General features: G+C 41.6%; 1 protein-coding gene and 2 long non-coding RNA genes across 3 annotated transcripts in view; 2 read left to right on the top strand and 1 right to left on the bottom strand.

The window, feature by feature from the left end:
* The window catches only part of LOC138117484 (maestro heat-like repeat-containing protein family member 6), a 6,418-nt gene extending 2,612 nt beyond the window's left edge, over window positions 1-3,806 (bottom strand). The window contains exons 1-10 of the mRNA XM_069027846.1: window positions 3,079-3,806; window positions 2,690-2,898; window positions 2,370-2,434; window positions 2,110-2,259; window positions 1,778-1,926; window positions 1,307-1,454; window positions 873-1,060; window positions 645-782; window positions 244-358; window positions 1-71 (exon numbers count right to left, since the gene is read on the bottom strand). The exon at window positions 1-71 is cut by the window's left edge and continues 85 nt beyond it. Of these exons, the coding sequence (XP_068883947.1) occupies window positions 1-71; window positions 244-358; window positions 645-782; window positions 873-1,060; window positions 1,307-1,454; window positions 1,778-1,926; window positions 2,110-2,259; window positions 2,370-2,434; window positions 2,690-2,898; window positions 3,079-3,806 (1,961 nt within the window). The remainder of the gene's footprint in view (window positions 72-243; window positions 359-644; window positions 783-872; window positions 1,061-1,306; window positions 1,455-1,777; window positions 1,927-2,109; window positions 2,260-2,369; window positions 2,435-2,689; window positions 2,899-3,078) is intronic.
* Window positions 3,807-40,444: 36,638 nt separating this feature from the next.
* On the top strand, window positions 40,445-56,543 carry LOC138119797 (uncharacterized). Its single transcript, XR_011155626.1, has 6 exons — window positions 40,445-40,566; window positions 41,906-41,981; window positions 51,393-51,499; window positions 53,562-53,622; window positions 55,416-55,491; window positions 56,221-56,543. It is a non-coding gene; the product is annotated as an uncharacterized lncRNA (long non-coding RNA).
* A 4,232-nt stretch (window positions 56,544-60,775) lies between these two features.
* Window positions 60,776-64,748, top strand: LOC138119794 (uncharacterized). The gene is made up of 4 exons (XR_011155624.1): window positions 60,776-60,839; window positions 61,799-61,869; window positions 64,384-64,443; window positions 64,585-64,748. It is a non-coding gene; the product is annotated as an uncharacterized lncRNA (long non-coding RNA).
* Window positions 64,749-72,089: the final 7,341 nt, after the last annotated feature.

Genomic DNA, 72,089 nt, shown 5'->3' with positions numbered 1-72,089 from the left:
ATGATCTCCAGAACGCTGTCACTGCATCTACCCCAGTCCAGCCAATGCTGGAAAGGGGGATCTGAGAGGACCTGAAAGGCACAGGGGAGTGACGGGGGAGCTGGCCGGCACGAGCCCGCAAGCGTGCAGCGCTGGGCCCAGGCAGCAGCACAGGGCGCGGGCACCGTCCCGGGCAGCTGCGGCTACGAGAGGGCAGAGAGCTGGGAGGCAGCGGGGCGAGGCTGCGCTGGCCATCGGGCTCACCTCCACAATGAAGGCCAGGGCAGGCAGATCGTGGCATGGCTCCTCCCCGCTGAGCAGGCTGAACAGGTGGCAAACGATCCGGAAAGGCATGAATTTGGAGGCCCGGGACATCTCCCTGGCAGGAGGAGAAAGGAAGCAAGACCGTGAGCCGGGGGGGCAAACCTCTCCCAGGACAGACTCACACAGGTCTGGTCTTTCCCCGCCACCCTGCAAGGGGACCTGGGTCTTTTGGGAAGTGGCTGCTCTTGGGGACCCTCCTCTCCCAGCCTTTTCCAGTGTCCTTGGCCGGCCGGCCGGCCCTCGGTGACAAGGCCCTCTGGCCCATGAGCACGGGGACTGTGTGGGGCACCCGGGACACAGGGCACAGATGCCGAGGGCAGCTGGGGAGGAGGGGGCCTCACCTGGCCAGCAGACCCACTGCGTGGTGGTGGGTGTCAGCACAGAGCAGCGTGTCCCAGCCATGCTTGTGTTCCACGGCCACCACCACGTCCTCATAGTAGAGTCGGCAGAGCAGGTCCTTCAGGGTCTGCACTGCAAACCTGTGTGCAGAGCAAAGCCCAGGTCACGCTGGTGGGCACTGGCTCCTGCGCTGGGGACATGGGAGGGACAGGAGGACTGGCATGGAGCACCTGTTGGGGTCGGTGGCAAGGCCATGTTGCTCCTGGCATGCTCTCCACAAGTTCTCGACCTTCTCTGGCATCTGCACTGTGCTGAAGAACACTTGGAAGAGCAGATGCACAAAGAGGTGGGGCAAATAGACTGTCACTACGCGTGGCACACAGGGCACCTGGAGGATCTTCCACATCACCAGAGTTGCCTGCAGAGGACAGACCACCCCGAGACAGCGCTCACTGCCGAGGTGTCCATGTGGCAGGGCCCGAGCGTGGGAGGGAGAGGCCAGGGGAGACGCAGGGGGGAGCACCGGGCCTGGTGCCCCTGAACCTGCCCCTAGCCCCAGTTTCAGCCCAGCGCCTGAGGCAGGCAGATGCAGTGGGGGAAGGAGGATGGAGAACTGCTGGAGCGGCGAGCCGGGGGCGAGCAAGGGCCGGTTCCAGAAACTCACAGCCAGGGCAAAGACGACTGTGTCGTCCCCGTCGGAGGTGCGCGTGCTGTGCTCTGGCCAGCTCCCCAGCACATCGAGGAGTAGCGGCATGACTGTCTTTGAAGTCCTGACTGAGCACATGAGCGTCTTCCACATGGTCGTGGCAGCTCTGTGGGGTCAGAGCTCTGTCTCAGGGGGGATCTCGGCCACAGCACCGTGGCCTGGGCAGCAGCGGGGACCTGAGCTGGCTGCCAGCCCTGCCTCTGCCCAGTGCCCCTCACAGGCAGCAGCCAGGCAGCCCACCCCTGTGGGGACGGGCCCCTGAGGGGCAGGGAGGGAGCATGGCAGCAGGCTTGGGGGCTGACATGCCAGGGCTGGGAAGTGGAGGAGCCAGAGGGCCCTGGAACTCTGCGTTTGTCAGACACCTGGGACGGGCTCCACAGGCCGATGGGCTGGTGAGCCCTGGGCCCTCTGGACAGGTGGGCCCCATACCTGTCACATGATGGGGCCACACGCAGGATGGTCATCACCACATCAGTGGGGTAGGCCTCAGTCAGAGCCAGAAGGGTCCTGGACAGTCTGGAGTCAGGATACTCATTGGACAGGAGCCACTGGTGGATGTACCTCACCATGGCGGGCACCTGGAGAAGGCACGGGGAGAGTTGGAAAGCTGCCAGAGGGACTAATGTCCCCTGCTTCTCCAGAGAAGCGCTTCCCTTCCCAGCACACTGTGATGGCCTCAAAGGCTTAAAGTGACCAGCGGGCGTGGCTTGGGTGGCCAAGCGATTCCTGGGGGGCTCCAGCCCTGGCCACAGGCTGCTTACTCTCTTTGGGCTGGAAACGCCCTCCTCCACAAGCATATCCAGCAGGGCGGCACTGGTCTTGGTTTTGAAGGTGTGAGGGTGTGCTCTGACCCCAGTGCCCGTGACGCTGCTCTCTTCCTCCCGAATTCTCCTGATGAATTCGCAAATCATCTGCAGGAGAAGGGCAAAGAAGGGAGGGATGTTCCATGGGGTGCTGCCAGCGCGGTGCTCGGCTGAGCAGCGACAGCAGGCCCAGCCCGGGTGGGGATGGCTGCAGGTACCTGCGCTGTTCTGCGGAAGCGGCCACGGGCGGGGCCCTGCTCTTGTGTCCGGTCCATGGCTGCATCTGGCAAAGAGCGAGCGCGGCCAGAGCTGAGGGGCTGCGGGAGAGGCCGGAGAACACAGCCCGGGCCTGGGCCGGGGGATGGGGCACGGCCGCTGCGGAGGGGTCTGCCCTGGCCCCTCTTCCCTCCTGTCCATGGGCATGTTCCCAGGGGATGGGATGGGATGGGATGGGATGGGATGGGATGGGATGGGATGGGATGGGATGGGGCCTAGCTGGCTGCAGGCACCAGCCCTGGGGCCCAGCTCTGCCACTCACCCTCCTGCGGCTGCTGGAACTGCTGCACCTCTGCAGGCTGCTGTGCTGGGGCAGCTGCAGGGCCTTCTTCCTCACCCTTCACCAAGGGCTGCTTGGGCACGGTCAGGGGCCTCTGCTCCATGACACTGAGTAGATGTATGGCTTCTTGCAGGAGAGATGCCTGGGAAGGTTCCGGGTCAGCAGGTCGTGCACTTGTGCCTTGAAGGCACCTGCGACAGAGGAGCCTCAGGAAGGCTACAGGAGAGCAAGTCCTGCACTCCGGTCTCAGAGGGCTCCGCCACAATGACAGGAGACTCCTCGTAAATGATTCAGGTCACCAAATCCCACGGTCTGTCCTCGAGGGCAGCAGCCGCAGGAAAGAGAGACGCCTTGGAAAAGCTCCGAGTCACCAAGTCCTGCAGTCTGGTCTCGAGGGCACTGCAGGAATAACGCCTCGGAAAAGCTCCGGGTCGGCAAGGAACGAGTGGGCTGTGCGGCACCGCTCTGTCCCGTCCTGTCCCGTCGCGTGCTCCGAGCACTGTGGCGTGGCCGCGTCGCCGCCAGCACCTATGTCAGCAGCACGTGTCACAAAGGGCCCTGGCACACCCACGGTGACCGTGCTGCACCATGTCACAAAGGGCCCTTGCACACAATGCCACCTGCCCTGGGCCGCCCCCAGCCCACCCCAAGTGGCCCAGCTTGGAAGGAATCCCTTGCCCCAAGTGTCTAAGACAGCCCGACAGGAACTTAAGCAACGGCTCCAACCATAAGCAAACGCTCCCCTGCTCTGCGGGCTCGGGGCAGCACAAGGAGCCCCCACGGCTGCCGACCCAGCCGTGGCGGGAAGGGCACGGGGCATTCCACAGAAGCTGGCACGGCCTCCTTGGGACACGTCCCGGCCGGTGGCCATCCTAAGCCCGGGGCTGTGACACAGACGAGGAACGTGTGGGCCAGGGAACGAGTGCTGCTCTGAGCCCTGGGGCCCGGGGAGCGCTGAAATGGGCAGGTGTGGCAGAGTCCCTGCCGAAGCAGACCTGCCACCCCCCGAGCCCTGGCAGCACTGCTGCCCGTCTCCTGCCCCAGAGACCTTTGCCCCGGGGGGCTTCTCTGCCCATGGGCAGCCAAAGCCAAGATGCATTGGGGTCTGTGCTCCTTCCTACAGGGGGCTGTTGGCAGGAGCAGCTGGAGCGGCTGGGGGCAACAGATTGGTATCTGACAGGAGATGTTGCTCTGTTACAGCGGGGATGCTGTAACAAGACATATCAAACCAGGAGTCCCGTGGAAAAGAAACATATATGGACAGATTCTTGGTAGATGTTTCAGAGATGGTTATTTCTCCAGCCGCATGGCCGGAGCTCTGCCGAGGAACTCTTACAGTCACGGGAGCCGAGGGTCCTTGCCCGTGCAGGGAAACACAAAACAACCAATGGGGAACGAGGCTGACCAGGGGCTAGGAAAGCCCGTCCCTGTCCCCTCAGGGCCCCTCTCCCAGGGCTACATGGCGGGGGGAGGAGACCCCGACATTGCTCCTTCCTGGAATGAATGTTTTCATGGAGGAGATTAGCAGTAGCACCAGAACAGCTTCAGCTGCTGAGTTTCACAGGACAAATTGAATCTAGAGAGACACTGTGATGTTTCCTTGTGCCTTTCTGTCTTTCTTGCACTCTGGAAAAAAAAGAATCGGCCCAGCCTCTGATAGTCTACGCTCCACTTGCTGCGTGTCTGGCTGCGGCAGCTCACGTCCAAACACAGCTGCGTCCCTGCTGAGCACGGCAATGGACGGCCACAAGCAGGGAGGTTCCCCAGGGAACGTCAAGGGAGACACCTGGGGAAGCGCAGAGGATAGGGATAGCTCGGGGAGAAGACGCTGTTGGGTGTCTCTGATGACGGTGCCAGCACCCTGAAGGAGCAGCCAAGACAGGCACTGGAAGCAGACATGTCCTGCCCTTTTCTGCTGTCACAGGGACACAGGACACACTTGTTGCCACAGGTCCAGCAGACTTGATCCAGGAACAGTGGATCAAGTGGCCATGCATTGGTAGGGAATGGCCTCCAGCTCCAGCAAGAGCAAAGCAGGATCCTCTAGCAGCAAAGCCTGAGCTTGCGAACTGGGCCGTCTCCTCAGCAGACACCAAAGCGCTTCCCGCCACCCCTGGACGTCTGCCACCGCTCCCTGCTTTTCTTCAGTGCCGGCTGCTTCTTCCATTGCTCCAAGCAAGTCCAAGCTTACTTTGGAAGCTCATGCATGTGTCTTTAAGGGGCCTGCATGGAGGAGAGGGGCAGCAGCTGCAGCGCAGGGCTTGTGTCCCATCAGAGCCTCTCCCTCACCATGGCACCAATGCGGCTGCCTTGGGACGCCTGTCTGTGGAAGGCGAGTCTGCCCTTGGAATAAATGAATCGGTTTTGGGGTGTTGATTGTTACTGTTTGGATGAGATATAAAAGAGGGGAGTTGATAGTTGAACAAACGGGCCTGTTAACTGAGGAGATTGCAAGACTGTCCAGGTGTAATATCAGAGTGTGAGCACAATAATATCAGGGGGAGACACAACTGGGGACGTGATGATGTGATGGACTAGAAAATGACCTCATGCAGGTGATGTCAGCATCTTGGACCGCTACTGGATAAAGGATTATGCAATCATTCAACGCCCTCGGGAAATAATTGGACAAAAATGCATCTTGATAAAGACCAATAGAAGCCCTGGAAGTGAGCCAATCAGAAGAAGGATCCCAAATCCACCAGTTGTGAAGGGACAGAGGGTAAAAGAACGGACCTGGGACTTTATCCGGGGTCCTCCTGCGGAACTTGGGGTCCAAGGGAGCACCCAGTGGGTCGCACTGTCCTTTTTTTGTGTGTTGGTTTACTCTGGCTCGTCGCACGGAGCCTGGGCTTATCCTGGGTTCCCGCTCTCAGTTGTTAATAAAGAAAGGAGTTGGCTTTTCTTTTCAAAAAGTCTCAGCCTTGTTTACAACACCCTCAAGCACGGCCACTGAAGTCAGTCAAGGGCACGGGCTGCAGCCGAAGCTGCCGAGCGTCGCTGTGAGGCTGGCAAGGCAAGAGAAAGCCATTGTGGCCAATTCTGCTGGAGCCTTTTGCCAAGCCACGTGCAGTTGTGCCCACATTATGCCCCCGTTTGGCATCCCGGCTGGTGCGGATGCCTTGGTGAGCAGGCGTTCGGGCTGCTGCTGCTCCTGTGCACGCTCTGCTGCTGTTTCTGCGGCGTCCAGAGCCGCTTCGGCAGCAGCGACTCGGCAGCCCTGCTCGAGGAGACATCGCCGGCCTCCCCATGGAGGCAGCAGCTGTGCGGGCCCAGAGCTCTGTGTCAGGGGGGCCTCGGTCACAGCACCGTGGCCTGGGCAGCCGCGGGGGCCCGGGCTGGCCGCCGGCCCTGCCTCCGCCCACTGCCCCTTATTGGCAGCGGCCAGTGGCCGTGCCCGGCATGGCCCCCCGCCCTCCTTGTCCCCAGCCGGCCCAGCCTGTGCACCTTGGGGTGTTCCCCACCTCCTGCTGGCCTCGAGGGCTTCTGCCGCAGGCCTGGGAGACAGACGCATCGGGGAAGTGCCGGAACAGCCGGGTGGCAGGAACGAGGCGGCTGCCCGGGGGCTGCTTATGGTCTTTGACACCCGGTTCCTCAGGCCTTCCCACCACCCCGGCCCCTCAGGCTCTCCCCCAGCCCGGCCAAGCAGCCCGGCAGCGCCGCAGCCCCGACGGAGCTGCAGAGGGGCCGGATCAAGAGGCACCTCGGAGCCCTCAGCAGTCCAGCCAGCAACGCACGGGCAGGAGGACACAGGCGGCGGTTCCTGCCTGGGACAGGAGTTGCGGCCATCTCCAGGCACCGGTCTCACAGCCGTCCCCGCAGCTCCGGCCCCTGCCCAGCCGCTCTGTCGGCAGCATTAAGGCTTCAGCAGAACCACCAAAGGCCAGGGGGCTTCTGGCCATTTCCCCTTCCACACTGCACACCCGGGCAACTTGCTGAGCACAAGCACCCTTTTTCCCCTCTTCCCCTCTGCCCTGCGGACACTGGGCACCAGAAGAAAGCTCCTGGGAGTCTGTGTATTAGAACACTGTTCCAATTCCTTTTGAAGGTTCTTAGAAATGCCTCTGCCCGAATTAAGGTGCAAACGAGACCATATGCCAGTGACAATAGTATGGGTTTTATTTGATGGTAAATATTAGAGAGAGAAAGAAAGAAGTAGAAAATAGTTGGCAGGGGACAGAAAGAGTGACAGGGACAGGATAAGGAAAATATCACCACTCCGTGGATCCCCACCATGTTCCGCTGATCCAGCTGATCCAGCTGGTGTTCTTGGTGGTGAAAGTCCCCCCAGAAAGCACAGAATCGGATGGGTTTATATACCCTCGAGCCAGGTAGCAATGTCCAGGCATGTCCCCCTGGGGGAGGGGGGCAGTCTCTCACCGCCGACTCTGGATCTGTTGCATCACGTGCAGTCCTGTGGTGCAAAGCCTCTCAGGTGAAAGTGCCGTGCGTGTGGCCTGTGGGGTTTGGGAGTTCCACAGCCGGGCCGGTTTATGTAACGGAGGATGGGTGCTCAGTGCCTCTGACCAGAGGTTACTCCGTGAACCTGAAACCTCCTCCCTCCCCCTCCCCCCGCCTCGATTGGTTGGGTGGCCTGTGTAAACCTGGCTTCTGTGAGCTGCGCTCTCCCCCCACCCCAAACTCAACCGGGGATGATTGAACCATGGGTTTCCCTTTATCTAATCAGCAGTTTGACTTCCAGTTCAAAGTCCCACCATTCAGGGAGGCATCTTTGGTTGTAGCTTCTTGATAATGAGAAAAAACTTTATATCGATGGTTGAGGCATGAACCAATTTTAGTCTCTGACACCTCTGATACTGAGGCTTCAGTTCTTCAAAAACTGTTTTGACATGGGTTCTTTCCAGAGATTACGGTCCTTCAGGTATGGTCTCCTCAAGCATGGATCCTATAGGGATCATACAAGAAATCCTGCTAGCCTCTGTGGAATATATTTAGATCCATGGGCTGCAGCTGTCTACAGAATGGACTCTCCTGCTCCAATATGGAATCCTCCCTGGACTGCTGGGGACAACCTTGTCTTCTCCAGGATCTGCAAGAGAATCTCTGCTCCAGTGCCTGGAGTACTTCTTCCCCCCTCTCCTTCACTGACTTGAATGTCTGCAGAGTTGATTCTCTCATATATTTTCACTGCCCTCTTTCAGTTTCTGTTTTTCATTGTTTGGGTTTTTTCCAATTCTCCAGTGTGTTATCACAGAGTAACTACAAAATCACTGGTTGTCTCAGCTTTGGCCAGCAGTGAGTCCCTCTTGTAGCCACTAAAACTGGCTTTGATGGATATAGGGGCAGCTTCTGGTGTCTTCTCACAGAATCCACCCCTGCAGCCCCTGCTCTGCTATCAAGATCTTGCCATGTAAACACAAGACAATACACTCTAGAATGGGGAGAAAAAAAAGTTCATGCTTAAAAATATCCAGAGCTATAGGAGCACAAGCTCTCTCTGATGAAATCAAGCTGTTCTAATAAGGGGAGGTAAAAATGCCACACAAAATGTAATAAACACTCTGACACTTAATTTAATTTGTAATCTGCTCTAACTATGATTAAAGCTGTGTTGAATGACTGCTAAGATACTTGCATCCAGTTCTTCTGCACTAAGTAAATTTTCTACTAAAGAAAAAAGAATACAGACAAGCTACATGTTCAGAATTCTCCCTGCTTGTCCCTCATGTTTGTGGGAGATAAAAAGTTTAATAAGAACCATTAAGACAGTTCTGTAATCATTAAGACAGAGTGAAGATTTGCCCCTATATTATTTCATCACCTTTTGATTTTCTCTGGTAGGTCAGCAAGACTTATACCAGGACTTTTCTGGTACTAGAGATAAATATGAGTCTCCAGGAACCTGCAAGCTTGAACTGCTTCTCAACAAATAATACATAAATAAGTGAAATTTCCTTGGACCAAACATATAAATTAATAAAATTTCCTAAGAACAAACATATAGTAACAGCATCTACCATTTTTTTAATATGACAGTTTTGGTCTATGAAAGCAAAATGAAGCTTTAAACATGGAGGGAATAAAGTAAGAATATTATATCAGATATTAAAATTTGATTGACAGCCCCCTTGTCAAATCTGTGTAGAAGTCCCTGACTGAGACATTATACACCTCTCTGGACACATGATGTGAAGGTGCCAGGGAAACTTTCAAAGTCTGTTTTGAGTTAGGCTTTGTTGAGGTTACACATGCTAAAGATTAAACTTCATGGTTGCAATGGATAGTAAATTTTCTTCTCCAATTCACAATCTGTCACTTGCTCAGGGAACTACAAATTATATTGAAAAGGTGTGATTGACATGTGGTCACTGAGCCAGACTGACCATGATGATACATGTCCCTGAGATGCAAAAAGGCCCATAAGAAAGGAACAAGACAGAATTCCAATGTTTTTAGTTTCATCATTAGAGTGGGAGATGTGACAGGTTTACATGTGCTTCAGCTACTATGGCATCAGCTGTAGGGATGTAACATGGGCTGGGAAAGGCCTCAGGACCCAGCTGTGCAAGTTTTTTGGCATTAGGGTGATGCCCCTTCACCGTAAGTTCTTGTATTTGCTCATTACAGCTTGTATCAGGTTTACGGGACAAGAAAAAAGACGGATCGGGAAAGGTGTTTTAGCTTTTGTCTTTGTTTCTCACCATTTAAATCTGTTTTAATAGACAATAAACCAAAATAACTTTCCCCAAGTTTAGTCTGGTTTGCCCATTGTGGCAATCAGTAAGAGATGTTCCTGTCTTTATCTCAACTCATGTGCTTTTCCATCTTATTTTTTCCCCTCATCCACTTGATGAGAGGAGTGACAGTGGCTGCCTGGGCATCTGGCAGGTAGACAAGGTAAACCACCTTTAAACATGTGATAAGCATAATTAACTAATGCTGTGGTATAAAATAGAGCTAAGATGTATTCACTCAGATGAATTCATTATATTCAACTTTTGTCACTGCCACCAGTAGCAGTAGCAAAACTTGAATCCACCATGCTTCATATTCTGGTTTTTATTCTCCTGTGCTTCCTTTCCATGTACCTGTTTCATTGTAATGTCAGTGTTCTCTCCCCCTTGTCCTCAGATCACGGGGTGCATCTAAAAGTGCTGTTCAGTTTACTCGACAAAAGCAAGATGAGTGCAATCAATTTTTCTCCTGAATATCCGTTTCACTTATTAACCAAAGCTCCAACTTCTATAATTCAGTAAGATCATAAATTTTCCACCATCAACATTGACTGCTGGGATCTCCACTCGGCAATAAATTATGCACAATTTGTTAAGAGATCACATATTTTTGTTATATTTGCTCTGCTATTTGTCCTTTTGGTGTGAGGACCAGAAACCTTATGGAATACACTACTTCCCTGCTCTTTGTTCTGCTTTACATAACATTTATAAGTGAACTAATAACCTAAAAAAACCAAACCAAAACAAAAAAAACCCCTCTGTAAATAAAAATATTGAGTCAGTTAAACCGAAGGTTCATTTTTTAAAATTGATTGTTAAATTATTCATAAGCTTTGCAGATGTCCTGGGTCCAAATTAGGCCTTAAACAAATTTCCTAATGATAAAAATACTAAAAAAAAGTTGCAACATGTTCACTACACAAAGAGTTTACATATTTTAATTGTTACACTAAACTACAATGAAGGTCCAAAGAAGTAGAAATAATGCTAAATTTTGTTAACTTTTCAGGTTTAGCTTGAGCTCTTGGCCTCAAATATTGCATTGATATTATATTTATACTGAACATAGTTTTTCAGAGACATTTTATAAAGTGCAACGTTTATTTTATCCACTGTCATTCACAATTGTCTTATTTTTCTTCAGGTGACTTGACCAGGTAGACCTTCTTCAAGGAAAAGGGAGATCATTATTGCCCTGGGATAGAACAGAGCCTGACTAGACAAAAGTTTCAAATAGTGTAGAGAGCTGGGGGGCTGAAGTAAAGAGCAGATTAAAGACTGTCAGACCTGATGGGTGAAGAAGGAGCTTCCTGTGACCAGAGGAGACAACTACTCAGGGACTGCTGCAATTCAAACTCTGTAATTTGGATAAAATTAAGTTTGGAAAGTAAAATGCTTGCTCTTAGGGTGTGAAATAAGAGGTTTGCACATCTCTTCAACAAGCAGTTTCCTGTACTTAAGGGGTTTGGTGAGGTTTTTTATTCCCATATTAGTTATGTAACTTTTTTTTTCCATAAATCATTACTTTCCTGAGCTGAAAATCCTTCTAGTTTTCAGCAAGGAATGTTGATCACACAATATCCACCCTGGGGCTGTCTCTCAAGGAAATGGAAAAAAAACCTTATGTATTTTGAAATAATTTATACTCCTAAAATTTATACAAATTAATTGGAAATTTTGGCATAGTAACATAAACTGTGCTGATAGTGACTTGTGATTTTGGGGTCTCCCTGGGACATTGAATGAGCTCATTCTTTTCACAAAACAGACAGCAGATTGCTTACACACACTCCTCTGCTCACATTTTCCTTATGTTTGTGGTTCCAGGAAATTGGCTGATGTGACATTAGCAACAAAGGGGATTGTGTTTGGGGAGGAAAAACCCAAGAAGTTTGTTGAGTCATTGAAGCCACTGAAGGACATGGTGAGTCAGTCACTTTGCACGAGTGAAAGCCATCCAACTGCCCAAGAGATTGCTGGCACACAGGTGGAAGTGCTGGAAGCGAGTGCACTTTGCCTGGGCTCACAGCTGGGCTGTGGGGGCCTCTGTGTTCTGCACACTGTGTGAGAGTGTGTCACAGACTAGGAACCTTGCATTGGGAGCTGCAGCCTCCCTGCTCTGCCCACCTTCTTGGCCATTAATTTTGAAATTCTGTGTCACTGAAAGGTTCTGTTCTTGAGAATCTCTGAATTCCCCTGTGACAGGTAAAAGCTCCAGGTAGGGAAGCATTTTTCCAATACTTTGCTGGTAATGGTATTTTGCGAACCCTTTTTCTAAAAATGTCTAGTGTTTCATATAAGCCTCTGCAGCCTTCAATAACCTCAGTGACACATTGCAGCACCCCAGCATCACATTCTCTACAAGTAGTCTCAGAAGCCAAGTATTTGCTTACACACTCCATGTGCTCTGCATGATTTTTCTATGGTGCTTCTTTACACTTCAGCTGATTTCATTAGTATTCTCTGATACAATAATCAATTTTGGCACAAAGTGTTTTAATTCTTTCATTATATTTACTTGTTTGGTTTTCTTTTTTTTTCCCTATCTGTTCACTGTTATCAATCCCTTTGACTCTGCTTCACAGTTTAATTCCTGAAGTATATTATGAATTCTGATGGAGGGACAAGCAGAAGGTTGTTTTGTTTTGTTTGTTTTGTCTCTTTTTAATAAAAATATATCTACAGTCTTTTATTTGAAGCTGGAGATAAGTTGAGAACTAATCTCGAATTTGAAAATGAAGTAAGTTTGTATATGTAGAGGCAAATATACAGTTTATAGCAGGCTAATTTCTGTTATGCACTCTTGCTATAGACATTATAGTCCCACATCACTGGGCATTTTATACCTAGAATTTGTTTAAAAAGTCCAACTTTACATCACTTCATATAGTTTTACATTGGATACATACTAGAATGTTGGAAAAAATTAAATGTTGTATTACAGGATATAGCTGACAGCAGACTGTTTGTTAGGAGTGAAAATCCACTTTTTAATGATACATAAAGCTAAGGTTGTTTTCACATTTAGTTTGTGAGTAAACTTTGAATTGATACACGGGTCACCTCAGCTGCTTGTTTGTAGACTTATAAGAATCATTCATTGTCTGCTTGAGCTAAAGCCCATATAGATTCTATTAACGTATTATCTTGACCTTTAATCATATAATTTTCAAAGAATTTTTGCATAATTGTCCCACCTGAGTTATAAATTGGATGATTGGTGTTTTGCTGTGTTATCAGGTATCTGCTAACTGACCAATTCACAGCTTAACTTGTAATAGTGCAGCCTCTCAAGAGGTCACAATTTCTTTTTTTTTTTCTTTTTTTACTAATATTGATGGTGTTTTGCTTTTGAAATATGAGACGCTGAACTGTGAACAGTGCAACCTGTTTATTCCCATTTTTTCCTTCAGCACTGCTGTTTTTGTAAGTAATACACTTTATTTTCTGGATGTGCAATGATTTGCTTTTTTAGTTTTGCCTGGAAGTGGTTTTTGTTTTTTGGTTTTTTGGTTTTTTTGTGACAGAATTCACAAAATCAATGCATTTGAAATAAATAGGTGCTATTTGTATACACTTCTTAAAAAGTCATAGCTCTATATATTTCAGGTTAAGCTGTGACAGGACCCTAAGTTGAGCCTGCCTGTCAAAAGTGTATCAATTGACATTTTTCTCTTAAAGGCAATGCCCCCCAAATATTTTTAATCAGAAAATCTATCTTTATCTAAGCAGAAGCTAAAGAAATGGACTTTTTGAAATAAAATTGCTAATCAAAATGGGTAAAAATAAAAGAGTATAAACAAATCTTCACAACACTCTTGTCCTGCTTTCAGCTGGGATAGCATTGTTTTCTTCCTAGTACCTGTAGCAGTGCAGGCTTTGATTTAAGATGAGGATAATGTTAATAATACCTCAATGCTTTTGTTGTTGAGCAACAGTGTTTACCCCAAGTTAAGGATGTTCTGTTTTATCCCACCCTGCCAGAGAGTGGGCTGGGGGTGCAGAAGGAGTTGTGAGGGGACACATCTGGGACAGCTGATCCAAAGTGACCGAAGGGCTATTCCAGACCACGTGGCATCAATGCTGACTGATAGCGCTGGGGAGAGCTGGCTGGGGGTGGTGACTCCCTGCTCGGAGACAGGCTCGGCATCTGTCAGCGGGCGGTGATTGGTTTCATTGTTCATCAATTGTTTTGTATATTCTTTTATCATTAATATTATTTTCCCTTTCTTAACTGTCTTTATCTCAGCCCATGAGATTGTTTTTTTCTTATTCTCTGCTCCATTGCCCTGGGGAGAGTGAAAAAATGACTATGTAGTGTTTAGACACAACCAGTCCTTTTTGGCACCCAATATGCAGCACGAAGGGTAGAGATAATGACAGATCTAACCAGATTATGTTAGAACAAATTTGCTATAAGCATTCATTATTTTAGTTTAATAATCTGTAGTCATGATGTTTATTTATTTGATCTCAGAGTTGTGCTTGTTCTCAGAATCACATTACATAAGACTTGCTCTTTATCACCTCCAGGGCCTGGATTAGGGTTATTGTTTTGCTGTACTGGGTGTGTAACACCAGTTTACAGTGTGATAAAATTACTAGTCATGAGACTAATCTGGTATTTGTACTCAGCACTGATGCCATCCCTCTGCTTCAGGAACCAATTTATAGCAAAAACAAGGAGGGACATTTTTTGCCACTCCTTCCTCTTCACCTTCTCCTCCAAGCTAGTTAAAATAACTCCTGAAAATTTTGAATATCCTTGGGATGTTCCTAGTGCTATGTCTCCTGAATGTGTATCAGGCCTTGTTTAAGGTTAAGCAATAACATCCAGAGATCTGCCCCAAGGCTGGATAATTATGTGTCAGGGTGTGTGGTACAATTTGGACAAGTACTTACAACAGTGGGCACCTCCAGTGTTTTGTCATGTCATCCCTAAAAAAAATGCAGAATCTGGAAAAAAACAGCAATTTTTTAAAAGTATGCTGTCACCCTGTCAATTCCAGAGACACAGAAATTTCTGCAAAATGCCCAGGCCTACTGAGCCTGTGGTTTTACCTGTGTGACCACAAAGAGAACATAAGGAGGTGGGATGGAAAGCCTAACTCTATCTTAGAGTCACTGGTACGTGAGTTGCAAAGAAAAATAATCACAAAAGGGGCCTCTTCCACAAAATCTGCTGCTTCAGATCCCTGTGGACTGTTCCCCACAGACAGTTCCCCAGAGTAGAAGAGCTGATTTTACTTGTGATCTTAATAAAGGGACTTATTTGTATTTATAAGAAGTGAGTAACAAATGTTATGATCAGGACTAGAGAGGTCCTGCTTCAGTCACCTGGAAAAGGTCAACCATGTTTCTGGACTGTGTGGATCCAATGGCCTGGCACATCAGACCCACAGGAACATAAGGCTCTAGTCAATACTAATGAGATCAAGCTGTGCAGGGGCAGAACCCAACTGTATTTCTGGAATGACAGGAACAGCAGACTCTGTTGGAGATTAAAATCAGCCTGCCCATAAATGAATGGCTGAAACATCCTATAGTGACTGGCCCAGAGACTGTGTATCCTTGGCATAGAACACCTCAGGAGAGGGTCCTTCAAGGACCAAGAAGGGCATTATACCTGTAATCAATGGCCCCCAAAGGTGGAAACACAGCCCTGCTGTCTCCTATGGGCTGATCCAGAGTGCAGTGGAACAGGATAAACATCCAGAACACCTGATTTACATCACTCTGTGGTGCAACACAGCAGAAATTTTTGAAAAAGGGAAAGAAATAATCCAAATCCTTCTGGAAGCTGGTTTTGATGTGAAACAGAAAAAGCTGGGAGGAAGGAGAGCCATACAGTCCAAAGGGATATGCCCATACCACATAGCATCATGCCAAGAAATAAACCTGGAGAAGTCAGCAGGGGGGTGGCAGCTCACTGTCTGGGGAAGGGCTGGGCATCGATCCCCCAATGGGGAGCAATTGCATTGTGCTCCACTTGGTTTGTGTACTCCTGTACCAATATTATTATTTTCCCTTCCTGTGCTGTCCTACTGACCTTATTTCCTGATTCTCTCCCTCTCACACTGTGGGGAGTGAGCGCAGCGTTCAGCTGCCTGCAGGGTTAAACCACAAGAGCACAGCTTCTTTTCCCTCAGCATTCTGCTGTTAGTAATACAGGATTTTCTGGGTTGAAGAAACTTGCAAAGATAGTGAATGTCTTTTTCTGCCTAGAGCCTAGTTGTGTGCCTGCTCTCTGCTATCCTATCCCTTGTCAGGTCAGTGTTCTGTCCCTTCTCTTTAACTGTGTATAGAGACTGGAGCTTGACACTTTTTAAAAAATAATTATTTTTTTCCCCACAGTTTTTCATTGTACCTGCTAGCTACCTGCAGGAGCTTTTTTTCTGTGAATTTTATAAACATAACAGTTTATTCTCTTTTTTTTTTTTTAATTAAAATCACCATTTAATAGTACAAGCTAATTATGCTCTGAAAAAAATGGATGAATTTCCCATAACTAGCTCAATGACCAGAAGAAAAGGATCCCATGATTTGGAATCATTCTAGATTTATGTTAAAGAAAAAAATCAGTTATGTAGGGATACTTCTACTTTGTGTGCAGACAACTGGTATTTGAATTCCAGCGTAACAGCTTTGAAAATATTTTTTCATAAAAAAAATTAACAGTAAATTTCAATTTATTTTATCAAGTACATTTAATTTATTTTTATATTAATTGTATTTTACACATCTTTGGTTTCTCCATGCACAATCCACAGTAAAAGACTAATAACTGTTTCTATGATTGTTTACAAATAGGACTGCCTGGGGTTTAGGAAAAATGCATTCATATGACAGACTGTGCTGTTTAAGACTTTAACGGATTGTGTATCATTTCATGGCTGTTCAGTGGTTGAAGAACTTCATTTTATTTGGGGGGGGGGGGTGGGTATTTAACATAAATCACATTTGGAAATTTATTTTGATACATTTTGTTGTTTATTTATGAGCAACAATTTTATTTAGCCCCATGCTGTGCTTTGAGGATATTTCTGGTTTAGGAACACTTACCATAGAGTACAAGCAAGTAGTGCACATAGTTCTACCATCTCTTTAACTGGGCAATAATTTGATGGTGCTGTATGTATTTATGCATTCCCACCTTTCTTTCCAGTTAAGGCATCAGAACACTGGGCTTTGTGAATCTCTCACTCAAAAAACACTGGTTTTTTCTGAACTCAAATTGGTAGTGTCATATCAGCAATGGATTTAGCTTAGGTTGCTTTCTGTCTAGCCATGCTTGGAACTTTTTCCTAGTTATTCACAAAGGGGTACACCATGCAGTTCAGAGATTGCAGTGCTGAAACAGATATAATATGATTTATTAACTGGCCTATTATCTATCTTAATACATTTAAGAAAGAAAGCAAATAGAACTATTGGATTTTTTAACACTTAAAAGTCGTTTGCTCAAATATGTTTACTGCACAAGATGGTTGTGTCACAGTTCTGTACAGATCCCCCTCAATATTAACATTTTAAAGATTCTCAGGGTATGGATAACTGCAACAGGGCCCAGAGCACACCCCGCCTCCTGTTAGCGCATCCCCTTCCTCAAATTGTCCATCAAATAGCACAGGATGTATTGCTAGGAGTGCCTTTGTTTATATAAAACATTCAATGGCTTTTATTCCAGACATTGTTACTATCCCAAGTGTCCTACTTCACTTCTATCCCCTCTTTAGAGATGGTGTTGTTGCTGCTGCCTTACATCTTCCTGCAGTGCTGCATCCAGCTCTGGGAGCCCAGCACAGCAAGGACAGGGACCTGTTGGAGCCAGTCCAGAGGAGGCCACCAAGGTGATCAGAGTGTTGCCCACCGACCACAAACACAAACCAACAGAGAGTCAGTTTATGCGGTGCTTTATTCAGGGCCCGGGGACCTGGGGACTAGTGTCCCAAATCAGGCTTCCCAAAGGCCTATCGTTTCACTCAGCTCTTTATACAGTTTCAAACATTGGCACACATACAAGATTTAATCTTCAAAGTAAAACATACATCACAAGGATTAACAATTGATAATCATACCCTACGCCATATCTCTCTATGGTTGTCTAGTCTTAGATAATGCTCAACGAGCTCCTACCACTGAAATCCCCCTTGCATGCAACATATATCAACCCAGAACAATTTACTTTTAGACAGGTTCACCGTGCCTAGCTAATTCACTAACGGGTTCACCATGCCCAGCTAATTCACTAACGGGTTCACCATGCCCAGCTAATTCACTATTCCTAACCTCCCCACCCAGTACATTCTATTCCTGTTTCCCCAGAGAACTATTTCTACACCTGAGGCCTTACAGCCTAGCAGAGCCTTAGCCTTACTACTTCTAAAATCCAATATCCTATCCTTTTTGTAACAAGTCCCCCCTTTTGAGCATCCTTCGAGCTTCTTCTGGGTTCGCAAGGATGCTCAACAATTCATGTCGCTGTTTCGCGATAAGCAGGAGGTGGAACGGCTGGTTCTGCCAGGACTTCTCTTCGCATTATCGCCTTCATTATTCGCCGAGTATGTTGACCTTCCTTGACAATCATTCCTAAAAGACACTTATATACTATTAAGGCAACTAAAATGATTATAACAATCATGATTCCATATTGTACAATTGAGGATATCCATCCGGACATCCGAATTCCCAGGGAGCTGAACAGTTCTCCAACCCAATTGTGTTCTGCCTCTTTCTGAATATCATTCACCTTTCCTTCAATCCGTTCTAATTGACTTATATCCTTTTCTACTTCTTGTGTAACATTCGGGATGTGAATGCAGCAATGGTCGTCTCTACCATGCAGATATCCACATACGCCATGCTCCTTCAACAATATCATATCTAGAGCCATCCGATTTTGAATTGTCATTCTAGACGTAGCTTGTAACTGCAGATTTAAGTCCTTGAATCCCTTCTTGGTTACAGATGCTAACCTTTCTGTTTGTCCTAACAATTTGTACAACATTTCCCTGTTTCGATATGATGATATTTGTGCAAAGAGAGATTCTAATACCCACCCAAATTTAATTCCTGAAGAAGGTTCATGCCAATCTTCCCCTTCTTCTAACCCTATGTCCCCAATTTCCTGACTTATATCTCGCTTATGTCTTATTTGTATTTCTGAGGCCGTCAATTTTGTCGATTTCCAGAAAGGACAAAGAGTTGGAACTCCTAAAGTAATTTGTGTAGTTGGACCATCTACCGGCATATGAGTGGTCCAATGTCCATGACCCATTACCCAAACTAAATTTCCTGGAGCTCGGATTGATGTAGTTTTACAGTTTAACTCTCCTTCTGTATTTTTGTCTGTTATCGTGTGGTTATATCCCCTACATTCACAGCCAAATCTCAAAAGTACCTTTACCGGCAGTAGACTCACAGACTCACTTGGGCTGTCACAAGTGAAGACCTCAGTGCAATTCCAATCGGTCATCCTAGGTGCATCTTTCCTCCAACTATCCTGTTCTTGATAGGTCTTTGAGTAAGTTTGATTTTTCCGTCCCTTCCAATGAATACACCATTGAACTGTTCCTATATAACTATAAGTTTCCAACAAACTAGGTCCCCAGATTGTCTGCCATTGTTCCATGGTAGTTGTGTTTGTAACATTCTGGCATGTTATTTCAAAATATTGTTCAGTTGCCGGGACTTCTCGTGTTTGCCTCTCATCGTATTCACACCATCCTACTCCCTGGAATCTTCCGATTCTGGTAAATACAGCATTTGGAAGCTTATAACAATCTGCTCGAGTCCTCGGGGTTTTCCTCCTTATCACATTTGTCCGATTAACCAATTTAGTTCGGCTCCTAATCTCCTGGGTACAACTTAAGGTAACTGTTCGATTAGATGCAGGCATGTCTGGAGCTGGTATAATTCCCCATGGTATAGGGTCTCCTGCCGCATGGGGCAAAGGCAGACATGCAGTGATTGCTGATACATTTTGTGTTTGCCCAAAATCCCTAATTAAACCCACAATCAGATTCTCTGGTTTGGTTTGGATTTCATCCTCTAGTACCTGCCGAGTCACCCTTGTTCTTTCAACATAAACACTAATCATCCCGGCTGCCCACCAATCATCTCGAGCAACCCAACACCAGTATTGTCCATTATCTTGCTGTTCCAGGACCTCTTTAATTACTAACACTATTTCTTGGGGTTTTCTTTTAATTTGATATTTCCCTTGAGCCACCAAGCTTTGTCCTCCAAACCACCATTCATACTCAGTATAGCTTTCGGTTGGTATCCTACATCTTAAAACCAAATCCTGCCCTTCCTTTGCGTTATATATTTCCTGTTCAGGCTTGATTCCTTGCTCCTGTTGTAATACCACTTCTACCTTCCTGACCCCATAACCTCCACTATCACCACAAACGATAACACAAAGATATTTACCCTCCGATCTACCAATCTCTGAGTTCGTTATATTCAACCATCCCCTGCTCTCATTTCCCAGCGTCCACCAACTTGTCCCTTGTACCTGTGGATTCCACATTTCCTGTGTCGTGTTCCATTTCCACCATTTCATTCTAATCTGTTTCTGACACCCTGTCTTAAACCTATGAGTACATTTTATTCTGAGGGGAGGTCCGTCCCACATATCTACTTTCCCATTTGGGAGATTCACCTGGACCTTATTTTCTGATTCTGTTTGGGAGATATTTAAAATGTCAAGATTTACGAATCCATAATCATAAGTCCCTTTTATCCAAACCACACAAGCGTATTTTCCTGTTCTGGCTTTTGTTATATTGGATATCTGCAGGGTAATCCTACCTTTTTGCTGCTTCTCATCCCAGACCGTTTCTACTCCTTTATCGGGAATTTGATCCTTGGTGATCCATTTCCATTGTGCCCTGACTCTGTCCCGTCCAGCTCCCTGATCATCGACAAACAAACATGTAAGATTTACATTTGAATTCTCCGGTACCCACACCCTTGATTCAGGTATTGTGATTTTAACAAAGGTTTCAACAATTATTATTTTACTCAAGAGTAACAACAACAGCATTAATTTTTGGCTTTGAACACCATTCTGGTGGGAGATAGGGGTTCCACCGACCATCGGGAGGGGACCTTTTTGACCCGCGTGTAATGGATCCAGCTGTTGATCCCGTCGACCTTGACGGCGGTGTAAGTTGTCATTATCACTTGATGGGGGCCGTCCCATGTTTCCTTCAGAGGTTCCACCGACCAGTTCTTCACGTAAACTTGATCTCCTGGGTGAATATCGTGAGCAGGAGTGTCCAGAGGTAACGGTCGATTCCACTCCAGCGTGGATCTCAGTGCTGCAAGGGTCTTATTTAAAGACAGAACATAATTTACAATCATCTGATCCCCAATTACATGTGGGTCCCCTTGATAGGTTACAGCATGATATGGTTTGCCGTACAAAATTTCATACGGACTTACCCCTATCCTTTCTCGTGGTTTAATCCTAATCCTCAGAAGGGCTAGAGGCAATGCTTGGGGCCACTGTATTTTAGCTTCTTGACAAATCTTTTTAATTTGATTTTTCAGAGTTTGATTCATTCGTTCCACCTGACCACTAGATTGAGGTCTCCAGGGGGTGTGTAAGTGCCACTGAATTCCCAGAATAGTAGAAACTTCCTGCACGATCCCTGCAGTAAAATGTGGTCCTCTATCTGATGATATTCCTAAAGGAACCCCAAACCTTGGAATGATTTCCTTGAGAAGGGTTTTCACTACCTCCTTGGCCTGATTCGTCCTGCAAGGGAAAGCTTCGGGCCATCCCGAAAAGGTGCACACATAAACTAGTAAGTACTTGTATGCCTGAGATTTTGGTAACTCGGAAAAATCTATTTGCCAATAATCCCCTGGTTGTGGCCCTACACGTATTTTCCCCATTTGGACCTGTCTTCTAACCAACGGGTTATTTTTAATGCAGATCGGGCAGGTGGCATTTATTCTTTTGGCCATTGTTATCATCGAATTAGAGAGTACTATTTTCTTTAGATATTCTACCAATGCTTCTGCACCACAGTGGAGTTTGTTATGTTCAGTTTCCATGACTACTTTCATCAATCCTACTGGCAGTATAACTTGTCCGACCGGTGTTACATACCATCCTACAACATTCCTTCTTGCTCCAGTGATTTGTGCCAACCGTTCATCCTCCGGAGAGTAGCACGGTTTCTCTTCTAAATAAGGTGCAGCGGGATTTTCTCTTGTCGGTATCAGAGCCATTTGAGTCCAGACCAATCTGGCTGCCCTTTTCGCAGCTTCATCTGCCATCCGATTCCCCTGAAATTCTTTCCCGGAGTCTGCTTGATGACCTCGGACATGCATGATCGCTACTGCTTTAGGTAAGTGTACAGCTTCCAGCAACTGAATTATTACTTCCTTATGTTTGATCTGTGAGCCTTGAGAGGTCAAAAGTCCTCTTTCTTTCCACAAAGCCCCATGGATGTGAACCACACCAAATGCATACTTTGAATCAGTCCAAATGTTTACTTTCCTGTCTTTACTAAGGACCAATGCCCTTACCAACGCCCATACTTCTGCTTTTTGCGCTGAAGTTTCTGGAGGCAGTGCTTTAGCTTCCACTATTTCTTGGAGTGTCACCACAGCATACCCTGCATACCTGGTTCCATGCTCCATAAAACTGGATCCGTCCGTGAACAGCTCCACATCGGGATCTGCCATCGGGACATCTTTCAGATCCTCACGGCTGGCATACACTTGTTCGATCACCTCCACGCAGTCATGCTCCAGTTCTCCTTCCTCTTGGGTGGACCTGAGGAATTCTGCTGGATTGAGATGGTTGGTTATTTTTAATTCAACATCATCTTGTTCCCGCAACTGAGCCTGGTACTGCATCATTCTGCTGGAGGAGAGCCAATGCCCCCCTTTTTGTTCCAAGACGGCTATGACCATGTGAGGTACATATACCGTGATGTGTTTTCCCAGCGTCAGTTTCCGTGCTTCCTGAATTAGGATTACCGTAGCAGCCACTGCTCGCAAGCACCCCGGCCACCCTCCGCTCACCATGTCCAGCTGTTTCGAGAAGTACCCCACGGGCCTCTTCCATGACCCCAATCGCTGTGTGAGTACTCCTAAAGCTAATCTCTGCCTTTCATGCACATACAATTGAAAGTCTTTTGTCAGGTCTGGCAGACCCAGGGCGGGGGCCTCTTTGAGTGCTTGCTTTAATTCCTGGAAAGCCTTGTGCTGTGTCTTACCCCACTTGAATTCGGGTTCCTTGATTGTTTCGTACAGTGGTTTGGCCATGAGTCCGAAATTCGGAATCCACAGGCGACACCAGCCGACCATCCCTAGGAAAGATCTTAATTCCTGATTATTTCGTGGTACAGGGATTGCACAGATGGCTTGTATGCGATTCACCCCTATTCTCCTGACTCCTTGTGATATTTCACATCCCAGATAAATTACCTTCTGTCGCACCAGCTGCGCTTTTTCCTTGGATACTCGGTATCCTGCCTGACCCAACATGTTTAATAGTTCAATTGTTAACTTTAAGCACAGTCCCCGCTCCTCTGTTCCCAGGAGTATGTCATCCACATATTGTAAAACAACATAAGAAAAAGGAGACTCTTTTACCTTGGTAGTTTTCCATTCCTCTAACTCCTTTGCTAGCTGGTTTCCAAAAATGGTGGGTGAACACTTAAATCCTTGTGGCAACCTGGTCCATGTTAACTGTCGCTTGCGGCGAGTGTCTGGGCTTTCCCATTCAAAGGCAAAAATGTATTGACTCTCGGGGGCCAGTGGGATGCAGAAGAAGGCGTCTTTTAGATCAATCACTGTGAACCACTGAAAATTCTCAGAAATCGATGTTAACAATGTATATGGATTGGCCACCACCGGGTGTATATCTTTGGCAATTGCATTTACTGCTCTCAGGTCCTGCACCAACCTGTATTTCCCATTTGGTTTCCTTACCGGAAAGATTGGAGTATTAAATTCTGATTCGCATTCTTGTAAAATCCCTAATGCTATAAATTGTGTGATCATTGGGGCAATTCCTTTCCTGGCTTCCAAACTAATAGGGTACTGTCGAACTCTTACCGGGTGTGCCCCTTCCTTTAGTTCAATTTTTACAGGAACGGCTACCCTGGATCTGCCCGGGGTCCCTGTTTCCCATACCCACGGGACTACTGCCTGCTCTATTTCCTGGGGTATCTCCTCTGTCTTTGTCTCTTTAATCACAAAAAGTTTTGCCAGATTCCCCTCCGGGATTTCTAGTTTAGCACGCCCTTTCTCGAATATGATTTTTGCATCCAGTGCCGATAATAAATCTCGCCCCAACAAGCATTCCGGGCTGCTTGGCATATATAAAAACTGGTGATCCAATTCTTTGTTTCCAAATTTGATTTCCAGTGGCCGCAAGAATGACCTCTCCACCACCTCCCCCGACACCCCTACTACTTTCACAACTGAATCACTTAACGGTCCTATTTGTTCATTGATTGCAGAGAAAGTGGCTCCTGTATCTACCCTAAATTCCCTGGGCCCCCCGTCAACTTCCAGGACCACTTTTAGATCTTTATCTAGTCAGCTCTGATTTTGATAGTTCCCCATCATAAAGGCTTGAGCAACACCTTGTGGTCCTGGCGCGAAAGGGTTTAACCCATCATTCGCGTTCATTCCCTGATTTATGGGATTCCTTCCTGGAAAGTTACTCATCGGTGTCCCCATCCCCAAATTGAGGGGGCACTCATTCTTCCAATGACCTTCGGCGAAGCATCGGGCACACTGATTGGGCCCCAATTTACCTCTACCCCTACCCATCATCTGATTCCCTACATTCTGATTCACAAAACCTCCGAAACCACCTCTTCCCACGCCCCCGTTTCCTCTGCCTCGTCCCCTCCCCCGGCCTCTCACATTCATCTGACTTGCCTGTTGTAACACTGCCAACATGCTTGCTTGTTGCTTCTTTACTGCCTCTTTTTCTCTATTATTATACACTTTCCATGCTACTTCAAGCATTTTCTCCAAGTCCCGAGTGTCATTCCCTTCTAGCTTTTGTAGCTTCCTCCTAATATCCTCCTGTGACTGTCCCATAAATATCAAGGCCATTTGTAGTTTTCCTGCCTCCGATTCCACGTCTAAGTCTGTATACCTCCGTGCTATTTCTTTCAGCCTCTCCAAGAACGCAGATGGTGACTCTGCCTTATCCTGTCTTACCGCATACAACTTAGACCAATTTAAAGTCTTTGGGATTCCCCTCTGAATTCCTTCCACCAACAGCTCCTGATAAACCTGCAACCTATGATACTCTTCTGCCAAATTAGGGTTCCATTCTGGATCTTCCCTTGGTACTATTTCATTCACATTCCCTATTCCTTGTAGTGCTGGTGCTTGCAACTGAATCATGTCCCTTGCCCGATTAGACATAGCTTTAAATACCATCTCCTTTTCCGTAGAATCCATTATCGAGTCTAGCAACACCTGTAGGTCATTCCAGTCCGGATTCTGTGTCTTTATTACCATTTTCACCACCCGAGCCACCTTTTCAGGATTTTCTCTATAAGCTCCAGCAGATTGCTTCCAAATTATTAAATCATTGGGGGAAAACGGAACTTTCACTCTGACCCGATCCCCTGTTGGTCCAACTGCTTCTCGCAATGGGGCCATTAGATGTGCTCGAGAAGCGCTTTTTCCCCTGTCCAGACGCCCTCTGCGAGTACGCTGGGAGAGTGGAGTTCGGGATTGTTCCCTCCCTCTCTCCCTGGGTTCGGGAGTTCGGGATCGTTCCCTCTCTCCTTCCTCGGAGTCAGATTCCTCTTCCGAAGAATCTGAGTCCGGGAGGGGGAGGTTGATTGGGTCGGATGGTGATACCAACAAAGACACATCCTCCTCAGGCTCAGAGAACCGTACCCTTCGCTCTTTACAACCCACGCATTCTTCTGGTTCCGTTTCTAACACCATCATTCCACATTTCCTCTGCCAATCCTTTTTTCCTATTAGCTGATAGAACAAATCCAAATAGGGTATCTCATCCCACTTCTCATTTTCCCGTAGGTACCGCATCATGGAGGTTATAATTTCAGAATTAATAGTGCCATTCCACGGCCACTGCATCCCCCCAGTTTCATATTCAGGCCATACCTTATTACAATAATCAATCAATTCCCTTTTCCGCAGCTCCCGTCCCAATTTACCCTCCTTCCAATGACTTAGCAAACACCCGAGGGGAGAATCCTCCGGAATATCCTTATCTGAACTTGACAAAGCCCGAAACACCCGCAACGGCATCATTCCAGAGGTATGCAACCACACAATAACACACACACACCTAGTAACACACAGACTAATACCAATACCAATTACCACAATATCCAATTCCCTCCTTGCTTATCTCGTCGCCGCGAGAAGCAAGGGCTGGCTCTGCAAAGCTTTCGCTCTGTCTGACGGCCAGCGCCTAGGCTTTATAATCCAAACCAATGCCCCAACCCTGCGAGTAGAGACTCGTCTTACCGGGCAGGCTACCACCACCGGTTTAAAAGGAATAAAGCACCTTGTGGGCTTACCTCACGGTTGTCCGTCGGACGCGGGGTCGGGCACGGGCTGATGTCTCCCCAGAAATCACCTGGTGCCGGCACGGAGCAGATCACCCCGCGAACCGCCCCTACGACCCCCGGAGTCCTGCCGCGGTCGCCAGAAAACTGTTGCCCACCGACCACAAACACAAACCAACAGAGAGTCAGTTTATGCGGTGCTTTATTCAGGGCCCGGGGACCTGGGGACTAGTGTCCCAAATCAGGCTTCCCAAAGGCCTATCGTTTCACTCAGCTCTTTATACAGTTTCAAACATTGGCACACATACAAGATTTAATCTTCAAAGTAAAACATACATCACAAGGATTAACAATTGATAATCATACCCTACGCCATATCTCTCTATGGTTGTCTAGTCTTAGATAATGCTCAACGAGCTCCTACCACTGAAATCCCCCTTGCATGCAACATATATCAACCCAGAACAATTTACTTTTAGACAGGTTCACCGTGCCTAGCTAATTCACTAACGGGTTCACCATGCCCAGCTAATTCACTAACGGGTTCACCATGCCCAGCTAATTCACTATTCCTAACCTCCCCACCCAGTACATTCTATTCCTGTTTCCCCAGAGAACTATTTCTACACCTGAGGCCTTACAGCCTAGCAGAGCCTTAGCCTTACTACTTCTAAAATCCAATATCCTATCCTTTTTGTAACAAGAGGGCTGGAGCACCTTGGCCTCTCCGAGCAAATGCTGGGAAAACTGGGATTTTTCAGCCTGGAACAGAGAAGGCTTCAGGGTGACCTTCCAGTACCTGAGGGGAGCCCACAAAAAAAGATGGTGAGAGACTATTTACAAGGGCCTGGAATGACAGGACAAGGTGGAATGGCTTCAAACTGAAAGAGAGTAGGTTTAGATCAGATATTAGGAAGAAATTTTTTCCTTTGAGGGTGGTGAGGCACTGGCACAGGTTGCCCAGGGAACCTGTGCCTGTCCCATCCTTGGAAAAGTTCAAGGCCAGGTTGGATGGAGCTCTGAGCAACCTGGAATTGTGGAAGGTGTCCCTGCCCATGGTAGGGGGCTGGAACTGAGTAATTTCTAAGGCCCCTTGGTATCCAGGATCCAGGCATTCTATGATTCTATGATGTGGGACAGAATAATTGAAAGTTTCACATTCTGTGTGAAATGTAACAGGTCTGTGTGAAATGTAATAGGTCTTCCTATAATTTTAAAAGTAATTCTATTTTTGTAGATATGTACTTAGTATTTTCTTGTGACTGTCATCTTAGGAGGCTAAAAAAAGTAATTTAAAGCAGTTCCAGAAAATATAACATGACTTGATAAAAGGCACTTCTTAATAACATTACTGAAGTAGGGGCCATTGTTTCAGAAAAGCATTACTCTTATTACTGTCCTATATAATTTTAACAAAAAAATGTGGCATAGAGCTAACGGGTTGGTGATGATAAATTTATTCCTAAAACTTTTTCAGAGCACTTTATGAACCCTTCTCTGTAATGTCCTGAAACCTTTAAAAAGATATGTTACTTATTGGAAGTTCAGGATTACTAAGTCTTCAAGATGGGTGAGTAATTACTAAAAATTTACAACAGCCAACATAGTGCTGTGGAGACACTAGCATTACTTTTCCTTTAAAATTAACAGCTCACATGCAGTTGCTTCGATTCCTCTGTTAGTAAGACATCAGTTTCAAAACACATACGTGGTTTTTAGCCATTCAATCATTTTTACGGGTGAGTTTGCAGAACCACGTGGTGGAGCTGTTGAATAAATTTGGGTTCTCACAGCATCGTCCTGGGTGAGCCCTGGGTGTTAGAGCTGCTGTCACTCCTGTTATCTCTGTGTGTGAACCTGCCTCCTCACATCTATTGGGGATAACGGGGGGCCTGAATGCAGAGACAGATGTTGACAGTTCTTTCAGAAACAGGTTCAGAGGCAGAGAAAAGCAAAAAGAAATAAATGCAGTCCAGGCCAATCTATCAGTCCAGAATGCAGCTTCCTATCAAATGTACAAAATATAATGTTGTCATGGATGATTTTGTCTTTTTTTCCCCTTATAAATCATATTTATAGTAAGTAGTAGTGCATTTTTCTGCAAAATACATTAATTTGGTTTTGAATGGAGATAACATTTTTGACACAGATGTGTGTTCATCGTCTAACGTGATAAGCAGATAATGTAGTTCAATAAGAGAAATACTTTTGGTTCATTTAGGATGGCCCAAATATTTTTCCTATTACTATTCCACTATTTAATTTACTACTTAGATTTGACATAAGCCTGGATTATGTTTAGAGGTATCTTGGGGAGGCTGCAAAGAAACCTCAAGCACCCACAAGCATTCAGAATTTCCTGAATAATGATTGAATCTTTGAGCCTCTGAGATCACATGTGCTTTAGGAGAGATGAGTGAATAATAGCAAAGCAGCCATCTGGCTGATGGTGGAAGCTTCAAGAGTCCCTGTGTTTGCACGATTTGTGTCTATTCTTTGGAGTAATAAAAGGCAATATCAGAATCAGTTTGCGTAGTCTGTTCTCTTTTCGGTGTACTGGTTTGATGTATATTTGTGAGCTAGAACATGGAAGAATTCTCATAAAGCAGTCAAAGGAGGCAAAGCCAGAAATTTATGTGTAAACACAGCATGGTGTGAAATTACCAATGGACTGCTCTGCCTGCAGCCAGAAATCTTTGTCTTGGATCAGTAAGAACTACAATCCTCATGTCCGTTTGTCTCCTGCCAAATCAAATGCCTCTCTGTGAGACATTCCAAATACTGCTGCTGACAAAGATCTTTCTTTCTTAATTTTAAAATCATGACAACATATTTTTAATGCAAATATATTAAACCAGTAATATTTCTAGGAATTTTACTTGCTGTATTACTGTTCCCTGTTTCTATTTACATGTATCAGACTTCAGATTTTCCCTAAAATTGCAAATTTGAAGCATTAGCTATACTTACATTCCCGAGTTCTGACAGTACAATTAATACCAGATGATATTACAACTTGACATGGTAAGTAGGTTTATATCAGATGTTGTGCACATACAAAAACGTAATTACTGACCCTTTAAATTTTATGTTCACTGTTAGAAAAGAGCTAAACTCTTGCAGCTGATCCTTCTTTTGTATACTTGGCCCACATTCTAATGCCAAATCAGTGTGACTCCATTTGTCTCCCTGGTATTGTTTTAGGTGCCTGTTAACATAACCTGCGCTGACCTGAACTATTATCATCATAGAACAATGGGCAGCTAATTTACTAACTGTTCAAGACACAATACCCAAACCAAAATAATTTCAAGGAACTACCACAATTTCACATTCTTTTACATGTCATTTTATACCCCTAAAGAAGGCTAAATAATTTTTATATAAATAGGTTTACTATTCTGAGTTTAAAATCTTTTGAAGCCACATACAAGTAAATAATGCAAATACGTTTCAATGCTGTATGAACTTTGATATATTGTCACATTGACCGCTGCTGTCTACTGCCCAGGCTGGCTCCAGCGGTGCGTGGCAGGAGTGGGGAGCAGCCGGAGGCACGGAGCTTTAAAGCTGCTCCTCTGAAGCCTCTGCTCCACCCTGCAGAGCACCGGCTCCAGACACTGTAGCAGCCAGCAACCCCCGACGAAGGGAGAGATAAAAAGTAGCGAGGGGCTTGCTGCAGGAGGCAATCCAACTTTATTGAAGGGTCTCCACAAAGGACAAGCCCCGCCTGCAACACGCCCGTGCCTTACAAAGGTGGGGTGAACAAGGGGAGTAAACCCACCAGGGACCAATAAGCGGATTAGGAGGGCGGGATGCTGGAGGGATGGACTCACATCTGGTCCAATGGTCTTGGTGGGTGGAGGGAGAGGGGTCACATGCCCCAATGGGGCGTCCAGGTTTAGGGGATTTCCAAGAGGGGAGGTATCCGAGGGGGCAGGATCTCGGGGGACTGACGGGGGCCATATAAGGGAGGGCTCAGGTGGTGGACACCGAACCTTCGGGAACAACAGGAGGGGTTTGGGTGATTGATAGGGAAAGAGCCAGAACAAGGGGAGGAGAACAACCATACAGGGAGCACCGGGGGAGCGGCTTGGGTCTGGGGCAAACCAACTGGGAGTAGGAGTGGGGAAGGTAGGGATGAACCACTGGGGTGCAGAAAGCATATGGAAATACAGTAAAAACCTCGCATCACCACAATATATGTTAGTTGAAAGGTGGTATACAAACCAATTTATGCCTCAAATCAACTTACAACCTGAACCCAGAGCAGTTCATAGACGTGTAAATATGGTTTTGCCACTGCCAGGGGCAGCTGTCAGGCTGTGGTGAACCCCAGTGGGGACGGGACTGACAGCCCTAGGCTGTCTTAGCTGGACAAGCAACTCCCAGGGATTTGGGGGGATCTCGATGGCAGCTTTCTTCTCCTCCCTGGTAGCCGGGGGAAGGAATTAGATGAGAGTGGAAAAACGTATTAAAAAAAAAATCCAAGGCAACCCCAGGACTGAAGAAAGTCAGCCCACCACCAGCATCAGCTCCTTCTAGTGAAGACTTCTGGACTTGTCTCCACCCTGTCCTGGCCCACGTTCTTGAGGAGGATTTCAATGTTGACTGTGAAATCCAAAGGGACACTGAAGGAGTAACCCCAATATGAGGGGTAGATTGTAGGTTGAGGGCTGGTTTTTAGTATAACATTTAAGCTGTATTATTACTTAGGCTTTTCTGTATTCAGATACTTCTCATTATGGAAGTAGTAACACATCAGTTGTGTTACTTGATTCTACACCCATGGTCTGTTACCTATTGATTGTAACAGAAGTTTGGTATAATAAGTTGAACCAAATTAGAAATTTACTGCAAATGTCATTGATTTTGCCTCTACAACAGTGCTAGAAAGGTTTGATTTGGAACCCTTCCCCTAAGACTATGGTACCTCCCTGGTGAAGTTTCAAGATTTTTCCGTATTTTCACAAGCCAAACTGAAAAACTTACTTGCCCATACAGTTATATTCTAAACAAGTCCATAAAAGTGGCACCAAAAATTCTCAAGGATTTTTTTTCCAAGGATTTTCTTTCAGTTATCATGTCAGCAAAAGTGTACAAGCACTATTGAATGACCAGATCCTGCAGAACACAACGTTGTCAAAATGCAGGTGTCTCACACGAGTGTTTAACAAGCAGGCTACGTATCTGTGTATCCATATTGTGTATTTGTGATGACTTTCAAAATTAATTTCTCTTATGGTGGCATATCGGAAACAGAAGGGAGCTGGAGAGAGACTCCTTCTTAGATGACCAAAGAGAGAAAACACAGCACTTGGCACAAGCACAAACTGCACCAATGGCCTCATCCTGTGTCTTTCTTCATCTGAATAGGAAGTTCATTTAGTGGGAAATATATTCACAAGTACGACAGGGTTTCTTCCTGTAGCTGGCCTAACACACGTGGTCCATACAGCATCCTTAGTCCCTCTAACAGGTGTCAGCAGAACAAATAAGCCCCCAGAGTCCTGCAGCCCAACTGCTGCTGGTGCAGACACTGTTTGCAAATAGACACACAGACACAGACAGACACACACACACACAGACACAGACACACACACACAGACACAGTGTTGATTCCTCCCATAACTCAGCTTAGACACTCAGTGCACCCAGTGACTGGCCCTGAATCCTCTTGTTTCTGGTTACTTCCTGCAGAGGCACACCTAGAGGTTTCCATCAATCCCCAGACTCCCCAACTTCTTTGGAGACAGCCTGAAACACTTTGTCCATTTAGTAGCTCATTCCTTCAGGCTTCATCTGTTTCCCAGGGACACACACAGCTGGCTTCTAAGGCACTTGCCTTTTGCCCCAGCTAACCTGGCTGTGTACTGACTGGTAAACACACAGACAGACACAGCTCTGGTCATTCCAGCTGCCAGCATCACATGCATCTGGGACACTGTGACCCGCAGCCCAGCTCCAGTTAGTGGCACCCACACTGCCATACAGTACACACAGAATAGAAAGCCTCTCGTTCAGGGAAATCCTTAGAAATGAAATTTAAAGACAGAATAGCACAGACTGCACTGATCAGGCCCAGGGCACAGCCACAAGAGGGAATTAACCAATATCCACTTACTCACGGCAAGTTCCTCAATCACCTAATCCATCTATTTTCCCATGATTTATCCTCCAAGAGCTATCTTGATCCCTCCTTGGAGTCGATTGAGCTTGCCTGGACAGCCCATGCCCACTGAGCTACTCTATCACTGCCCTCTTCGGCAGGACGGGGGGGGGGGGGAACAATAGGATGGAAAAGACTTTGTTGGTCAAGAGGAATACATTTAATAAAGCAAAAAGAAAGGATGCACACATGGAAGAAAAGGGGGACAAAAGATTTTATTCTCTCCTTCCTTTTGCAGGCAATGTCCAGACACTTCCCAGGAAGCAGGGCTTCATCACACGAAGTGGTTTTGGAAGGCAAACATTGTAAAAACGAATGCCCCCCTCTTTCCTCCTCCTTTCTGTTTGCTTTTATTGCCAAACAGGCATCATGTGGTATGGAATATCCCTTTGGCCAGTTTGGGCTGGATGTCCTTGCTAGGTTGCCTCCCAAGATCTTGCCCACACCCAGCCTACTCGTGCATGTGAGGGGGAATGCTGGCCTTGATGGGAGCACTGCCCAGTAGCAACCAAAATAATTGTGTCTTCTGAACACCATTCTACCCACAGATACAAAGCCCAGCACTGTGAGGGCTGCTATGGGGAAAATTATCTCCATTCAGCCAGAGTTACAAAAAACTTCCATTTCCCTGCCTTTGCCTTCTCCACTAAACAAAAAATCATAGAGTGGTTTGGCTTGGAACTGACCTTAAAAATCATCTATTCTAACCACCCTGTTGTGGTTTTTTTTCCAGCACAACTGAAACAAGGAGTCTTTTTCTAAATGACCATTGTTGTCCAATCTAGTTCAGAATGGCACTGTGTCCTGCAATGTTAGTAAAGTAATGCTGATTCCCTAGGATACTCACAAGAAAAAGGAGAAAAGGAAGCAAAGAACCTACCAAAGAAGCATTTATGAGGCTGTTGTGGTTATGTGGATTTCTGTCTCCCAGTATGGACTTATGTTTGCAAGTATAAAGTACTACTTATACTTTGTGTAAAGCAGGAAACAACAAAATAATTTTTCAGTCATGGAGAGGTTTATTATTTTGCCTTTTTTTTAATTAAAGGTTTTGGCAGGAGGGTTGTTTTGTTCTGTTGGTTTTGGGTTGAATTGTTTTTTTAAGGCTTGCAAATCAATTTCAAAAGTGCAAATTAATTTCTATTTTAATTAGATATGTAATTAAACAGCAGTATTATTACTTTAATTTGGTTATTTTTTGAGTTGTCTTGCCAGTATTCAACGAAAACACAACCCTTAAAGGAGCAAAAATGACTTGTAGTTAGCAACATGTAACATTTGCAAAGCAATATAGCAAGTAGAGGTAAAAGACAGAGGCTGGAAATAAAATCAGCTTTTCTGTGATTTGCTTTTTAGGTAAACTGCACAGTGAAATGACACAGTGGTCATAATAAAACTCAGCACCCACGTGTGATCATTGTTATAAAGCAAAAAACAAACATACTAAATGAAGTTCTGAGAGCAGCAAGAGAAGACTGGGGAGGTAGAGTTTATGAGGAAAAACACAAAATAAAATTTGACTTTAACTTGGAACAAGGTGGTAAGAAAAGAGTTAAATTATGTCAACTAGTCATTTAGTTGTGAATTTAATGGAGAATTTCAGTAAGCATTTGAAAAATAAGAATATTTGAAGAAAATAATAGAGAATAATTCAGTTTAACTGCATTTTAATAATTTTTATGGTGTTAATTTTATGATTTACTATTTTTTGTTGTCTATGCTTAATAAAATAACACCTGCATCTTTTATCAGTTTTCATATAATAGCTCAACTTTTTTATGGATTTCTGTTTTTAAGACCTTTCTTTTTATTTTTTTTTTCTTATAGTATGCTATTCTAATTCAAGGGGGTCCCATCTTTATTTTTCTATTTTTCTATTTAAAATCTCTGTCCAAAAGTCCACAAGTAATTCCATTTGTTTCAATTGGCTCTATATTGATAACCAATACCAGTGCAAAAAGCTATAGAAAGCTTGGGGAAGGTTTGGGTCTTTTTTTCAGTTTTTATTAGTAGGAACAGAGTCACTTTTTCTAAGATCATCTGTTCTTCATTGCAGGCACTTTGTAAAATGCTTAAAAGAAACCAAAGACAAAGAAAAGGTAAACATGGAAGCGTTCCTGACAGGAGCAGTCAGTTCACCTGTGGTGTACTTCTCATCTTCCACAGTCAAACATCAAAAGCAGCTCAACAAAATTTCCACAGCAATTTTAAGTACCCTCTGTGGAAATAGACACCTTCTGCACTGCTCCTTTCATGACAGGGAGTAAAAGAACTGAATTCATTAATGCCCATTTACCTCTGTAAGAATAACAACCATGTCAGATATGTTCAGCTAAACATAACAGATTAATTTTCTGGTGTTATACAAGAATTCAATATAGAAATAAATTTTACAAAAAATAATTTGTTTCTAACTTCAGTATTTCCTGTTTCATATGTCTGCATGCAAGGCTCCATGCTGTTGTTCTGTGTCATGTCTTCTGTATATGACCAAAGGTTCTGAATCCCTCTCATACTGGATAATGCCTTTAATTTTCCTAGGAGGCAAAGAAGATTTTAATTAGAATTAATTTTTTATTGTTGCTTGTTAATAAAAATTGCAGTCATTAATAAAACAACTCTTATGTCACTCTTAGTAAGAATCATCATATGTGATTTCTATTCCTTTTACAAATGTGGTGCACAACACACAAAGTAATTTTAATGCTGTCCAGGCAAAGAATGTTTCTTGTTATAATCCAGAACAACAAAAAAAAATTCCTCAGAATAATGTAACTCTTAGTAATCTAAAAAATCAAGGATGAAAGTAAACCGGCAGCAGATCAGTTTGAGAGGGTTATGATGGTTATAATATAGAAATAACATGAAAGTAATTATGGGAGTTTTCAAAAGTGTTTGGAATCATCTCTTTTTTTGATGATGAATAACTTCTAAATGATAGATTTGAGGGACAGTATGAACAGTTTATTTTTTAATGTTAGTTTTGTACAGACTATGTACACACAGACACACACACATAGTTTTACAAAAAACAGCCACACATTTACATTAGTAGGGACTAACTTCTAGGAGACACTGTATATATACCCTTTGCTCTTGCAAAGCTGCACATCATAGAAAGTATTTGACATAAGTTAAAAAATCTGTTCTCAAAACATATGTTGGTGACATATTGACACCTGCGCTAAATAGCATTTCATTAAAAAAATAGGTCATAGTGAGCATGAATAAGGTCAGCAGATGTAGTTCATATTAATTAACCTATTCCAGCTGTAAAGAGTTTTCCATGTAATGCTCTAAAAGTATTTAGAAAAAGAAAGAGACAGAACTGACAAGGTGGTGATACTAAAACATAGGCTTGACAAGAAAGTCATAAGGGAAAGCAGGAAAGTTTCTTTAAAATTCTCTGATACATCAAACTAATAACAAAATGGCATGAGGTGCAAATTAGCAACCAGAAGTTTGAAGTAATTTTGCTATCCAAGATATGAAGCTTTACAGAAACTTAGGGCAGTCTGTTGGGAGGTTCTCTCACAAATCAGCAGCACATTCCACTTTGCTTATTTGGTCAAGACAAGTAATACTGTGGATGGAATAAATATTCATAAAATTACATGAGTTTATTCCTACTTGAATAGTGAAGATACCCTTATTCTCTTGCATACTCTAAGTACAAACTTCTTTAGCTTCTGTAGCTGGGAAATCAGCCCTACAGGTTTCTATTTTTCCTTTAGCTCTGCCTGGCTCAATATTATAAGTATTTTTAATACTTTTATAAAATATCTACAGAAAATAGTGGTAGTTTTTTCCAGCTAAATAATCCTGTTAGTGGACCTCAGTCATTCAATGGAGATTTACAGTGAAATTATCTTTCTCTGCTCACTCTAATGAGTCAGCTAATGCTAACTGGCCTTAGACCCACTTCTGTTGTGTGTTCCACTGTAAATGTGTTGAACAGTGTTCATTTTCTTCTTATGGAATCTATTTTAAAGTTTTATCGTACTATATGATTTGCTGATAACAGTTTGTATCTGCTAAGACTCTTTTATTTGTTTTCCCCTTTTGAACGTGCATACAAGAAAAAAGAAATATTGTCTATTTGTATCCTAATATCACTTGATTTGCTGTCACTTTTCATGACACTGTACATTTTCCTCATCAAAACTGAAGCTCTTGAATTTTCATTAAAGTTTGTATTTATCTTTGCTTTGGCCTCTTTTCTATCCTCTAGATCCATTTTTAGTTTTTTTTCCATCAAAAAATTTTACATGGAAGTCTCTCTTCTATTTTATGACTCTGAGTTTCTACATTGCTCTTTTGGTATATCATAGAATCATAGAATGGCCTAGGTGGGGAGGGGACCTTAAAGATCACCCAGTTCCATTCCCGTGCCATGGGCAGGGACACTTTCCACCATTCCAGGTTGCTCAGAGCTGCATCCAACCTGGCCTTGAACTCTTCCAGGAATGGGGCAGCCACAGGTTCCCTGGGCAACCTGTGCCAGGGCCTCACCACCCTCACAGCGAAGATTTTTTTCCTAATCTAACCCTTCCCTCTTTCAGTTTGAAGCCATTCACCCCTGTCCTGTCACTCCAGGCCCTTTCTTGTTGGCTCCCTTCAGGTACTGAAAGGCTGCAATGAGGTCCCCCCAACACCTTCTCTATTTCAGACTGAACAATCCCAATTCTCTCAGCCTTTCCTCATAGGAGAGGTGCTCCATCGCTCTGATCATCTTGCTGTCCTCCTCTGGACTTGATCCAACAGCCCTATGCCCCTCCTGTAATAACATTCATGGTACCAAACTTTGTGTTCAAAGATTCAAAAAGACAGTGCAGTCTTGAAGATGACTCAAATTTCATCTGTGAACTAGGTCAGCCACAAGTGAATGCTCCATCAGGGGCAAATGAACATAGATTGGTGTTAGAACTTTTAATAATTGTCCTTTTACCAATAGTTCTGTTATCACTAAGCAATACAGTAATTTTTCTGAATCTATGTTTGCCTAAAACTGGTTACTTCCAATCAACTTCTCAACATGCATTTTAATGTCAGTGGTTTGGTTTTACATAAAACTGGCAGCAGGCTCATCTCTTAAGAAACATGACTGTTTTTTCCAGTAAGTCGACAAACCTTTTGTTTTCAACGGAAGGACAATAAATTCAGAATCTGCTCCTCTGAGAATGATTACTCTAGGACCACTTTTCAGTACTTTTGTGAAAGAACAGGAAAATAAGCAGCAATAACCACAACCTTTCTTCAGTTTGTAAAGGTTAATAGGTGGTTATAAATCCAATTGTCCATTTCAAAGGACAACAAAAGGCATCTTTGACTGATTATTTTAGAGGTTATGCAAAAGCTTAAATTAAACTGTCAAAGGAAGTATCCCCTTTCTCAGGGGTTTATGGGCAAGAGTAAAAGCCTGAGTAAATTCCTACAAGAAACTCTCACTCACTGTATCCACGTTTGGGTTTTTTTTGCTAGGCAGAAAATACCAATATTCAAATATGGTTAGTATTACAAATGCTGCAAAGAGAGCTCTTCCTGTAATAAGAGAATAGCTTTGAAACAGCAGCAGAAAAATTGCATGTTATGTCTGGACAGTGGACATTTGTATACAAAATATTTTTTCGTCATTTTGTGGTACTATGATCTATAATTTATATATGTTTTATTTCTGTAATAATCAATTATGCCAGTAAGACTGATATTAAACTGAAATTCTTAAGGGTATCACTGTCCTACTGGGATAGACTTGTTGTATGAAGTCACATATGCACCAAAACTCCCTTCTCTTCTCCAGTTAAATGAAGCATTCCTTTTATATTAGCTCTCTCAAATATCTTCTATAAACTCTCAAAATGATTAATCTTGTAATCCTCTATTTTCAAGAGTCTCAGTATACAGTGATGATCCTTATGCATATTAAATTATGAAGTATATCTAATTTGTAAAATTAACAAACTCTAATTCTTTTCTAAACAGTCTCATTCTGATTAATATAGTACAATCTATACAAAAATCTAATCAAGACTGAAGTGATTATATAATCAAATCCATAAAAATCTTTTTATTATACAGTAATTAAACTTAAACTCGTTTATTAATCCACGTTTTTCAGATGTTCATATCTTTCAGAAATCCCACAGATAACTGTTGCTGTGACACTGCAGTGTTTTTTTTTTACATGACACTAAGTTCATGTAGGCCTTCCAAGCTTCCAGTAATTCTGTCTCTTTGCATTCTACAGATAATGTCTGGTCCTCAAAGGCAACGAGCCTGAACAAGCCTGATAAGAATTACGTGTTCAGGAACTCTGAATATCAGTGCGTTGGTTTCTCATATTAAAAAATGAAAGAAATAGGATCTAGACAAATTTCTGTTATTCTCCCTATTTAACTTTTGTTTAAAAAGTTCAAAACTGCAGTAAAGCCCTGCAATAACTTCTCATGTTTTCAGCTGGTAATTGACATTAGCAAGTCATGAGTATTCATAGGTGTTTCTGTTCTGGAGTACCCAAATATCAAAGCAAAAATGTACATAATTGCATTGGTCTTTAAAATATAAAAGGCACTAGGAACTAGAAACTTCTTAAGTATTGCTTACTCTGGAAAGTTATGAGAATTTTAGTTCTCCATCTCAGTCCTGCTGTGTACAGCAAAATACAATCCCACAATCTTAGAGCCATTTTAGCCCTCTTATAGGTAAGAAATACCTACCTTGACAACTATTGAATCTAATCAAGACATCACATTCTGTAGAAATGAATTTTCTGTGTACTTTAGCTAACAAAGTCAACAGATTTGCATTTATGAATGTATGAATTATGACTTACTTCACGTGTTTTGTATTGGATAACATTTCTATTAAGTTTTTTATATTAAAGAACTATATACCCAAGTATTTGAATAATATAAGGCACTGAGGGAAAATATATAAATCCCAGACACCATGTGGAAACAAACATACTAATAAAGGCATTTAAGTATGAAAAAAATATTCAATTCTTTACTTAAAATAAAAAAGATAGAGCACCACACTTTACTATAAATTCCATCCATCACATCATTCCTTTAGACAGAATTTCTTAAGAAAACCTATGGGAATTTATGGCTGGACATCAGAAATATCATGCAGCTTATCCTTTGCATATCAAAGCTTTACAGAAACACAAAGGCATAACATACTCATAAAAGTATGAACTGCATAAAAATATCCACATGAATAAAGTAAGCACAAAGGATTTTTGTTATAGTGCAGAACTTTGGTAATGGACAGTTAAGAAGGCAAAGAGAATAGGCTTTGTAAAGAGTAATTTGGTTTTAAACCTGATTGAGCCAGACCATACATGTGTGCGTGTATTTGTGAGCCTGCATAAGTGTATACAGTTTTACATTCATAAACAAAATGCAACAAAGATCTGTTAGAGTTATTCCATCTAGAAACAGATTAAAATTTAGGTTAAGATAACAGAGTTATATTCCAAAGACATTCTGTTCATTTTGTTGCAATGAAGTTCAAATGGAATTGAAATAAAATCCTTCTACCCTGAGCACATTTTTAACCAATTCTAGTGGCTACACACATATCTATGTTACAGCTGATAATGTAAGATTGACAAGATATTGCAGTTCATTTTTACTTACATTCATGGCCTAAATTTAGCAATGATTGCACAAGTGTAATTAAAGGAAATTAGATCTGATAATACTAAAAGGTGCTGATTGGTTTTATATAATTTTGAATTGCATTAAGAGAAAACATGCATTAAAAATTAAGACTTAAAAATCTCTGTTAAAACCTATCCAGTTAAGACACTTACAAACAGTAATTTTGAATGATGGGTGAAATTCACAGAAGAGCATGGTATCAGTAGAAAATTAACCAATAACATAAAAGTTGATTTCAATTTCCATTTTATGGTCTCATTGGTTAAAATACCGAGTGATATAAAAGTTATTTGGATTTATCTCACCCTTTAGAAAGCCATCTGCTACATGGATCTCCTACTGTGAACCACTTTTTTAAGACCTCATAAGCTGAAACGTTGTTTCTTCAGAGAGCTCGCACTGAAATGAAATCAAGTCATATGTTGGATTTACACAAGTTATCTATAGATAACACGAAGTTATATCCAAGAATATTCAAATAATGTGTTAAGGATTGAAAAGAAGTGATATGGAAAGAAAATAATTTTCAGGTCCTTAAGTGCACTAGTAAGCCTTAAAGAGCATAACCAGCTTCACCTGGGGCCTCCACATTCATCCATGGACAAGGAGGACTATTTAGGCTCAGTTCAGGAGTGTTTGTTTCTTGTCTGAGCTGTGTGGGAGGTCAGCTGATGTTCATCCCAGTTATAGATGTGATTATGCCCAGCCATGGAGCCCCTGGATCTGCAGCTTGGCTTTCCCTCAGCCCTTCTTCATCACCATGGACACCCCCAGAGATCACCAGGTCACTCATTAGCATTATGTTTCCTTTTCATCTGGATGCTTGGTCGTCCCTGGCTCTCATCTGTGGGTATGTCCTGCACTCCACTGCTGCAGAACATGGCCTGGCCCCTGCCCCTTCTGACTGCTCAGCTCCTGTCCTGTGGGGATCTGCTCCATGACAGTAACACTATGGAAGAGTAAGAGAATTGTTGCTTAGATAATTAGTCAGCAAAGACCTTTTAAAGAACACTCACAGATATTTCAGAAGCAACTTCCATAGTCACAGGCAATCAATGAAAAAGTCTGGCAGTAGTGTTCTCACATCTGTGTTTTACACAAAAGAAGATTCTTGTCTTGTTTAAGGACCTCCTGTGGAGTCTTTGTTTGGGACTTTGGCTCAGGGTCTATTTAGAAATAGGACAACTGAGAGCAGACTCTTTCCTCTAGTGACTCTGGAGTGGCCTCTATATTGATTGAGCTGAGAGAAATACCCAATCAGTGAACTACGGGCTTTGAAACCAGTAACCTGGCAAATATATTTTAATTCAGAAAATTCAGTCTCCTCAGCATTACAATATTTTTTTATGGTAGGACTAATGTATTTTGCAATTTATAAAATTGTAATGTCTAATCTGCATGGTGGTTAGAATGGCAATAAGCTTATATCTGCAAAGGCTTACCTGATGTCTCTGTCTTTACTGACCTTATAGGGTTTATTCAAGTTTCTCTTAATCTGTGAAGTATCCTTTGAACAGTATTTATTTGGGTATTTGTTCTCCTCTCACATTCTTTCTGAAACAGGTTATTTTTCTGAAGTTAACCTTGACTGTGACAGGCCCTATTGCTTTTGTTACAGGCCTTTGGTATCAGATTTCAGGGGCTTAATGGACACAAAAAGAGACTTTAATGAAAATTGCAATGGGTACATCTTGCAGCCTTTCTGAATGGTGATAGATGTCTATAAAGTTAAGAGCATTAGGGGTTTCTGCAAAACTCCATCAAGATATTTTTCTGACAAGATGATCACACATTTTGATGCTTTTCATGTTCTGGCTGAGGTTATTCTATTGATATTTTTTATCTATGATCTCATCAATTAATTATCAGGTACTTCATCATAATCCACCTAGTTGTTTGAAATCTTTTTCTTTAAGTTATAATGCTGTAAAAATGTAGGTTCTTGGCAGTACATTCCCTGAACTGCTATACCTCTGTTCTGTAGTTGAAACGTTACCTTTTAAAAATCTTCAGTGGCTCTCTCATAATTCCCACCATTTCTCTTAAAATTCAGTCTTCAACAGAGAGTCAGTTCCAGCCTAAGACTATCACAACTAACAGTGTTTTCTCTCTTTCCCGACCAGTTTAGGCACCGGTTTAGACCTCAGTAGCTAAACTCTGCAGTCTCCAGCCAGCTGGGAAAATAAATGTCACTGGCAGGTAAGTAAAGCTCCTTTCTCGTACTGATCATTGCAGATATAAACTCTCCCTCTAGAGGAGGTCTGGTGGGTGACAGAAAACAAAATAAAGCATTGTCAATGCCTTTTGGCCCCTGAAGCTGGAACAAACAATGTAAACCCTTTAAAGTGTGGACTGGGTCCTCTCTTTCCTATCAGTGATGTCCCTCCTCGATTAAACAGTAATTTATTGTTATAAAGAGAGTAACATTATCTGAAAACCCTTTCAGGGAAATTTTTTAGAAGTCAAAGAGAATAAAATCCCTTTCCAGCAACAATGTTTCTGTTTTCTTTTTATCTGGCAGAATTTTTTAAAGAAAGGAATTTATCTACTTTGTGGTTAGCTTAGATAAAAAACATGCTATCCGAAGTTAAGCATTTAGTCAACCTTTGAGACTGAGAAAGAGCATATCACACAGTTTTCTTTTGATATTACTGAGAAACCTAGAAATGTAGCTTGCTACAATTAATTAGTTTTTTCTTTATTTAGGGAAAAATATGATCAGGCTTAGGAAGCACTGTTGTTGGAAATTTTATTGAAAAAAGCTTATTTCTGCTGGGAAAACAGAAGCCTAAACGAAGTTGGACTTGGGATAATTTACGAACACGCAATCTGGGGGAGAACATAAAGGCTTCATTTTACTATATTTCAGTAAAGACCATTGTAGCTATGCAGCAGTATTTCAAAATAATGGGTTTGATTTAGACCAGGGTTTGTGCCAAATTCTCTTATCAGAGGCCTACTGGCAGAGGGAGTTCGTATGGTCAGTGAGCTTGTGCTTCTTATCATGCCAGATGCCAGCTGTGGCTGCTGCAGAGGAAGGGGCAGGAGCTGAGACATTCCACAGGAGAGAGAAATATTTCTTGCAGGCAGATTTGACTAGAGCAGATATTATCAATATTTTATCATTATTAAGGAGCTCTGCAAACAACGTCTTCCCACCTCCAAGGCTGAATATTTTTTGGTGTGGGAGGTAGTGCTGCGATCAGAGAAGGAGCTGCCAGCAGAGGAGCTGTTATGTAGATAAGCAGGCAGCCTTAACTGTGCTGCTCCAATATCGTTACGGTTGGGCTCTGAAAAAAACCTGCAAGAGTCTGACAAGAACTTTGGAAAGGGGCTTTGCTCTGACAGAGACAGGAAAATATATTTGACAATGTTTTATGAAAGTGTCAGCATCAAACTAATAAGATTTCCCTACTCTTTATTTTATTATTATTAACAGAGAATAGTCAATGAATGTAAAATTCTACTGTGACTGAAGAAACAGCTTTGGTTACTTTTTGAGAGGGTTTTTGCCATGTGCTTTGCCATGAAGTAAAGCTAGTAGAATAATAAATCCTCTCCAAACTGTTGCTTTAGACTCACCATTTATCTGATACTTGATCTGCAACACAGATGTGCAGCCGAAGTATGTTGTACCTTGTTGAGATAGATTCAGTAATGTTTTTAAATACTGTGAAACGTATTTGACTCATGTATATCCTGAGGATTCTAATCCTTTGAGTACAAAAAATTAGATTTTTTTTCTCTCCTGCTTCTAACTTAAAGTTCCTACTAAGCTTCCATGACTTTTCTACCAGGGATCATGGCTCTCCTAATTCTGAATTGTAATTATTGAATGTTTTGATAAAGAATCCACAAAAAAACATGCAAAAATTATCATACAGCTAAACAACTTTTTAAAAAGTTTTTTTTCAGATTTATACAACTGCAGCAATGGTCTTCTTTTTTTAATTGGGAAAAAAAAAGTAATTTTTTTTCTCCTAATATCCTACTGAGACCTGCTGACCTGTAAAAATTTGAAAAAAAAAAAAGGATCCAGCCAGCTAAACAAAAGCAGGATTCTGTTTAGGAAAAATACACAAGTCTCTTAAAACAAAGCAGTGCCGAATTGACATACTATGGCGCTCTTCTGTAAAAAGAGCAGTGTGACTTATAGAAAAGAAGGTAATGTGGTAAAAAACACAGTAAAAATACGAAGTTGATAGAGGATATTGACAAATGTGATTTTAGAAATCCACCATATGAAGAGCAGAAATTAAAAGTGCTTAAAGTCAGTTTCTTCTAAAAGCCTATCGGTATTTTTATTTCCGAAAAATACAGGATGTATGTTCTTGCTTTAAAGAAAATGCATTTAATGGGCTTTTAATGATCTATGTACGGTTTTACATTTTGAATCTAACAAAGACTCAACATCTTACATAACAAATTTCACACTTTTATTATGAATAATTTAAAAAAGCAAGCCTATTGTTATTTCAAATAATTGTTACTCTCTGTTTCACCCTGTTTAATCAGGGAAATTGATTAAGAGGTGTCCATTTCTCTAACACCAAACTTCCTCCTTGTCACTATTGTTTTACATGAAATGTAGCTTTATCTTTGGCTCGGTGAGGAAGAAACTGAAAGTACATTTTTACATCTTTATTTTTTGAAATGGATTCTCTGTGCTACTTGAAGTGACTTATAGGAATGTATAAAATGAGAATGGAAACCCCACAGTGCAAATAGAACTTCCTTTTCAAAAATGTGCTTTCAAAGTCTTCATGCCAAATGCATCCCTGGTGTAAATCAATTCCAGTAGCATTACGCTAGGGAACAATTCAGATTTTCCTCTCCATGTCAGTGACCCACTGGTAATATCAATCTATCTGCCATGCTACTTTCAATTGTGTTTCACTCACATTTACAGAATTAGTTACACTTTATGGCAGAAAGTACTAAGATAGCCTTTTTTTCCCCCAATACCTTCAAGAGTGAATGTAGTGTGAGTGAATTGCACCTCCTATTTATTTTTTCTCACGAGATGGAAGGAGCAGGTGTAAAAGATTTAATGAAGCAACAGCCAAGTTGCACGGGTCATTCATGTGTAGAAAGGTAAAAATTAGCTGGCTCTTAGGGGAAATTACCTTCTATGTTTATGATGTTGCCATTTATAAATTATCACTAAACTCCTGGGAAATAGCAGTTTGAAAGCTCAGAAAAGAAAACACCGAAATCCTTTTATATTTGCAGGTATGTCAGAAAATAATGTCTGGAAGAACTTGTAATATAATAATAAACATTCAAGGGAAGCTTCATAGCCATAAATTTTGTTTGCTTTTGCAAAAGTTGGCTGAAATATACATACTGAAATCCTTTTTGTATAGATAGGATAAGTCTGTGGTCATTGGAGACCAGTTTACTACCTGACATAAGTAAATCTGCCAAGTCATAATACTTTTTGCAAGATGTTTTCTTTCCCTCCTTAAAACATTTTTTTGCTTTAAAAAAAAAAAAAATAAAATAATCTTTTTTAATATGTGGAATAGGCAAACATGAAAATTCTTTAATTATTTATCTACTATGTAATTCTTCAGGGTTTTGTTGGGGAATAATGGTGGTACGAATACCTTTAAGAGAAAGACTGTAACTCTGCTACATCATTATATGGCAAACTCAGATTGCTAAGAATAAGCTCCTAAAAAGCAATAAGATCTGTAAAAGTAATGTACTTGTCTCTTTTGGTAACTGATCTGAGAAATATCACAATATTCTTGGAGCTGAAAGAATAGTTTCAGCTGGTATCAACTGATATAGCAAAAGGAGTCTCATAAATACAAAAGTTTGAAACAGCATCTTCAAGAACTGTCTTTAGTGCTGTTGCTATTCTGAAGCAGATATTCAGTTGATGGACAGCTGATTATAAAGATATGCTCTATAAATAATTTTAGGCTGCATAATTTTAAGCATTTACTTTAGTCTTTTTTCCCCCCCTCTTAAATAGACAATTGATGTAACACTATTACAATAGAAAAACATGAATTTGTAGAGAGAATAAAAATGCACATTCTGTATTTTGGTAGTCGAGGGGAAGCTTGAGACTATTTTTCCTATCCCTTTTTTGTGAAAATCAATAAAATCAGAGAATGTTTTTCATATGTTTTGCAAACTTTAATTATTATTAAGGGAGACAATTTTGTAAATATTTGCCCCATTGCTACTTTTAAAGATTCTACCAGAGCCTTCTCTTTTTGTTAGTTGGGAGCTTCTTTCTAATTTAGAATGAATTCAAGGCAGTTTATAGCCTTTCTTGTTTGCTCTTTGGTTTAACAAGCTTTTCCTTTTCTAGTGTTGATCTCCTCCTTGCTTCCACAGTTGTATTTGCACTTCTTCTCTGGCACTGTATCGCTGTGTTTATGAAGTTAAGTTCCTCTGCTCCCTATCCAAGAAGGTAGATCACCCTTTCCTCTCATCATAAAATTTTGCAGTTAGTTGGAAAAGTTCAGTTGTGGGGCAATTTGTCCTGAGTGTGGATGACCAGTAATACATTTATGCTGTCATGTTGTAGAGGTCTTGTTTAGCTATGAAAACTCCTCTCTTACTGAGAAATGCCTTGCTAGATAAAAAAAATGTCAGTGCTGCATTCAGAAGTAGTTCAAGATTGCAGCATACCATGTTCAGTATGCAAGACCTGCTCCTCTTCCCATAATTTCTGTTGAGGTTTTTAGCACGAATTCAGAAATCTTATTAAACTGCATAATATGGTACTTTGTACTGCTAAATGTTATCTATTTTGTTCCCGTCCTTGAAATCTTCAGGTTTTTTCAGCATGACATTTTAATCATCATTTGTGTTGATGCACCTGACTGTGCCTTCAACAGATTTCGTTAACAAGCTGCTTCTTTTTGTCTTGTCAATAAAATCAATAATGTTCTCTACATCTGATTTCTGGTTAACTGGTTTATAAAACATAGATTTATGGTTTTATCTCATTTTATGTCATTTTCTGTTTATCCCCCTGCTTAATTTATTAGACATCTAAGAAATACTCATTTGGAATATTATCTAAAGCCATGGCACTATCGTGGCATTTCAGGGTAGGCTGCAATAGATAATATCTTATCTGCAGTCACCAGTACTCCTGAATGGATGTTCCTTTGACTGCACTGCTATCAATTTGACAATATTGAAAGTACAGTGTAGCAGAAAAGGTAGTTTTTAATCATGACAAACACAATATTCTTTAAGCAGGTTAAATTGCATAAAAATATCTCCCATCAGCTCAAGAAAGAAAAAGGATCCAGATATTGACTATGATTAGATGTTTACACAACAGCCTCAAGCCAGGTCCCTCTATCCTGAGGGATTAGACAATAAAGAAAAAGCTGTTAAATGGTCTGGTTTTCACCAAATACATGGAACATACGTCATGCAACATTTTTTACCAGCTCGCATATAAATATACATATATACATATTCATATGCCTTCTCAAGTAGACTGAATAGAGCTTTGCATTTTCTTTTTGCAATTCTCTGATTAGTGGATTCTTCATTTAGTTCCTCCTGTCACTTTCATTCTCATATTTTCTATTCAAAATGCCAAATAGTATATTTATATATAGTCACACTATGGATAGCCTCACTTTGCAAATAAAGACCAAGAATGCCATCATTATGTTATGTTGCATCTATTCTTTGTAATCTAACTGAGATTTTTCACTGTGCCATAGCAATAACCTAGTAAAAGTGGATGACTGGGTCTTCTGAGAGTAGCTGGATAATGTGGTCTTCTGTGAATAATATTTGCTATGTCAATATGATCTCAATATTTTAAATTCAGTGAAAAATCATCCTTCATAAGTGAGGTTTGAAGAATAATCTAGCAAAGTGCGTGAGGTATCCCTTCTTTTGGATCAGGTCTGTTCCATGCTTTATTCTTGTTAGTTATTAAAAAAGTTATTTTAGTGAAATGGGTCAGGTTAGTATGCTTTTGATTATTCTGCAAAGAGTTGCATTTCCTTAGCATACTAAAAGTCTCTGGGAATTATTCTCCCTCCTTCAGGGGAAGGATTGAGTTGGATATTTAATTAAGTGTTATGTAGCTTCAGCTATCATTTACTTCATCTGGAGAAACTGCATTGTTCCAGTCCTGTTCTCCCAGAATTAAAAGCTGTGTGTCTAAGTGGATTAGATCATAGAATCTTTGAATGGTTTGGGTTGAAAGAGACCTTAAATATGATCTTTTTCCAACCCCCTGCCTTGGGCAGGGACACCTTTCACTAGACCAGGTTGCTCAGAGAGATGTTCCCCTCAGCTTTGCACATACCATATCTTTATAATCTCTGATCTCTCTTTTAAGTAGGTGACTCTAAATGCCTGAATGAAGCTCCCAGGCCACAAATAATGGCATGAATCTAATCAAAAGGTGTCATAATCAGAGCAGCTTATTTTGCAGTTATGCATTCACTGTTTTGATCTTCTCAGATACCAAGGGGCAGACTCATGCATTTCAAAATAACATTGTAATGCAATGGTACATTTCAGAGGATATAGAAAACATAAGAACACAGTAAGACCAAATAATTAACATTTTTGTCCTGTTGAATCACTACCTTCAGATAATTTTCAGGGTAAAAATGCTATTATAGATTTGCATATAGACACTGTTATATGTGAACTCAATTTGAGAATCAGAATAAATAAATAACTTAACCATACTTTCAGAATCACTGAATTGTGTAAAATAAACCATTCACCAATGAATACAGAATTAAGGATTTGAACTTTACATCATGATCTTTGTAATTGTAATAAATAACTTTATCCTAAATCTACATCTCTGATGTATCTATTCATTATTAGTCATAAGTCATATTTCCTTTCTTAATACAAGTTTTTCAGTGGTACTTATGAAAAAAAACCCAAGATTTTGAAATATAAAGAGAGTAGCATAGTGCCTTGGCTATTTCTCAGCTGTGATAGGCGATTTTCACAACAGTGGCTGAATGTGTTTCCATTCTTCCTCTTTACTAAAACTGTAGTGCTATTAAGAAAGTTCTGTTCCTCAGATTGCAGACTAAAGAATGTCTGGAAAAGTAGTATTTTTAAGAGGTTTCTTAATGATTTTACAGATTTAACTATTCATGAATACTTTGCATTTTCTTAATAGAAATTCTAATCAAATAAAAAAAAAATCAAATTGTGACTCTCAGATTATAGTGGGAGATGAGTTTAGATAGTAGTTAATGAAATTTTTTTTAACTATTTCCATAAATCCTTTTTTATTTAAGTCAAAGTTGTAGATGAATAAGAATAAAATACACTAATGAAATGTGAATGTCTTTTTTTTTTTTCAGTCAAAGGGTTTTTTTTCATTATAAGGGTATATAAAGGTTTTTTTCAGTGGGTATCTATCCAAAAACTTGCTAGCACTTTTAAATCTTTATTTCTTTCCTTGAAAATATTGTTGTTTTCTTGTTTCATTTAAAGGTTTTTCTTCATTCTAATATCTAACCTAAATTTCCTCTCTTTAAATTTTTAACCATTGCTACCTGTCCTATGACTACAGTTCCTGGTGAAGAGTCCCTCTTCAGCTTCCTTTCTCTTCAAAATCTTTCAGGATATGCCATTCTGGATATTTTATAGGGAAACAAGCAAACAAACAAAAAAAAAAACCCCAAACCCTCTGTGCTCCACCAAGGAAACCAACCCAAACACCTCCCAACAGCAAAAAACTCCAACTACAAAAAAAAACAACCCTAACCAGAGCCCTCCTTATAGCATTCATTGAAGAGCTCTTTTCAAAACAAATTTTCCTTCTATTTTACTCAAGCCACTTATCCATTATAACTTGCCTTCATTATTAGTGGTTCGAGCAGAACCACAATTGTCAAACTCTGTCAGTGGGCAATAATTTATCTGACTTGGTGTTAGTTGGCAGGTTATTTCAGGTTGTTGCCGATTTTTTTCCTTAGGGATATTTCTTTTTTTTTCTCATGTCTAAAATGTTGGTTGAGTAATGTGGTTGTCCCATTTCTCATGGTAGAAATTGTCCCCGCTCTCCCTTCTGAGCAATTTGCCATGGCTAGTGTCTCTCTGGATTTGCAGGTAATAGCCTCAAAAGCAGTAATTGCTAAAAGAAAAAGACTTTGTCTCCCTTTCTACTCTTTTAGAAAGAAAAAACTCTGTGTCAGGAATAGAATAGCTTGATATCAAAAGTTCCAGAATTTGACTCTTCCCCTTCCTATGGACAACTCTAGAATAAGCAGCATCAAGTAAATAATCAAGAAAGGTAAAAAACAATAAATAAAAATTGTTTGGCTTAAGAGAATAAATTTCTTTCAAGTTAGTGATTTGGGTAAATGATTTAAACTCATAGAATACCGGGTTGGAAGGAGTCCCAAATATAATCTGGTTTTACCTTTTTTGGCAAAAGTACGGTCTAGACAAGATGGTCCAGCACCCTGTCCAGGTGAATCCCAAAAGTATCCAGTGTTGGAGAATCCTCCACTAACTTCCCAGTGGAGATTATTCCAATGGTTGTTCTCACTACAAATTTTCCTCATGTTCAATCATATTTTCCCCAGGAATAACTTTTATCCACCATCTCTCATCTTTTCCATGCATCTCCTTTAGAAAGGGAATCTCCATCTACAATGTCATCCACCTATGTCTCTTTTCCCCTCACATGTAGATTCCTACTGCCTCACAAATACTACTAAGTATAACATTAATTTAATATGTAGGATGACATCTATCACCATCTTAACACATCTCAATATATTTTAATTTACCAGTTGAGTGTAATTAAAAAATTCCTTACATGGTCTACAATCCTTCAGTCTTTTTGAAACCATGTCTTAACAGAATCAGCTATAATGGTTTTTACACAAAGAATAATATACAGGCAATATTATTTCTCTGGAAACATGATACTTTGCAAACCCCAACACAATGGATTTCTGATCTTTTTATAAAAGACAACAGGAACAGGAATTTATTTGCACATACCCAGTAGGTTCTTTGGCTTCAGAATGAGGACAAGCAAATGAGAAAAAAAATGGTGAAAAGAGGATTCACACCAGCAGTTGTGATGAAATAGACTAGTTGATTTTTACTTATATCATTGTTTTAAAATCTCTAAGAAATGAGAAGTGAATATGCATGACTGTGAAGATTGTGCTTATTAGATGTAACTTCCCTTTGAAGTATGTTTGCAAATGGAGTCTTGGGAGAATTTGTATAGGATGCTTCCTCTCACAGAAGCATCTGAATAAATCTGCATTACTGGGTATCTGGAGGTCCAAGGAACACACCAAAACCTTAAAGCCCAAAATTCACCTTTTTGGATGAAGCGCACAGCAATTCAGTCAGATAAAAAGGAGAGACAAGTTCCATTTTACCTTAGTATAAATAGACTATGTGCTTCATTTCACTTGTATTCTCTGTCATTATGTTCATTATTGACATTGGATATACTTTTATTTTTAGTTTCATATTTCTTTCCTCCAGCTTATGTGGTATTGTAAAGTACCTGGATAATAACAAAACATTTGTTACTGAAAGACACAGAAAGGTTTACTAAGTATATTAATAAATAGGCAAGTTTCACATCTTATTTCTTGGTTTCAGGTGTCTGAGACAAAGGGAAATGCTGCACTGCAGAGGCCAGGAGAATCAAAGCACCACACCTTAATCAAGGTTACTGTCTGAAGAGTTAGATGTGTCCTTCCCTGAAAGTTAGTATGGAGATTATCTTTCTAGATTCTGTGATTCCAAAGTCTCTAGACTTGGAGGATCAAAAATTCCAAGCATATGCTCACTAGCATGAATGAAACTATGCCTTTTTGGACTCATGATGTATTTGTTTAATAATGCAATTTGGAATAGCCTGAAAGTATTTGCATATTCATGGTAAATTCTAATGTCAGCAATAAAAATGCGATATACCTGATAACTTTTAAAAAATTTAATGTTGTCTTTGAAATATAATTAATTGGATTGGAATATTTATCAAAGAGTTAAACAAACTTAAGTATTTCTTACAAAACATTCAACGCTGTTTTGGGTTGTTTCAGCTATTTTATTAATTGCTAACAATTTCAAATTCAAGCAAGGAGTCAAAGAGGCAGATGAAATAGCTTTTAACCTCGAGCAAAACTAGTAAGAGACAATCACCATAGGAGCCTCACTTCATTCTATTCAAATACCAAAGGCCAAAGATTTCTGCAGCCTAAAGAGTGAGGCAGACCCTGAGGCTGTAGCAGAGTTTTAAAATAAAGTTCAGTAAACTATTCTCTACAGGAGAGTATTAGGGGAAGTTGGAAACCTGAATATACATAGATACACAGTTGTGAATCTCAGCTGCTTGAAGGAACTCAAGATAATCTCTGCCAGCTTTTGGATCGCAATTTCAGGATGAGCTGTTCTTGATAAGTTATTTATATTCTCCTGATGTTCACACAAATTGGGCTCAGGACTGATCTCTTGCTATAAAACAAAGCCTAGATACTCCAAGACAGCAAGATACAATCATTGTCACTTCACCGTTGAAGTCCTAACTTCCATGAAAAACAATAAGCTGTGCAGCTGGTGATAACAGCAGTGCAACACTGCTTCTGTTGCTTTTTTGCCCATTTTGTGAATATTCAAGGGAACAAAGCTCATATTCAAGTTTATACAAAAGCAGTTTTGTACCATTCATAAGTTACAACTTTTATTCTTCCACTTTAACTGTGATTAAAAGTTCCCTATGCCCTTTATGTTTTCATTTCATGGATATTTTCTTAAGTCAGCACTCTTATATAGATGAAATTTGATAGAAGTTAGCACTTCAAAAAACTCACAGAACCCTGTGAGGTAGAAACAGAGTGGTAAATAAGACTTTTTGAATTTAAGGGTCTCTGTGCTTTTTTCTTATGCCTCTATACCTGTTTGCAAAGCAAAATTTGGAACAATTGTAGCTCCAAGCTGTTGCTTAATATTATTCAATACTGTTCAGCATCAAATAAAACTCTGTAAAATCAGTGTACTTCTATTTCTTTATTTCTTTAATCCTTTTTTTAATTGGATTTTGCTATACTCACATACTGATACTGCTTAATATCATATCCCACAAGTACTATTGGTAATGGAATTATTTCAGCATAGGAAACAATTTCCTGTTTTGTGATAGAAATTGAATTAAAAGTCTCTGATCACCTTAAGTTTTCTAAGCTCTTGAGCAGCCTGGAATTATAAGACACATGTTCACATGTAAAACTTATTGATAATTATGTGGACATGTGTCTGTGTCTTCCCCTGTATTGGTCTGAAAGAGAAACTATAGAAATATTGAATATGTTATACAAAAAAATAAGGCTTTGTAGGAGAGGCTTTGTTATTGCACTTTACTGCTTCTTTCACTTTTTTTGGGGGGACAAGTTGTTTTCTCTCAAATCATTAAAATTCTGATACAAATTTGGAAAAAGATGGATGAATAAGAAAACTCTTTTTCCACTCCTTAGTCATATTTATATGGAGGAATTTATCTAGCAGATCTTTTCATGCAATGATAAGTAACTCCTAAATTAATGTGAAATACCACTAATTGAGTCTTTCCTGCTCTGGATATTTTTTCTACTTCCAAATTTTGTATTTCTATACAAACTCAATTAAAACATCTTGAGGCTTCTTTGGACTGTGGTGCAGCAATGGGACCTTTTAAATACCAAATTAACATAAGTGCACTGTTTTATAGAGAATTATGCTGAAGCACATAGCAAGTAATTGTTAACCTATTTCTCTCTTTTGATTCCCAAGAAAGGAGAGAAGTATCTTGCGGATGGTTCATGGTGCTATTTTCTCTGAAGGACATACCGAGGTAAAAGAAAGAAAGTTTTTTTGTTGATGGGCAGAATGTGGAATAAAGTCATACTGAGATTTACTCTTTAGATACAGAACCATAAGAAAACTTAAGCTTAAGAAAACTTAGAGAGTATTTCTTTGGGAATGAGATAGCATTTGTTGTTCTTTTGTTTATTTTCTTGTGGCTCAGGAAAACACATGCAGCTTTGTGAAACTTTCAGTATTGTGCTGGTTCTGCATGGGATAGAGTTGATTTTCTTCATAGTAGTTGTCATGGGGCTATATTTTGGATTTGTGGTAGAAGCAGTGTTGATAACACAGGGTTGGTTTTTTTTTGTCACTGAGCAGTGTTTGCACAGAGCCAGGCCTTTTTCGACCTCTCACACCACCCCACCAGCAATTAAACTGGGGGTGCACAAGGAGTTGGGAAGGGATGTTAACTGGGAGAGCTGACCCCAACCAGCCAAAGCGATACTCCATAACACATGGTATCAGGTTCAGCATATAGATAAAGCTGGGTGAAGAAATGGGGGGACATTTGGAGCAATGACATCTGTCCTCCCAAGTCACCACTACACGTGATGGAGCCCTGTTGTCCTGGGGATACTGAGCACCTGCCTGCCCATGTGAGGCAGTGAATTAATTCCTTGTTTTACTTTGTTTGTGCGAGCAGCTTTTGTTTTCCCTGTTAAGAGGTCTTTATCTCAACACATGGGTTTTCTTACTTTTACTCTTTCGATCCTCTCCCCATCCCGAGTGGCTGTGCAGAGCTTAGTTGCCAGCTGGAGATAAACCACATGTGTTTATGGCACAAAGTGTGTGACAAAGCATGACTTTGTTCTCACAACTGGCATTCTGATCTATCTATTTCATACCCAAATTCTGAGCATGTTGGTTAGCGAATAGTGTTGGCGTTAATAACACCAAGGTCATGGGTTGGATCCCTGTATGGGCTATTCACTTAAGATTTGGACTTGATGATCCTTCTGGGTCCCTTCCAGCTCAGACTATCCTGTGTTTGTGATTATGTGCTTAAGTATCTGCTGCATGTAACACAACAGACTCTCAAACAAAAAGAAGATTGACTAGTGAGAGCAACAAAATCAAAAGCAGTAAAAAATTAAGAGTGAAATTTAAGAATAGCCTACTTGAAATGACAAAAATGAAAATACAAGTCAAACTAGTTTGTGTGTGTGTGAAACTCAAATTCTTATTTGCCACACCAGTCTACAATCTGGGAGCACACATTTTCTAAACAAGTTCATCAAAATTATATGTAAGAAATGTTCTCATATTTAAAACAGGAACTACCTTGCCAAGAAAACAAATGGTTTCTCACTGCAGTCCTGAGGTCACAGCCTATAACATCCTGTGTTTCCTAAACAGCTTTGGCTCCTAGGGGTCAATTTTGTCCTGGCTTCCTGTTGCAGGAACCCTTAATGGGCTGGGATTATGTTATGCTTTAAATGTAAGTCTGTAGAGTTAGTATGCTACTTGTTGCCAATGTCCGTATCTTTTTAATCTTCCTTCTGTTGGGTGAAATTAAAAGAGAAAGAACAGGCAGTTAAAGACGTTTCTAGCTTTTGGCAATATGCATCTATACTGTTTAAAAGGTGACAATTCTACTGCCTGCAGAGAAGTTTTTTATTGACTGGACATTTATCTGGATCTGTAGAATAAAATCTACAGGATTTTTAGGAAAAAACCCAACTAAGCAAATCCATAATCCAATACGAAGGTGAAGAATATTCACTTCTTCACTTTACACTGCAAAATTCCTGAACCAAATTTCTTTGTTTTTCCATACAGATAAAGAATCTTTTCCACTTCAACCTCAGGTTTCCATAAAATACATGTTTGGATTTTCCAGCCAACTTTTTCAGTGGTATGCGTCGTGTTGTGTCGTGTCAGTAAGGGCAAGGTGACTGAAGCCAAGCAACTTAACACATTAACTACTAAAAATTTCAGCAGCAAACACTGAAGTCTGAATCTCACTGGCTTCTTGAAAGTAATTGCTTTTTTTTCATGGAAATAGTGTTTTCCAACCTGTTTTTTATAAAAGCAGATTGTTTTCGAATGTCTTTGCACAGGATACAGATGGCTCTGATTTGGTTTTGTTTTGAAATGCTCAGCACATTTCTAATTGCACAAAAACATAATTTTAATGTCTGACTCTGCAAATTTATTTTGTTTTGGCATGAAATACAGTAGAGGGTTTAGTAGCTTGTGATGGCGGAAAAGAAATTTGAAAATAAATGTTTCTATGTTAATAAGGAAGAACAGCTTCTCACCACAAAGTGTGACTTCAAAAGTGTTTTTTAACTAGAGGCACTATCAAAAGAAACGAAAAACAGCAGAAAAAATTAACCTTGACCATAGCATCTAGTTTAATTAACAATAAACTGGGCAAAAATTTCCAGAGGGACCAATTTCTTTACAATTATTCCTTTTTTCAGAAAAATCTCAGTGTTAATAAAACATATATATATGTGTGTATATATATATAAAAGCATGTTTTAATATTGTGTACAAAATGAAGTAGTTTGCCCCTTTTTGCAAATAGTCTGGGACTTGTAAAAAATCTCAGTTAATCAGATTTCTTCTTGTATTACAGCTGCAGTCCTGTTTTCTTCAGGTGTAGCTGAGCCAGTTGAAGAGATTGCTCTTCTAAGCTACTCTTTGGAACCTTCTGGCTGGAATTTGCTCTCCCTCCTCTCAGCCTTCAAGTGTAGACAATCTTATTTCACTTCTGTTGAAATGACCCAATTCAACATGAGTGATAACATGTTAAACTGGACTGTCTCTGGGCTGACATTGCACATACTCATATTTACACTCTGACAAGTGGGGAGGAAGCAACCTATGGTGTGGAAAGTTTAGTTGAAAATAGCACCGAGTAGGACAATGCTATTTTGGAAATCTGAGTTTCTGTGATATTTGTATAGAATAAATTCGCAGCAAATAAACACAAAAACAAGTAAACCCCTGCTATGTGGCATTTTACCACTTAAATTATTACTTGTTCTTATTATATCAGTGTCATGGTTTAGTATAGTTTGGGTTTTTAGTAAAGAGGGTATCAGCCACAGAAGTGATTCTCTTGCAAAGAGGTGCTTACAGCTTCCTCTATGACCTAGCAGAACCTATCAAATGGCTAGTTTGAATATTGGCAACTTTTTAAGCCACTTAAAGAGCTTGACATGCCTCTGTGATCCACATTTAAGAACAAACAGAGCCCGGGAAAGCTCTCTTGTCTTCTGGCTTTTGAACAGGTAGCAGGGGGGGGCCTGCAGGCAGGGCAAGGCATGGCCCTGTTCCATCCACGGCCTCTCCCTGCCCCAGCCCTGCTCCGTGCGGGTGGCCCGTGGCATGGCTGGGGCTCATTTGGGGCCGCTGCCCCGCTGCCTGGCAAAAATCATGTGACCAACAGTGCTAAGCGAATTCCAGCTGCAGGGCCGGGTGAGATTCACCCTTTTAGTGCTGTAAGTTTCCTCCAGAACAGATGAAGCCTGCAGACATCAATCCTCTCCCGAGTCAGAGGAAGAGGAAAGGTGGTCAAGTGAAAAGAACACCATAGAGACACCAAAGTCAGTAAAGAAGGAAGAGCTGAAACCCTGAGGGAGGAGAAAGAGGAGATGCTTCAAGCTTAGAAGTTGAAATTCTGTTGTAAAGCTATGGTGATGGACTATGATACATCAGAGTACCCATTGTAATTTCATGAAAGCCTGGGGGGTTGGAGCGTTTAAACTGCAGTTGTGAGCAAAAGTACCTGTGCTGAAACAAGCAAATGACAGTAGCTGTAATTTGATGAGGACCCTTGCTCCCAAGGAAGGAGAAGACCTCTGTTCCTAGAGATGAAGGTGATGAGGGGAGGAGGAGGGCCTCTACCCCTAGAGATGAAGATGCTCTCAGAGATAGGTGAAGAGAACCTTTGCTTCTGAACAGGTCATCCTTAAAATGGTACCCCAGTAGCTCAAGATTGGACCCTCAAAAGCAGTTGTGGGGAAAGCGGTAAGTTGGGGGAAGGGACTCTCACATGTGAGCAGAGAACCAACCCGGGCAGCTGTCTTGTGATACTGAAGCCATGAGAGAACTTCTTGTGGAGATGTCTCCATAGCATGAGCAAGAGAGACTCCTCTCCCTAAGTGAACTGAACAAGGTTATTATAGAAGTGGTAAACTGACTAAAAATCTCAAGGGTTGTCTTTTTACATTGTCAGTGGGAGAAGGGAGAAAGGTGGGGGGAGGAGAAGTGTCCTGAAGGTTTAGTCTGACTTTTTTTCTTTCTTTTAGGTCTGTTAATAAACTTCTTTATATTCTTTTAAGTTTCATGCCTACTTTGCTTTCTCCTAATTCTTATCTCACAGAAGCAAAATAAGTAAGTAATGGATATTTTGAACCAAACCCTAAATTGGTGTTTCTGCCCAGTTTACAAACTGAACCCGCTACAATCAGAGCAGTCATATCATACCTTTCCTGCTAGAATCTTGATTCCTTTTTCTGTGGTCCTGCAGGCCTAACACCATTTTTCCAAATCATATCATTATATCATTTATATTTCTTTTTTTCTGCTCCCAATAAGGCAGATTCAACAAGAGCACTAGCAGTAGTTGGTACTCTCAAACAATCTATTATTGTAATAGGAAGCTGTGCAGATGTACTTGAACTTTGCTATTTTTCATTTCAATTTGGATTTTAATAAAGAAGGACTAAATCTGCTAACTACTTGAGTAAGACACTGAAGAAAAGATAAAATAACTTTTTTTTTTTAGGTCTCAAAAGGAGAGCAAGAATTATTTTTGTTCCAGAATATTTTTTTCTGGAATAGCAAAAAATAAAGACATCTTGAGAGAGCAGAAAGAAAATAGGAACAGCCAAGTATACTTCAAGATAACACATTTTGAAGAAAAAATCAAATGTAGGAAATACATGAGAAGGACTAATGGATTGTCAACATATTTGAGGTAAAAGGCATAATTTTTATTTTCTTGTAAAACACATATATTTATTTCACTGAAAGGGAGGAAAAAAAAGCCTTTAACAAACACCTAAATAGTATTTCATATAACTAAATAAAGTTTCACTCTGCTTTGTACTAAGTGAAGTAGAAGGTGAAGTTGACTGAAGATGGATCGTAGTATGTCTCCTTTGGTACTTAGTGTAGCTTTTCCATTTTATTTCCAATTAAAAGGGAAAAAAGTTAGGTTAATTGGGGGGAGAGTTTTTTTGGTTTTGTTCTTTTTTGGTTTTTTTGGGTTTTTTGTCTGGAGCTTTTAGTTTTACATTCATTCTTGGCTGCTTGGCAACTGAGAGAATATCACAATGTAACAGATTGCATAAGTGAGATCACTGCATAGTTGTACCTAAGGGAAATTTCTTTGCTGTAGTTGATTTAGATTAAAAAATGCTATAAACTCAATTTATCAAGACACTGAAGATACTTCAATCTTCTGAATAGTCTTGCTGACCTCAGCTGACACCCTTATCTCATCGCCATCCTTTCCCAAAGAGGAATGATTTTCTGTGTAAAGAACTTTAAAGGCATGTAGTACTTTAGATCTTCCTCGATGTGCCTCTGGAATATTATATAGTGATTCTTCCCTGACATTGAAAACACACCAATCTGTTGTATAAATTTGGAGTCTCAGTCTTGCGTCTCGATATGTGTATTGAAGAAAAACTTAAGTGAAAAAAAATCTTGTTGAATTGAGTTAAAGGATAAAATTTTAGTATTGTTGAAAAAAACTAAGGCTCCTTCTGCAGAGCCCTGTAAATTCCTTGGTGGTTCAGCAAGCTTAGCTTTTTCAGTCATGCATCTTTTTCTTCATCAGGGAATGATCATGGCTTGGACTTTATTATTTATATTTTAAAATCTGTTATGATAAGTTTTTTTAATTGCAATTTATTGTTCTCTAAACTGCATCCACCTAAAGACCAAAGAAGTAAAAAAGAATTTTAAACTCACTCACTTAATCAAATCATCACTGTGATGTCAAAATATGAAGGACATAAATGAAATAGCCACAAAAATGCTGAAAGAACATTTTTCTGTGGAGTGCTTGCTACATGAAAGATATCAAATATCCAGAAGCTCACGATTTCTATGATACATAATTATAACTACATGCATACTACATAAATATTTTACAGAACAAAATTCAAAATCTTCTATAAATCCCCAAAAATAAGAACTTTAATTTCTCAAGTGTTTCTTCATCTCAAATCTCCTAGGCTCAGAAGTACTGCCACATATATTCATGTGCCCATGAAACCAAGTGCAAAAACGTATTGTTGATTGAATCATGCCAGATATGAGGTGTAATTCTGAGATGGGGAAAAACAAGGTGGAGAACTAGTATTCAGATTGATAGCAGGCACTACAAAGAGAGCAAGCATTTTGAAATTATATATTGAAATCATATTTTGAAAAATATGTAAGGATGTCCATGTCAGAAGCTGGCCACTAGGAAATCCATGAGCATCCATGATACAGAAGGTATCATGTGAAAGGCTGGGAAAAAAAAGGGTTTTAACATATTTCATAAAAGCTCATTAATATAGTCCAATCATGCATTCACACATCCCATCCCTGTCACCCAAAGCTGAGCTTTAAAAAGACATACTCTTCTACCTTTCTGAGCACATCTCAGGCAAACAGGATAATTTCAGGAGGCCACTATCATCCAATTATTGATCTGATTAAATAAAAAAAGGAAGCAGCAACTTCATTTTTTATTGATGAGTATTGGACAGACAAAATCCTGCCTACTGCCATAATAAGAATAAAATTCCTCTACGCCTTAATTTGCACAAGATATTGTAAGAGAAAAAAAAGAGCAATCCACAAGATGGATCACTTTGTTGGGCTGAAATGTGATTTGTCATTGCCAATGACAGGCAGACACCAGCAAATTCAGTAACAGAAGTGTCTGTGGACTTAAAAGCTTCAGTGTCAATAGTGCTTATAAAATTCTAGAGTCTCGGCCCCTGTTGTGTTTCCCTGTTGGGTTAATCATTTTACTCATGAAGGAGTAGCAGCACAGAGTCGTCATGGAACTAAGGTCTCAGGTAGCCTGATCAAAACTTTCTTATACATATTATGCAAGTGTGTGGAGAATAGGTTTAAAGAAGTTTTTTCCAATAAGACATAATTTTCCTGATGTTCTGCAGGAAGAAAGAGCTAACTCCAGCACGGGTTGTGCAGTCAATTTGACAGACAACTGCTGTCTGAAAGGTAAGCATGACATGTATGCTTGATGGCTTCAAAGTGTTGTAAATTGCTTATAGTTTCAGACTTTCTGTCCTTTTCCAGTCATTTTGACTAAGATGGAAAAAAAAAAGGTATTCAAGGTTTTAAAATAGAAAACAACAATGTTTTACCTGTCTCTAAAGCACTTGAAACTGAAATGCTCCTAAACTGTGCTGAACTTAAATAATTCAAGAGTCACTTATACACAACTCTTACAATATCCAGCCTCAGGAACACAGAAATAGTCTCTGCAGTGAAAATTAAATACCTTACCCTGAGGAATCAGAACATATTTTCTAAAACCATCTGCTAGATGAGGGAAATATATAATTTCTAAGTCTGGAGATTCTAAGCTGTGCAGTGCCAAAGGTATAAAAGAACTTTACCTCTTGAACAGAGTATGATTGCAGACAAGCAGTGAGCAAGCACAGGTACCACAGTGGTGTCAGTTGGTTAGCAGGATGGTAGGACAAGGAACAGAAAAACTCCTGAGGTGTTTTGACATGGTTCCTCACTTGTTTTCACTTTTACAATGTTGCTCTAACCAAGTACAGTAAACACTTCTGACTGAAGGACTGTGGCACCACTTTGTCATTCTATTGGCCTGTAGGAAACAGAGATTTGAGTCTGAACATGTTCTTGATGATGATAGCAAAAGAAATAGATAATAGCAAGCCAACAAAAATAAAATCCATTAAATCACTTCTCATAAAATGACAGATTTTATTCACATTGATGATTTTATAGATTTTCTGAAACATAGTGACCACTACACCTTTTAAAAACTTTGTAAATCTAAACCCTTTTTTGTTGTAGGAAATACATTTAGGCAAAAAAATGTTTGTTAACAATATGTTTTAGGCAAAGTTAATGAGATTTAAATTCTAAGATACCTTCACCTCAGTGTGGGATACTGCATAAGGCTTTGTTATTAATTTTCATAGCCTGATGTACATCAGAGCAAAGGTGACAAGTTTTCGTGCTATGATCACATTCATCAGCTGCCACTGTTCAGGTAAATATCCTACATCCCTGGAAGTCAGCAGCAAAGACTGGGGTATTCCACATGTGCCTAACTTTTGATCTAGTAAATTAGTGATCTCTTCTGTGACTGTACTTATTCAGGTAGCCCTCATTAAAGTCACAGCCGACTCTTGTCGTTGCTGTCTTTCCAAGAGTGATAGTTATTCTTTTGTTCAGTGGGAACAAATTATTTTCTGACATCCTTCAGAGATGTGGTACAAAAAGAGAGCCTTTGTTTCCCCAGAAGTTTCTGACTCTCTGCAAAGTCATCCCATATATCCCCATATCCATTTCTCCTTAGTTTTCCTTCACCCGTGTGAAGGAAATTAATGTTTATAATGGGAAGTCCAACTCTGAGTCACTGGCTTTGAAGTTTTCAACCAATATGGAGATCTAAAAATTCTTGTACAATGTCTGGGCTTTCTGTGTGAGTGCTAGCAAGATTCAGTGTCAAGGTTTTCCTCCTTTCTTTCTCTTTAAATCCAGCTTAACATATTCTTAAAGAAATGTCAGAGAAAAAAGATCTAGGACCAAACTGTAGAAAAATAGGGCTTTTCATGTTTTTTATGTCGTCTTGACAGATTAAATCTAGTTGGGTGTCAGTTTAATTTTTCACTCATTAGCTTTGAAATTCTACTTACATGACACAACTACATCCATTTTGCCATTCCTTCATGTGTTAACAGGGTTTCAGAGAAAATTGTGATTACAATGATTGCTCATGTTCATGAGAAATTATTACAGGAATTTCTAAGGTTTTGGATAACACCAGTTTCCCTTGAGATGGGTTTTGTTATGGACATAATTTTAATACATCTTTACTTACAGTCTTTCAGCAGTACTTATTAGTTCAGACATTGTTCTGCACTAGTACAGTTATCTAAATCAGGGCTACATCCATCCTACATCATATACAGACAGAAATCACTTATAGTGGAGGCAGCATTGCTCAATTTTAGGTGCCTTGGAATGGAATTCTGAGTAGAATGGGATTAGAGTTCTCATTCAGTTACCACGGAAAATTTGGATTGCAGGTTACGTATATAAAAAATCTGTACAGTGACATGGAAAATACAGCAGTGACAGAAATCTTTTGAAAATGTATGCCTAAATCTCCATCTCTGGATGCTTGAAAGATTTGCCACTTTTATCATTATTGTCATTTGTCAGTACCTTAATCACACAAAGTCAGAGTGGCTTTCTGGAGTGGTTTTAAGCAACAATACCAAAAAAATTAGGCTCATCTTTTTGTTCACCTTGGGAAGATCATTTAAATTTTCCAACTGATTCTGTAGGAAGCTGTTCTGCATACATGGGGAATTATTATCTAATTGAGAATTACATTTTCTCTTTTACTAAGGGGATAATTGAAAAAAAATCTAAAGTGGTGAATTTCCTCATCTATCTGAATGTTTCATCATTAGCATTTTTAAAAGCTCTTCAGATATTAAAGGAAAATTGAGTGTACTCTGTTTGATTTTTAACTTCCTTTGCCTGTGAAGGAAACACATGGTAAAAAACATGAAGTACTGCTTAGTCAGCTTTCAGTCTAATTGCAAGAATGCCTTGTGAAGAGAAGAACTTTAGCAGTGATGTTTCTATAGTGTACTTAATACCTCTCTTCTGTGCTCACTTGATCAGGATGCCCTCTCCATCCCTTGTCTTCACTCCAGTTTTACTTAGGAGTCAAAACCATCCATTGGAAAGAAACTTTTTAAATATAATATTAAAGCTGTTTTCCATTGGGACTATTGAAGTTGATACTTAGGTGTCAGAAATGTTCAGCCCTTGTGCTTTTAATAATGTAATTTCAGCTGAGGAGGGGAGATTTTCTTAAACCTTTGTGTTTGATTATTCTGTCAGTGAAAAAGCCAAAACCCATGTGCCCAATCAGGCTGTCAGTGTCCCTTTGTGGCGACCCTGCACTGAACGATCCAGCTGCATCAGAGTGTGGTTCAGCTGACTTGTCCAAGGTCATATGCAAAGAGAAAAATCCTTCTCCTGGGTGTCTACACCTTTAACTCGTCTGTTGGCACCCCAGAAAAGATACAGGGCACACACCAACAGCATAAGAGACATCCCCTCCCAGGCGTCCACCAGCAAGTATATTCCCTGCTGCCAGCAACTATGAGTGCCCTTGAAGCACTCACACTTAACAGTTTATGGAATAACACTCAATATAATATAAAATTGTGACAGGTTAGGGTTCAGAGATTGCCTGTGATGGTATCAGGCTGCAAAAATGTATTCAAAGCAATATATGGACAAGCTGTAATTCCTAAAGCTGGCTCCAGATAATCAACCAGGACGCATGAACTATGGTTCTTAGGCTTTCCTGTGGGGGAGAGAAGATGTGGTCAGTTCATTGACTGGTCCCAGAAGCTAAGATGGAGTCTTCCCTAACTTTTCCCCATTTTATACTATTATTATTATATTATATTATATTATATTATATTATATTATATTATATTATATTATATTACTTTTATACTATTTTTGCATTTAGGTGGAGCTCGAGTGGCTCTAACCATGCATCAGATTCAGTGGGGATGGCTATACCTTGGAGGTGGGTAAGGTCACCATTACATCTGATGTGTGTGTTTGTGATCTCACCACAGCTGCTTGTTCAACAGCAAGAAATCCCTTGCTTGACAGGTGCTATGGGGTTTATCAGCTGCAAGGTACCACTGAGTTCCCTCTCTTGCAGGGATTTTGACAGAGCCGGGCCACGATGTCTCCACTCTGCTCCATGCTCTGTTTATTCTCCCTGACCGTGTATTGTGTGGGAACTCAGGCATGCTGATCCTGTGTCATCCAGGGAGTAGCAACTGCATTTCATCCTATAATTTCCATATTGTTATAACTTGTTACAGTGGGAATAGAACTTCCCAATTTTCTCTAATTTTACCCCCAAGGCATTTTCCCACAGATGTTCAATAAAATGCATCCTAAACCAAAGCAAAGAGTCTGTTAGCTGTACAGATAGATTTGTGTTGCCTCTCGGAGGCGTAGCGACCTGGTTCAGGAACGGCACGACGACCACCTCAGGTCGTTCGGACCATCAGCTCACAGACACCAATGTGGTGGACGGCAAAATGGCGTTTATTCGTGGATTACATAGGGTTAAATAACCTGGGTTTGCCACGTCACTTCCTTCTGCTCACCTATTACCTGTAGAGGGGAGGGGTTTTACCTGTCCCGTACAACGCGATATCTTCCGAACGCCTGTCCCTAGTCACCTACATTTCCCCCCCCTCTATCCTGAGTTACCCGCATTTCCCCCCCACCATGATTTATTTAAGAAACATACAAAGTATAAATGCTATAAAATTTCAAGAACTAGTAAAACCTACATAACAAGTTATAAAAAGTGGTATAACATTCACAAAATAGATGTGTTCTAGAGCAATTGTTGGCGGTCAACAAATAGAATGTTAACCTTTTCTAACCGGCTTTTAACAAATGACACCAATTTGTTTAGTATGCAAGGCCCAAAAATCAACGTTAGGAGTAACATAGTGAGGGGGCCTATTAGAGTGGAAATAAGGGTGGTCAGCCATGGAGACTGGTTAAACCATGACTCGAACCATCCTTGTTGGGCTTCTCTTTCTCTTTTCCTCTGGGCTAGCCTTTCCCTTAGTTCAGTCATTGAGTCCCGTACGACTCCGGTGTGGTCTGCATAAAAGCAGCATTCTTCTTTCAAGGCGGCACACAGGCCTCCTTGTTGCATGAGCAGGAGGTCCAGTCCTCGCCTGTTCTGCAGGACGACTTCTGAGAGAGAGGAGACAGATTTCTCTAGAAAGGAGATGGATTTTTCGATTCTTTGTAAGTCCTCATCAATAGTCATCTGCAGCTGAGAAAGTCCCTGGTGTTGGGTCACGAGGGCTGAAACACCTGTGGCTGCGCCGGTGGCTCCGAGGCCGAGCAGCATTGCGATGGTTATGCCTGTTATTATTTCTCTCTTGTGGAGCCGGCTAGGTTCTTCAAGAAGGTGGTACATTTCTTCTTCTTGGTGATACAGGACTCTAGGAACAATTAAAACTTGGACACAAAAGTCAGTAGAGTTATCGAACTTATCAAGAAGCACACAGGGGCTTATTCCGGATCGCTGGCAAACAAACATCCCTGATGCGAATGGGACCACCCACTTATTGATCGTTTTGTCAAGTTTGACAAATTCAGTACAGACATTGCCTATTCGTTTTGCTAAGGCCGCATTGCCAAAGCACTTGCCTCGGCCTGTGATCTGACTCAGAGTAACTCCCCACACTATCGGCGGGTGGCTGCCCACTTTCATGGCCAAAGCCACCCAGGGATCTCGCTCCCAGGGGGTTGTTCCTGCTGTGCCTGGAGCGCAGACAGGTTTAACTGAGCCATCGGTTGAGCTGTGGAATTGGTCATTTCCCGGGGGGGCAATGGGTGCGGGAGCTCCACGGCCCATTGAGGATTGACATAGCTGGGCCGCTTCATGTCCCGAGTGGGAAGGAGCTGTGTGCGGCCCGGATGCCCCCTCACCCTCCCGTTTCCCTGGAGCTTGGATCTGCATTCTCTGGCAAAATGCCCCTTTTTCCCACATGCCCAGCATGGCCCTCTAGGTCGCGTCTGGTATGGGGGAACTGCTGTTGATGGAGGCTCCAATTGGGGGCAATTTGTTACAGCGTGGCCTGCCTGGCCACACTTAAAGCATGCCATTACACTCGTTATCGCAGTGCGGACAGCTGCCTGGATTGGGGCCAGATGTTCTTCTTTTGCGACATGCTTAATCATATCTGCAATACTGGACCCGGCTGGTAATGACCGTAAAATGTCCTTAGTGGTAGAGTTGCATTGTGGGCGCAAGCATTCTGCCACCACAGGGCCCTTTGCTTCTGAGGGCAAGTTAGAGGAATCAACCGCTGCCTGGAGGCGGTCCACAAACTGTGTGAAACTTTCACTCTCGCTCTGCTTTATTGTGGACCATGGCGATGGTCTAGCAATAACTCTGGAAGCAGAGCGGATAGCTTCTCTAGCGGCGCGGGTAGTTGCTGTGACTTCGTGGGCCCGTAGGCCCTCGGCCTGCGCCTGAGGGGTGATCATGGTTGGGTCCGTGCCCATTAGCCGCTGTAGGCTGGACCCGTGGAGGGGGTGGTCTGCCCCAGTTACTAGGGCTAGTTGCTTTGAGCAATTGTCCTCCCATTCTTGTTTGAAAACAATCATCCCTGCCCCATCAAAAATTAATCTGCAGGTTTGTTTAATGTCAAATGGGAGCAGGTCATCCCCTCCAAAAACGCTGTCAATGAGGGTGGAAACCATAGCCGAATTGATCCCTTTGTCTGCAATTGCTTTAACAATTGCTTGTATATCTTTAGGATTTATCGGTGAGTAAATCCTCTGGTTTCCGGCTTGCCCTCCTACTCGGACTGGGAAAGCTAGTGAGGCTGAAGGGGCCCATTCAGCACAGGCTGTTTTTATCTTTCTCCAGTCTGTAAGCGGAGTACGTTCTTTTTCAAATTTCCCCTTGGCCCGGGTAGGAGCGCGGTAGTTATAGCTTTTATCTATTCTGAAATCATCTTTGTCAGAGTCGGAGTCGGTTACGGACCGTTCGTCAAGCCACTCGCTCCGGCTATAGTCCGACTCGGAGCCGGAATTCGACTGACTGGATACTTCCGGGCTCCGGAGCTTTTTCCCCGGGCTCCTACCCCGCCCCTTTCCCTTAGGATTGGGCCGCTCCTTCCCCCTGGGCTCGCCCCGCCTCCTGCTGAGGGAGGCTCTTGCTATATAAGGGCACGTTTCCGGGCGAGCGCTCTGGTTGGCCTTGGCTCCCCCTCCGGGATTCCCTCCCCTTTTCCGTTCACGTGCGTCTGCGGCATCCAGCGGACCTTCCCCGCTCCCGCCGGCCACGTGTGTGCACCCCGGCGAACCTCCGCCGCTCCCGCCGGCCACGTGTGTGCACCCCGGCGCATCACCCCCGCTCCCGCCGGCCACGTGTGCACACCCCCCATGCCCTCCGGGGTCGGCGCCATTCTGCGAGGCATAGGGCGGGGGTCTCGCCCACGCCGTTTTGGACTCCGCTTTAATGGCAGCCTCCCTGGCTTCCTCCACCAGCCCTCCCCAGAATGACTGCACCCGCTCCTTTCCCTCTGTAGGTAGGGTTGGGCTGGGGGGCCGTGGAGAGGGTGCTTGCTCCTGCGAGTCTGTGCGCTCGGCAGGGCAGCTTTCATCCGTAGTTTGCGTGGCCGCACCAACTCCCAACCACGGTGTGGCCAGCAAACAGTTCCGTGCGGCTTTCCAGGTCTCCTGCTCTTGCAGGGCCTTACGCAAAGCCTGCACGACTTTTCCCCATAATTTAAGGTATTTCCCCGAACCCGAGGACATTGTTTCATCGGCTAGAGCCTTAGTACATCTGTCCCATACTTCTGGGTGGAGGATATCCACCGGTCGGTCTATGACCCCAATTTCCAATAGCCTCGCAACAGCGAGTGTAAAATCTTTCGGTTTGCAATCGATACCCCATTGCTTATGAATCTGAGATACGACCTTCGCGAGAGCTTCCATCCTCCTCGCTGGTCCGGGAGCGTCCTCCCCGCCGGGCTGGTCCTGCCGCACCGGCTGCCGTTCACCCGTCCAGGCGAATTCCCGATCCCGATTCCGATTCCGGTTCCCGGGTTTCGGCACCACTTGTTGCCTCTCGGAGGCGTAGCGACCTGGTTCAGGAACGGCACGACGACCACCTCAGGTCGTTCGGACCATCAGCTCACAGACACCAATGTGGTGGACGGCAAAATGGCGTTTATTCGTGGATTACATAGGGTTAAATAACCTGGGTTTGCCACGTCACTTCCTTCTGCTCACCTATTACCTGTAGAGGGGAGGGGTTTTACCTGTCCCGTACAACGCGATATCTTCCGAACGCCTGTCCCTAGTCACCTACAGATTTGGATTAAGCAAAACCTGAAAAGCACTGGAAAGTTTATTAAAGGAGTGCTAAATGAGAACTGAAATATTGGTTACAACTACGCAAACATAGTTGTTCAGTGCCTAGAATGTTTTGTAGATCAAAAAGTGTGAAGAAAAGAAGATAAGTAAAATACTTTTATAAAATAAGGTGTGTGTTTCACTATATTCAAATTGTTTACAATAGAATTATAGAATCACAGAATATCTTGATTTGGAAGGGACCAACAAGGATCCTCAAAGTCTAGCTCCTGGCCCTGCACCGGACCCCTCAAGAGTCACACCTTGTGCCTGAGAGCATTGTCCAAATGCTTCTTGAGCATTTCCCTGGGGATAGTTGGGTTCCAGTGCCCAACCACCCTCTGGGTGAAGACCCTTTTCCTAACATTTAACCTAAACCTCCCCTGACACAATTTCTGCCCATTTCCTCAGATCCTGTCACTGGTCGCCAGAGAAAGCAGGAGATCAGTGCCTGTCCCTCCTCTTCCTCTCTAATATATTTAGAATATTTGATATGAGTATTAGTTTGGTCCAAAGTACTGAGCCACTGGTTCTATGGTTTGAATAGAATAACACAGGTAGGTTTCAAAATATGGCTTAAGTAGAGATTAATTGGTTAATGGTATTTTCTCAATTGGGATCCTGCCTTTATTTCCAGTAGAGTTAATTTGCTGGTGTGAGGTGTGATATATGACTTGGAAGAAAACAGAAGCACTTTTTTTTTCTTTCAGTGTCATAAGACCATCACTGAAGAATAAATGTTACCTTAAGATCAAGCACTAGAACAGCAAATATTGATTATTTATATTTATTACGCAAAATAAACTGCTTCACTTGGGAAGTTGTGTACAGCTAAACATTCAACTTTTAAGAACATTCTTCCATGGGGGAAAATAGGTCTTTACATCAAGGATATGGAGGAGCTCTATTACACATTTATCTGCTAACTTCACAACAAGGATGAAGTTCCTGTCCCTTCCAGTACAGTGTCAAAAGAGTAGCACTAAATGTTCTCTCTCTAGATGTATTTACAGGCATCTTTTAACTGCTTAGTAGAAAGTGAAATGGGGTATGTGGCTATGATATGCATATGTGCAACTTTTTTAACAGGGAAGAAAGAAAAAACAGAATATCCAGACAACAAAATGATGTAAGACTTAGAAAACTCTCTTCATGAAGTGAGACTTCAAGGGCTGAGTGTTTTAACTCCTTTAAAATAAAACTGTGCTTGATCATAGTCTAAAAGTGCCTGCAGCAGTAGAAAGATAAGTGATAATATAGAGCCCTTAAATGTTTCAGACAAAAGCATAAAAAAATGCTGGAAGCTAAGGCTGTTCTAAGTCCTAACTATTTAAAGTGATTTTACTGTTAACCATTTCTTCCGGTTTCAGCTGGGGTAGAGTTAATTTTCTGTACAGTGGCTGGTATGGGGCTGTGTTTTGGGTTTGTGTAATATTTTCAGTAATTTTTAATAATTTCAGGGGAAACCATTAAAAATATTCACCAAGGGCTGTGTACTTGAGAGCATTTCTCAGCTACAAGCACTCCCCGTACGTTTGCTTGCCCACATGACTCACTCTCACAGGGGCCCATGCATTTAGTCAGGAAGAATCCTGTGATTTCCAGACGTCCCAGAAAAGTCTTTCAGTGGAGGAACCCAAAACCCCACATCCAAGGTTTGGTCAAAGGCTGCACACACTACTGACAGAAAAGGCAAATATGTGATAAAGTGCATCTCTTACAAACTTCCTTTATAGATTCATCTTGCAGGAGGTAAGTGATTCTTACCCCACATGGGAGCAGACTTGGTGTCCTTTTACGTGTCTCAGGTGTCTGGGTTGCAATTAAAGGAAATGTATTCTTTAGGGGATGTTACAATAACTCCTATACTCTGTTAGGATAACTCCTTTCTTCTGTTCCCACTTTGCATTAATTTTTCTCTCCTACACTACCCCACACTCCCAGATTAATTCAGGAATTGCTGTGGCTTATGGACTTGCTCAGAAAACATTTTCTAAAATCTTGTCCTATATTATTTACTCCTGTTACTTTTGAAGATGTTACTCCTCCAGAATATAACATCATCTTTCTTACTTTGACTAAACACTTAACAAAATATTAACCTACTGGAGAAAAATGTTCTCCTCCCTTTCTCAGGAAGCAATGGCTACATCTAAGGGTCGGACTTTAATTCACTGAGCTTGTGTATTATCACATAGCCATTATATGAAATAGCAGCTTGGTGTAGAGGTTATTAAAAATCTCTCCTAATCAAGTGGTCATAATCAGGTATTAACTGACACCAGGGTTGATGGTAATGAACCAAGGGTTATTTGAGATTTGCTCTACTATCTGAAAGTTTTAAGCTTAGGACCTTATTTTACCTTAAAATCCCTTCTAAATTTTCTCTATTTTAAATTTGATCGGGCAATTTAATTGTTTCTCTCTGGTTCCCTGTACAAATAACACCAGAAAACAACCAGTTATCCTGACAAAATATCCCTGTGCAGCTGAATTGAGTCATTCCTTTGGCATTGCTGAGAGGATTTGCTTATTATTTCTGTGTTCTTCTTCTCTTAGTTGTAGAACAAAACCAGCTAATTCTGATGTATATTTGATTGACATAAAAGCCACATTTGCTAATAATTGATTTTGTTATTGCTTAAAGGGGAAGTAAGAACAATTTTTTTTTTAATCAGTCATGGCTTTTGTACCCATCACTGATGGGTTTTTTTCAATGTATTTCATAAGTAGAATAAGTTCCCTCAGAGGAAAGAGAAGAAAGAAAATTACTCAGACCTACATTTTAATATAGCTACAACAGGAAGACGAGAATAAAACAAATACATCCTTATACTAAAGCACACAGAGGTAATTTTCAGAATAATTTTTCATTACTTAAACAAATACAGTATAAGTCCAGCAATCACTGAGCAATTAGAATAGTAGGTTGCTTTATTGGTGTATGTAATAATATAAATTAATAGCCTGTCAAAGCTCTTGAAAGAGCTTAGTGAGTTACAACATGAAATGGTAATAAAAATAGATTTTATGTTTTAAAGTAAAACAAAACAAAACAAACTCATAAATGTGAAAGATATAATAAACTAGAACATAGCAATGTATCTATCAATATACTATGAGATAACAAATACTTATGTCTTGACAACCTCCACTCAGATATTTAGTAGACACACAATCTAATTAGGAATTCTGAGTAAATAACAAATTTTCAGAAAAAAAAAAAAAAAGGTAAAATTTCATTAAAACTGACTTTTA

Source organism: Aphelocoma coerulescens, chromosome 1 (assembly GCF_041296385.1).
Source record: "Aphelocoma coerulescens isolate FSJ_1873_10779 chromosome 1, UR_Acoe_1.0, whole genome shotgun sequence".
Taxonomy (NCBI): Eukaryota; Metazoa; Chordata; class Aves; order Passeriformes; family Corvidae; genus Aphelocoma; species Aphelocoma coerulescens.
This window is presented reverse-complemented; position numbering and strand designations above follow the sequence as displayed.